This window comes from Choloepus didactylus, chromosome 7 (assembly GCF_015220235.1).
Source record: "Choloepus didactylus isolate mChoDid1 chromosome 7, mChoDid1.pri, whole genome shotgun sequence".
NCBI lineage: Eukaryota > Metazoa > Chordata > Mammalia > Pilosa > Megalonychidae > Choloepus > Choloepus didactylus.
This window is the reverse complement of record NC_051313.1, coordinates 146,742,706-146,814,794: the sequence shown is the minus strand read 5'-3', so window position 1 is coordinate 146,814,794 and position 72,089 is coordinate 146,742,706. Positions and strand designations below refer to the sequence as shown.

At 44.5% G+C, this 72,089-nt stretch overlaps 1 protein-coding gene and 1 long non-coding RNA gene across 2 annotated transcripts; both read right to left on the bottom strand.

Annotated features, from left to right (window-relative positions):
- Positions 1-23,878: 23,878 nt before the first annotated feature.
- On the bottom strand, positions 23,879-24,747 carry LOC119540002 (nucleolar protein 16-like). Its single transcript, XM_037843949.1, has one exon. It carries the CDS (start codon positions 24,709-24,711, stop codon positions 24,178-24,180), a length of 534 nt encoding a protein of 177 aa, XP_037699877.1. The 5' UTR covers positions 24,712-24,747; the 3' UTR covers positions 23,879-24,177.
- A 10,370-nt stretch (positions 24,748-35,117) lies between these two features.
- Positions 35,118-62,360, bottom strand: LOC119539983. The gene is made up of 3 exons (XR_005217987.1): positions 62,192-62,360; positions 46,593-46,764; positions 35,118-37,009 (listed from the first exon to the last, which is right to left on the bottom strand). It is a non-coding gene; the product is annotated as an uncharacterized LOC119539983 (long non-coding RNA).
- Positions 62,361-72,089: the final 9,729 nt, after the last annotated feature.

The window sequence follows — 72,089 nt, the reverse complement described above, 5'->3', positions numbered from 1 at the left end:
TTCCTTGAATGAATAGACATTGTCTCTGATGTCAAGAACACTAGTCTAGTTGGGGTCACAGATAAGCACTGAACTATATTGCCAGGCAAATTATGACAGCTGCTGTAATGGTAAAAATAAAGTGCTACGGAAGCAGAAGGGAGGGAGTATTTGATTCTAACTGGAAAGACAGACGGTTGTAAACTATAAGCGGCATTTGAACCAGTTCTTAAAGGTGATAAAAAATGTTGATAAAGGAATGGGAAAAGGACATCTGTCCTACCTTGGATTCCACCCAAAAGTAGAGCCTGAGATAAGGGTTTGCATGGAGGTAGTTTACGCTGGGAAACGATTCCAGGAAACAAAAATGAAGGGATTAGGAAGAGGGAAAACCACACAAAGGTGTATTATGGAGCTGGCTAGTGCTTTGGGCAAATGGGGCTCAATCCTGCTGGAACCCTCTGAGGAGCTAGTTAAATGCACCTCCACCTCCACCCCAAGTTGAAGATGGAGAGGAGGGAGTTTTTAATCCACTGGTTCCCACCCTCCATTGGTCCAGGGTTGCCTTGAGGCTATTAACTCTTGAGCACGCCCAGGTTTGCACCTGCCCAGCAATGGCTGAGCTGGCCTCCCCGCCCCGCCCCCCATTATCCCACGCTGCCATGGTAGAGAAGCCCAGGGCAGAAAAGAGACAGGGGGTGCAGCTGAGGTGTGGTCAGGCTATACCTGGGCACAGCTGGTTGCCACAGCAACACCTGGAACAAGAAGGCGTGGTGCAAGAGAGGCATCCGTGATTTATTTTCCACACACCATCTAGCCCAGCGCTTCTCGAACTCAAGTGCGTCAGACTCACCTGGAGGGCTTGTTAACACAGGTAGCTGGGCCCCACCCTCAGAGTTTCTGGATCAGTGGGTCTGTGGAAGGGTCTAGGAATTTGCATTTCTAACAAGTTCCCAGATGCTGCTGAGGCTGCATCTTAAGGCAACCCAGGGACCTGCTTTGAGAACCACTCATCTCGACCAAAGAAACCACACGATTCAGGCATGAAGGTTGGAAAAGAAGACATGTTCAGGCAACACCAATTAGTCGCAAAATGCATGGATCATACACACAAAAAGAGAAACTGCTGAGAGAGGTGACAGAAAAGGCAAATCAAAATCCAGGTCAGACTGCAGCCATCCGTGAGTGGTTCTTTGTATGGGCCATCAGGCTTGTAAAGACAGCTGTCACCTGGTAGGGAGACAGGAGGCTGGTCAAGCAGGAGAGAGAGAGGTAAAAAAAAATCCATATCCCCAACAAGAGCATACAAATGACTGAATTATAGCAACAATATAATTGTCAAGCATTCGTGTTTGCCCATCACCACTGATAATCTACTGAGAGCTGCTCATCTATTGATCATCTAATGAGAATTTCAACAGCCCAAAGTGAAGAAGTCAACGTTGGTTATGCTGTTTGCACCTCAGAAGCTTTCTGTGCTTCTTGGTATGCAGAATAACCCTGATAACAATCAAGTTGACATTAAAATTTTTAGACGTAAATTCAGGACAAAATGTAATATAAAGTTAAAAAAAAAAAACAACACAGGTGAGTAAAGTGTAAAAATAAACCAGCGTCTTGAAATGATTGTGGCGATTAAAGATACACCAAAAAATAAAGCAGAGAGGAACTTCAGAGAGACAGATTTTGCTTTCAACCCATAAGGAATTTGCTATCGGCAAGGGAGAGGCTGACAAAGTGCTAACTTGTACTAAAACTTTTCCCCATCTACACACACTCTGGTATAGGGAATACTGGCAGGAGAAGAGAAAGCGTGATTTAGGCTGAGGATACGAAATCCTTCAAAATCATCTTGGGAAAGAGGAGATAAGATCAGATCAGAAGTTAATTAATCAGCAAACCCAGTGATAACGCAACCCTGTTGCAATCAATTTAAAGTTCACTACTTGCTTGATTTATGCATCCATAATAAATCAATAAAACCCTGAAGGCTCTCCAGTTGATTTTAACTCTAGTCCTGGGCACTCTCTGACCCTCCCCCCTCTCCCCCCATCTCTGCCTGGAGGTTTCCATTCAACATTTTGGAGAACACCGAGTTGATTCTGCCTCTGTCTACAGGGCTGAAGCATGGCAAGTTGGAATCCTCATACTGTTAAGCGACGATGACCAGTTGGTGCAGATTTTAAAGGGACTTTCTGAGTGAGGCTCTTCAGTGAGACAGTGGGTTTTTTACAGTGAGGGAGGGTTTTGTTTTAGCTTCACAGCTCTTCTCAAAGGCCCACTGTTCTTTTTATACTCTGTTTACACTGTGCCCTGTTGTTTTCCAGATTTCCAAGGTTAAGCCCTGCACCCCATAAAGGCTGTTTGAGTCGTTCAGAATCTCTAGATTTTCTCTGCTAATCCGATGTGTGTAGCGCTTTTCTTTTAGCTGGGCGTGAACACGGGACGTATCAACACTTTTTTTTTCACTACAGCAGGATTTTTCCTCATGTGAAAATCTAAGATGTGGACTGTGTCTTTAATCTTTTCATTGGAAAGTCCATTCAGTTGATTGGTTATAGTATCTTAGTTCAGGTGAGATGGCACTTTCATCACCAAAATAGGTAAGAAGTATGGAGCATTTACTATATTCTAGGTGATGTGTATTTAAGCATGTAATCCCTTAGTAATCCTGTGAGGTATCCCCATTTTTCCAGATGAAGAAAGTAAGTCCAGGAGAGACTCAGAGACATATCCAAGATCAGAGCTGGTATGGCAGGGCTGGGATGTGAACGCAGCTAGCCTGTTCTTCAGGGTATTCAGTTGTGCTCATTCAGGGGTGATTTCAGCCCCCCACGGGACTTTTAGCCATATCTGGAGACAATTTTGGTTGGGGCAACTGGAAGCCTACTGGCATCTAATGGGAAGAAGCTGGGGATGCTGATGAACATCTTACAATGCTCAAGACAGACCCCATAGCAAAGGATTAACCAGCCCAAAGTATTAATAGTCACAAATTGGAAAACTCTGGTCTAACCACTCAGCTATATTATATTCTAATACATATTATACCTAAATCTCATTGTGTTTGGTAGGACCACTTGGTTGGAACAGGTCTAATATTGTCTCAGATTTACCCTTGATAGAGAAGGTAGGAAAGCCTTGCTCTCCTCCAAATTTCCTTTCTTTCTACTCTTTTTCCTGAGTTGGAATGAAGAGACTGATTAACTTCTTGGCAGAGCATTCATTCCATGAGAACAGTATGTCAAACTTGGATGTTCCGTAAGGAGATATCGGGTCCAGGGGTTGATTGGTTAGATAAACCCAGGTAGCTTTGCAGATAATTTTTTTTTTTTAATTATCGTAGGAAGTTAAAAGATAAAACGAATTCTCTTTGATTCCCCCAGTTTTCCTATACTTTGAAATATCAAACCAATTCTACAGCAGCTTGAAAAAAGTGCAATGCAGGGCTGCAAGCTCCGTTTTCAAATTTCATAAAAAGTGTTTGATGCCTAGAGGCTCCTTTATTTTGGGCAATGCAACGCTTAATCCATATGTGCTTTATCTTTTTCTCCAGATCCACCGTCTTGTTCTCTGAGGTTCATACATCCTGGAGGAGAAAGTCTTCTTTCTCGTGTTGTTTAGTAACAGAAGGGGTGTGGGCAGATTAAATAATTTTTTTTAAATGCCAAGAAAAAAAGGAGCCCCAGAGGCTCCTTTGGAAAATTCTGGAAGGGTAGAATCAAGAAAGGTTTGTAAACTAAAGGTCATAAATGGGTTAATAGGGTAATGCAGGAGAAAGCCTGATGGGACAGACAACTATGGGAACGGGCTTATAACTTCCCATATGGCCTTAGGCTGGACATGAAAATCCGATAATGATGACTTTTAAGCATTTGATGAGCAGAAACATCTTGAAACATGTCTGTGTCCCTACAGGTAAGTACAAATACCCTAAATGAGAGAAGCCAGAGGAGATAAACATGAAAGAGCAGCCACCTGTAACCATGGGGGACAGCAGCTCCCCTCACCCCTAAGGTTCTGCTCCTCTTGCTGGTTGAGCTCAACTTCCTGGCCACAGAATGAAGGAGAGGGCGACATCTGTGAGGAAAACACTCAGGACGTAAATATGCAATGACTCTATTGTGCAGATAACTCACCTGAGGATCTTGTTAAAATGCTGGCACTGACTCAGTGGGTCTGGGTGGGGCCTGAGATTCCGCATTTCCATGAGGCTCCTAGGGGATGCTGATGGTCCCCAGACCTCATTTTGATTACAAGGATCTCATTAGGAAATGAACAAAGCTCTGAGCTTCTTAACTTTTGCCTCACAAGCTCCATTTTCTTCCCCATTCCAAAATATGCTCTGATTGCCATGAAGCCAAAGAAATCATGCAAGTTCAAGACTCTGGGCAGCCCGGCCCCTGCCCACCCATCCAGCCTTCCCTTTCTGCCTCCCTCTTCAGTTACACTGACCTTCCTGTGGAAACTGAGCAGGTGCCCAGCCACACCCCAGGCTTTCTTCAAGCCCTCCACCCACAATGTCCTCCTAACTCTCTACCCATTTGCTTACTTGTTCTGCACCTTTTGAGACTTTCCTCTCCAAGCATGTGGTGGCTTCCCATGACAGTCTTTAAGTACCTCTAATATAGCCCATATGATGTTGCTTTGCGATATTTTACTCATGTTTATAGGTCCCCCACTAAAATGAATTCTCAGGAGTAGAAACTATACCTTAGTTATTTAGGTCACCCTACTTCTTCATGCAATACCTGGCACATGGCATACATGGCAAAAAAAAAATAGGTCATACGTGACTCCCAGGGGTGTAAATCTCCCTGGCAATGCAGGATATGACTCCCGGGGATGAATCTGGACCTGGCATCGTGGGATTGAGAACATCTTCTTAACCAAAAGGGGGATGGGAGATGAAACAAAATAAAGTTTCAGTGGCTGAGAGATTCCACATGGAGTCGAGAGGTCACTTTGGTGGGCATTCTTAGGCACTATATAGATAACACTTTTTAGGTTTTAATGCATTGGAACAGCTAGAAGTAAATACCTGAAACTACCAAACTCCAACCCAGTAGCCTTGACTCTTGAAGATGATTGTGCAACAATGTAGATTACAAGGGGTGATAGTGTGATTGTGAAAACCTTGTTGATCACATTCACTTTATCCAGTGTATGGATGGGTGAGTAGAAAAATGGGGACAAAAACTAAATGAAAAATAGGGTGGGATGGGGGGGGATGATTTGGGTGTTCTTTTTTACTTTTATTTTTTATTCTTGTTCTGATTCTTTCTGATGTAAGGAAAATGTTCAGAGGTGGATTGTGATGATGAATGCATAACTGTATGATGGTACTGTGAACAGTTGATTGTACAACATAGATGATTGTATGGTAGTGAATATATTTCAATAAAACTCAATTTAATTAAAAAATTAGGTCATAAATGAAAGAATGAAACGTCACTTGCATTCCCATCTTTCTCCTCTTATTATATCCTCTTGTCTTCTTCAAAGTCGCTATGGTAGGTAGAATTATGTGTCTAAACAAAAACACTTTCTCAATCTTAATCCACATTCCTGTGGGTGTGAACCCAAGTGTAAGTAGGATCCTTTGAAGATGGATTATTAGTTAAGGTGCAGCCCAACTGAATCAGGATGGGCCTTAATCCACATTACTGTATTCCTTTACAAGCAGAAGAAATTCAGATGCAATGCATCAGAAGAAGCTGGAAGACAGTGGAAACTGGAAGAGCAGATACAAGGAGAGAGAGAGAGATCACCATGTGACAGGAGGCAGAGAGGCAAGCCAAGGAACCCCAAGAATAGCAGCATGTCAGCACCAGAACATGAGACTCTGGAGAGAAAGCATGGCCTTGCTAACCCCTTGACTTTGAACTTCTAGCCTCCCAAACCGTAAGCCAATAAATGCTCATTATTTAGGTCAACCTGTATGTGGTATTTGTCGTAGCAGCATGGCAAACTAAGACAGACTCTAAAGTCTTAAACATCTGAGGTTATAGTTTAAAGTGGTTTCAAAATAATCAAATAAGAGCCAGCTTTTATAGAATGCTCACTATGTGTGAGACATGGTTCTAAGCACTTTATTCTCATTAAGGCATTTTCATCTTCATGGCAATTTCCACAGCCTATGAAGTTACTGTTATTAGTATTGTTCCCATCTTAATTATGAGGAAATGGCAGCCTGGAGAATTTAAGGTGGCCTAAGCCACCCAGCTATTTGTTTCACCAAGATTGGAAATCAGACTGTGATATGTAAAACAAGGATGAGTCCTTGGCAGTATCAATAATAAGACAAATGAATCACAGCTCTATTCTTTCCTCCCTGTCACTCCTCAGGCTTCTCCTACTTACAAAACCAACATCCTTCAGTCAACTTCTTTCTTCATGGTGGCTCACACTGGAGGTGGAACATACCCTAGAGTTTTCTCTATGTGGACTCACAGGCTTCCTTATGGGTCATTGGAAATGTTGAGTTATGACAACCCGCCCAATTGTCCAATAGAGAGTGTATAGGAAGGGAAACAGATTCTAGGACACACTCTCTCCCAAGCGGAGGGGTGTGTGGATGCTGTGATGATCGACTGCGGATTTCCACAACAACGCCCAAAACTGAACTTCCTGCCAATAATTATAGAAACATTTGACCGTCATGAGTTGGCATATGAATTTCACAAGGTGGATCTCTTAACCACAATTGGTCTTTGTCTAAGGGTAGCACCCATGTTCACTATAACTGGGGGGCTAATAAGAGCCAGCTTTTAGATGCCACAACCCCAACAAGGGCCCTCTAAGAACTTTGAGCTGATTAGATGGTAGGAGGGGGCCAACCTCCCACACAAGGGATATCTTGCACCCAAACTCCATCTCAGTGCCTGGAGAACCCAACCTGCAAGAGACTGACATTGGAATAGGATGCAGACTTCCATTTTCTCTTCTGTCCTCTTCCTTCTTGGGGAGCCCTACAATTTACAATTCTTCAATCACACTTAACAGCTGTTTGTGCCTACAAAAGACCAGGCATTTCTAAGTGTCCCTGATTTTGCTTGTCACACTCTTTTCTTTGCATAAAATATTCTTCCCTCTGCTCACCACATCATCCATCTGGTAACCTTCTAACCATCCTTCGTAGCTCAGCCCCAATGGACTGCCTCTCTAGCTTTCCTACACAGCCCCTACCCTGAGAAAGACATGCATTGCTCCCTTATCTTTGATCCCACAGCACTTTATATACACTTCAGTTATGATCCTAATTATACCCTCCTCTCACTGAGCCAGGAGGCACTTGTGAGTTGATTTTCTTGTTCATCTTTCTAGCCCTAGCACTTGGCACACAGTAGGAGCGGAATAAATGTTCGCTTAATTGAATACATTTGAATTCGTGTTGACCATCTGGTGGGATTTATATTCTTATATTAATGACTAATCCAAAAGCTACTGGTTCCTGTCAAGCACTCCCTACTGCTCCCCACCCCTACCTCCCACCACAAGGAGTCCAGAATGGCACAGGAGGGACGGATGCATTGAGAGTAAACTTGTCCTCCAAAGAAATCCCCAGGCTTCATACACACACACACACACACACACACGCACTCACAATCTCGCTCACACACACACATACCCACATAGCCCTGCCCCTTCTCTCCACTGAGTGAGTCCAGATCAGGAGTAAACATCAAAGGCAAAGAAACTAAACTCCCTCCCCTACTGCACCACAAATACAGTCTCCCAAAGTAAAAGAGGGGGTCCCTAAAACCCTACCATGTGCTTGGATCAAATTTCAAGTGGGTGAGTCAGAAGATGAACCTCTCCGGTGTACATGGCGTGGTTTGCTTCTTCCCCCTCCATTTATAAAGGGTGACTGGCACCATCTTGCCCCTCTAGGAGAAAACTTCCCCTTCCACATGATCGCTTGGCCATGGGCAACTACAACACATCTCTGTTTCCCCAGGAATTTTTGGAGGGGAAAACTTGCTGGGCCAAAAGGAATTTATCACTGTCTTAGTCCCTCATCAAATATCATCTTTGAGTCCTCCAACATCATCACCCTGTCAAGGAATGACTTTCCTGGTACCCAGAGAAGTCATTTGAGGAAATGAGGGCAGAAAGCATAAGGACAGGTTTAGGAAGCTCTAAGATTAATGGCTTATACGGGACACTTGGAGATGCTTCTGGAATGTGTATATAGGAATGGGTATAGGGGAATGGAGAGAGAAAGGGCCGAGAAAGGCCAAAAGAGAGTTATAGTAACTGGCTCATTCCTTGAAGAAGTTTACAATTAAATGTATACATTTGGAGACCTATGGCCTTAGGTTCATGAGATATACACCTGGAAAGAAGGACAATAATCTATTCAACAAATGTTTATTAAAGCACATGCAATGCATCAGGCACTGGTCTAGGCACAGGGAATAAAGCCATGAACGGGTCCCCGCTGCGTGGAGCACACAGCAGTGGCCCCGTCTTGCCCCAGTGATGCATTCAATGAAACACCAGGTCAGCACCCAAAACTGTATTTAGTTCTTCACCAAAGAGGCAGTGCATGTTAACTATACACAGCACACTTTTTAGATCCCCTTTCCTCCCTTTCCCAGCTGACATCTTTCTCTCACGCTGTGACCACCCCAAAGTCTCTCTCCTCCCACTGCAAGTTCCCAACTCCTTTGCAGACAGCCTCAGCCCTTCCTTTAACACAAAAGCAAAAAGCTGAGATGACAGAGAAAAAAGTAAATAAATCATTACCTACAGTTTTCTTCCAAATCAGGAAGGGAGTCACTAGAATGCAGGGCTCCCAAAACAGGGAGCCCCACCAGACAACATGCTTAAACGAAAACAAAAAACGAAAAAAGCAAAAATAAATCTTTTGGAGGGCTTGCTGACTTTGTCCTCAATCAAGCCAACGAGCTGCCTCTCAATTGGAGCGAGCTCCAGATGGTGTTTATCAAGGAAGACGGTGAGAAGGAGCAGCAGTGTTTATTGTAAGAACGTAAAAGACCCTTTGTCATGGTTTATTGACCACTCCTGACACATCAAATGGCCAGTGTGCACTTAATCATTTTGTTGGATGGATATTAGTGTAAAAAAATCACTCATCAAACGCCAAAGAACTGGCTTCCGCCTAAGAGCGTTATCCCAAGACCTAAAGTTGATAATAAATTTAGCCAGACGTTTTCATCCCTTACAAACCAGAGAGCTAGACAGCCTGACATTCACGGCGTGAGCCAGGACTTGCAGGAAATGAAAGCCTTGCCCAAATCCCCATCACCATCAAGAAATATTTGTTCTGTTTCTGTTTTTTAGCTATGTTGCCATCCATGAAGACAGGAATAGCTAACATTTCTTAAAATGCTCCTACATGCCAGGCACTGTGGTTAGCTCCTTTCCATGGGTGTCTCATTTCGTATTCAGATTTATGACATAAGTGTTATTAATATCTCCATTTGAGAATGAGGAAGTCGAGGTTCAGAAGGGTTAAGTGGCTTGCCCAAGGTCCCATGGCTAATACCAGAAGGAGCTACGTCACTGTGCCAGTTTGAATGTATTGTGTCCCCCAAATGCCATTATCTTTGTGGTCTTGTGTGGGGCAGACATTTTGGTGCTGGTTGGATTTGCTTGGAATGTGCCCCACCCAGCTGTGGGAGATGATTCTGATGAGATGTTCCCATGGAGGTGTGGCCCCGCCCATTCAGGGTGGGCCCTTATCGGTGGAACTATATAAATGAGCTAACTTGGGAGGAGAAAAGAGAGTGCAGCTGGGAGTGATGTTTTGAAGAGGAGCAAGCTTGCTAGAGAGGAACGTCCTGGGAGAAAGCGTTTTGAGGCCGGAGCTTTGGAGCAGATGCTAGCTGCCTTCCTAGCTAACAGAGGTTTTCCGGAGGCCATTGGCCATCCTCCGGTGAGGGTACCCGATTGCTGATGTGTTACCTTGGATGCTTTGTGGCCTTAAGACTGTAACTATGTAGTGAAATAAGCCCCCGTTTTATAAAAGCCTATACATCTCTGGTGTTTTGCATTCTGCAGCATTAGCAAACTAGGACAGTCACCAACCCAGGAGTCTGGGCACGGAACTCAAACTCTCAGCCTGGGTGTTGTACAGCCTCTTGTGAGCACGCAGTCTGGGGAGACCAGTCGTCCACACCTGGGAAATGAGAGGGCTGCAACCCTGCTGCTTTCTGTGTGGAGAAGCTTGTTCACATCTCACAGTAAGGCTGTGCCTATGTGACAAACTCAGCCAGTTGAACCAAACAGCTAGTTGGGGAAAGAACATCATTTTTACTAGTAATATGCCAAAGAGACAAACAGATTAAATTGATCCTAAAGTTTCCCAGACAGTCACTGTTCGAAAATAAGATCAGAAATTCAAGTTCTGTTATTTCTAGATCATTCTTTGGCAGACTGAACCCTGAACCTCTGATGGAATACTTCAATTCTTCTGTATTTTGTTGAACCTGAAGTTGACTAAATCCCTTTTAAAATGTTCGTCCCTCTGCCCCTAACTTTCTAGAAAGTTAAACTGTAGACAATTTGAATTTTGCTTTTCTTGTTAAACCCCCAAAGGAAGGATGAGTTATCTAATTGATAGCAGGATAGTCTAACATGATTGTAGCAAAACCACAAATCATGGATATTCTAATTTCGCTTAAATTATATTTTGTTACAAACATTTGACTGCATCTTTCATTTGTCTGGGCCATAGGGTTGCTCAAAGACAATTTAGTATAGAATATTGCAACAGCTAGATCTCATCCACTACATTTCACCATTCACTATGGAAATGAGAAAACTTTTTCAAAATGCAAGTATTGAAATCAGGTTTGGGGGTGGTACTTTCCTTCATCACTGTTTTTTTTATTATTATTATTTTAAAACAGAAGTACAATAGTACTTTAAAGAAATGAAGCATTAAAAAAAATCATCTAGTATTACCTTACCCTAGCGAATAAGCTCTTTTTATTTCCCTTCCAGATGCACACATAATTTCACACATCTGCAACCCTATCCTGTACATTTTCAACCCTGATGAATAAAAACATAACTAGTTTTTGTATAAATTATTATTAAGGGTTTATTCCTTCTCCATCCAGCAGCAAGTAGTAGATGGGCATTTATGTGCATGACATCCTTTCTCAATATTAATTGAATCATGAATATTTGTACAGTGCATTTACCTTTCTCAAAACGCTTTTGCATGCATTAGCTCATCTAATCTGTACAGTAATTCAAAGAGGTATAACTGTTTCCCTAAATGCAGGAAATCAGAATATAAGTGTACTACAGTGAACAGGTATCAGCAAACTTTTTCTGTAAAGGCCAGAGAGGAAACATTTTTGGCTCTGCAAGGCTGTACAGTCTCAACTCGGCCTTGGAAGTATGAAAGCAGCCACAGACAAGAAGTCAAGGAATGAGTATGTAGAAGACGTCAATGAATGAGTATGTAGAAAACATCAGTGAATGAGTATTCCCATAAAACTTTATCGACAGGCCCTGAAAATTGATGTTCATGTCATTTTCGGGTATCACGCACCATTACTCTTCTTTTGATTTTTTTCAATGATTAAAAAATGTAAAAACTCTTCTGAGCTCATGGGCCGTACATAAACAGGCGACAGGCTGGATTTGGCCCAGGAGCCACAGTTTCCTGAACCCTGATACAGAACACAGACCATTGGAAGTGAGAAGGACCTGTAGTGAGCTCCGATTTAATTGCTTCTCCTTTCACGGCTGCAAAATCTGACACTTACAGAAGCTATGTTATGGTGACCTGGTAGGACCAGAACCCAGGTGTTCTGACTCCTGGTTGAGGGCTCTTTTCCACCAAAAGGCAATGCTTAAGAGAAAAGCAAGTAAGAGGTCAAATTAAAGAGATAACTGTAAAAACTGCTCGGCATTATGGCATCATACTCAAAGGCTGGAACACTCCGTGCTGGCTGCTTGGCCTGTTGCTACTTATGCAGACAGCTCCTGGCACTCTTTCAGAGGGCTTGAGACACGATAACTGGTTAGACAGAAATAGTTCCAAGAAATAGCACAGTGACTTTTGCTCTGCTACTTCCTTGCACTACTACAATTTAACTCTTCTTCTGCCGTAGTTGGGAAATTCCGTCAAATGAGGAAGTCAGGACTGGCCACGTGAACTTTTGTAAGCGTTTCACTCTTTATGCCAGCTTGACCAGTCCAAAGTTAAGATGCAACTGTGAGGCAGGGCAGATTTGTTTCCCAGGTAAGTGCTCGGTTGCATAGTTACTGTAGCAGCACAGGTCCATTCTCTGTCTCCTTCTGTATGTTTGAACTCCTTGTTTTCTTTGCCTCTTTTTCCTCCGTCTTCTACTGTTTGGATAGGAACAAAGTTTTGCTGGCTGAAGGTAGCAGGGACAGCTGCCCCAAGAAGCAGCAGTGGAGCTGGGAGGGGCAAGCCCTCACTTAGCCTGCACTCACCGTACCTCCCTAAATCAGACATTCTGAAAGTCAGAGCAAGCATGTGTGTATGTATCCTTGTGTCTAAGTGTGCGTAGAGAAAGGAGAGAGAGGGTTAATTAAACTCTTTGTGGGGAAGGGGAGCAGAATGGGGCAGGCAGGGCTGGGCATTATGGGGCAGAAGGCTTCCTGGGCCCTAAGTTTCACATTGCCACGTGGGAAGAGAAAAGGACATTCTGTATACTCTTTCCTCTTCTCTAAACCATTTTCTCCATCGGCCTCCCTCTGGCTTCCTTCTCTCTGGCCATCTTTGTCTCTCTTACCTGGCTGCTGAGTCATCCAATCTGGGGACCGAGTCATAGCTTGAGCCCAGCCCCAGCTCCCTCCTCCATGCTCCAGTGCACCTCCGTCCACTTCCATTCCAGAACCTTCCAGTTTCAATGACTGCTGGGCAGCTGGCATCTAGCAGAGGTCCTGATACAGGGATGAAGCTCTCAGGGAAATGAACTGGGTTCTGAGAAAGAAAAAAATAAAATACAAGTCTGTGCTTTTTAATGAAGATTGCTCATTGGCTGCATAAGTGAGGTCACCCTGATGGGAAGGCTGGCCTGAGCCCAGAGGCCCCTTTTGATCTCCAGTGGAACAGAAATCACTAGAACTGTGGGACGCCTGTAACAAAAGAGCCGCCTGACCTCCTGGGTTGGGGGTGCAGGAGGGGGCAGGTGTTGGGCTCTATTTACCTATTTGTCCACATTCAACAGGAATGGATGTGCCCAGTCGTAAGAACACTTGACTTTACCGAAATCACACTTCTATAAGGTAGGACAGCAGTGATGTCCAGCAAATTCACCAGCCTTCCCTTAGAAGCAAATTTCAGAAGTGTCCAAAGAAGTGAAATAAGGAGCAAACTAGAAATAGCCCTGTGGTCTATTTCAGCCCTCCACGTAGAACTCTCTAGTCTTCAGATTCTTCATCCCTACTTTGGGCAAAGTTAGCATCTTTCTCCCACTTTACTCCCTCATTTGGGGCTGACCCAATTTTGTATTGTTGCTTTTTACAGGCATTTTTTACGGTATCGCTCTTAACAAATATTTTTTTAGCATCTACTCTCTGGAAGGCACTGAGCTAAGATCTGCAGGGGAAACAAAGAGGAAAATTAGACTGCCTGCCCCTAAGAAACTTAGTGTCAGTGGGGGCAGGAAGTTATTCATTTTCAACAAACTTTTAGTAAGCATCTATTAAATGCCAAGCACAACAAGAAAGTAGGTTAAATGAGTTGATTATGTCCATTGGCTAGAGAAAAAGATAAGCAAATAAGAAAGTAACTGTAATGCAAATGTAAGTGTTACAGAGGGATTGGAATAAGTGGCTATTAGGTGCAAAAATGTCCAGTTTTTAGGGACGTTGTCCCAGTAGGACTTTTTAATGAAGAATGAATAGAAGGGTCTGGAACACACTGGGGAGAGGGGAGGGGGGGGGAGAATTTGGAGGGAGGGACTTCAAGGACCAAGTATACAGATGGAGAGAGGACCCAGTCTTAAAATTCTATTATTTAGAGAACAGCAAGTACATATGGAGTTAGGGAGAAGCTGGCAGAAAAGAAAGGGAAGGTGTGCCATGCTAAAATTAAAATTGGCCATATATCCCAAAAGCAATGGAAAAACCAGGGAAGGCTCTTGAGCCAGGGAATGTAACTACCACGTCTGGGTTTAAGAAGGATGATTGGTGATGGGGAAAGAAAAGGAACGAACAGGACTAATGGAAAACTGAGCTTAAATTCCAATGGCCATTCCATGTTTTGATTCCCACTAGAATCTCCTTTCTGGCAGGACAAGGCCCAAGAAGAGGCCACCAAGCTTTGACAATTGAAATGCAGCCAGGACCCTCCAAATGGGCAGTGCTGGGAGGAGACACCAGGTCGCGGTGGGTAAAGGAATAAATGGGGGCAGAGATTGTGAAGGTAGCAAGGAGGAAAGTGACACGCGTTTCCAGCAAGGGCTGTGTCCTACTGATCTGTGTATCATGAGGGTCTTGCAAAGGAGGGAGGCGAGCTCCCTGGAAAGGATCATGCTGGAAGCTTCCAGAAAATGAGCAAACACGGGCCTGGAGAGCAGCATATGCTGTGCCCTTTGCATTCCGCTTTCTGTGGCGTAGACAAGATCCCTCCTCATCACCACCCGCCATCTGTGTAATGCCGCCGCACGATTTTCAAAGCACCGTCCCACATTCTCTCACACACAACTGGCTTTTGGAGCAGATGCTGATGGAAAAGTCCTGCTGAAATGACTAATCGCCAGAGTTCACTGCAAAAACAACCCATGGTAGATGTTAAAATAAGGCACAATGACATCCCAGCAGCTCAAGAAAGAAAGGGCCATTCAGGGCTGACAGGTGTGTGACATTTGCAACTCAGAGTTTTATTAACAATGACTTAGCCCCAAAGCGTTCCTATTTGTCTGTCAAGTGAATATCTGGAAACAAATGAATTCCACAAGTCTGTACACACCCAGACCATGGTTAGTAAGAATCAGGATTTATATTTTACATTTGGTCCTATTTCTTAGTTGAAAAAGGTTTCCACCTCACTGCTACTTGCACTATAGGCTCTCCCGTTTTTTGAAACTGCTATAGAGTAAAACACAGGTTGTAAGTATGCAAATACTAAAATAAAGCAAATACATTGTTACTAGGCATTCATCCCAAATCCAAGAACTATTAAAGTATGTTGGCCAAAAAAAAAAAGATTGCAGTGCACATGAAGCCCCGTAATATGAGAGACATAATTTCATTTAAGTGTTGTCTAAATGCTTACTAGGGGACTTTAATATCTAAAAAATCAAATAGCATCAACTTGAATCTCACAGAAGCAAGTTGATAAAATATTATAAAATATGGTAGGGAGTAATTTAGTCTCAACTCTGTGTGTGGAAGGAAGGAAGGGAAGAAGAAGAAAAGTAGGAGAGAGAAAGAGAAAGAAAGAAGAAGAAAAGAAAAGAAAAGAAAGAAGAAGAACAGAAAGGAAAAAAAGAGGAAAGAAGAAGAAGAGAAGAGAAAGAAAAGAAGAGAAAGAAGGAGAAGAGAAGCACAGAGAAGAGCGAGAAAGAACGAGGGAAGAAAGAAAGAGAGAAAGAAGGAAGGATGAGATACGAGAAGAAGAGAAGAGAGGAGGAGAGAAGAGAGAGGAGGAGGAAAGAGAAGGAGGAAGGAGAGAAGGAAGAGGAAGAAAAGAAAGAGAGAGGAGAGAAAGAAAAAGGGAAGGAAGAGAGGGAAAGAAAAAGAAAGAGAGGGAAGGAGGAAGGAAGGAAGGGAGGGAGGGAGGGAGGGAAGGGGAGAGAGAATAGAAAGAAAGAAAGAGAGAGAGAGAGAGAGAAAGAGAAAGAAAGAAGGAAGGAAGAAAAAAAGAGAGAAAAAGAGAGGGGGAGGGAGGAGGAAGGAAAGAATAAAGGAAGGAGGGAAGAAAGAGAGGGAAAGAAAGAGAAAGTGGGAGGGAAGGATGGAGGGACGGATGAAGGAAGGAAGGAAGGAAGCAGGAGAGAGAGAGGAAGAAAAAGAAGAGAGAGAAAGAAAGAGACAGAAAGAAAGAAAAAAGGAAGGAAGGAAGAAAGAGAGGAAAAGAAAGAGAAAGAGAAGGAGGGAGGGAGGAAGGAAGGGAGGGAGGAAAGTGGGGAGGAGCTGGGGGGGGGGAGAAAAGGAAAGAAAAGCAAAGAGAGGAAGAGAGAGGCAGGGAGAGAGGGAGGAAAGGAGAAAGGAAAGAAGAAACCAAAACATGACTCTTGCTATCTGGCCAGAAATATTTTCTAGATTGCTCATTTCTACTTCTGTCTTAATAACTCACTATTTCTACTACCAATATTCTTTTCCGCCATAAATATGCCGTCACTTCACCGCAAATATCCCACCGTAATGGGAGGACTCAGAATAATGAATTGGACTTGGTTCAAGATTTAGTCATAAAATTCCAATCAGAATCTTCCTGGCTCATCTGATATGAACATTTTTATGATTTTTGATACTCGTTGACAAATGGCTTTTTATAAAAGTTATACCTCTTCACACCCCCGCTGAAGTAGAAGAGGATATCTCACTGTATCCATGCCAGCATTATCATTCATTAGTCTTTGCTAACTCAAAAGAGGATACCTGCTCGTTTTAAAGTGGCATTTCATTATAATGTTAATTTGCATTTCTTTGATTCTGAGTGATGTTGAACATTTTTTGGTCATTTGTTGTTCTTATTCTGTGATTTTTCTGTACATGTACTTTGCTAGGTTTTGACAGGGGTGGGTAGTGTGAAGGGGCAGGCATTGGTAACTTTTCTTAAGAATGTATTTGAACTCCAAGATTTCATTCATTTATTCTGCAAGTATTTACTCAGCGCCAGCGCGTTGGGGACAGTTACGTAGGTGCTGGAAAATGTAGCGGTAATAGCCCTTCCTCTGGAGGAGCTTACATTCTAGTGATATTCGAGACATCTATTTATGTTAAGATATTAAAATGTTCCTATGTATTTTGTAATGACATTACTTGCACTGCGGCCCCATGTGATAAATTCCAAGCATAGGGCCTAGCTGTACTACAGGTCACAGCTCTGCTTTATGCTGGGTACACCTCAAGACATGCACACACACACACACACATACACACAACTCTCTCTCCCCACCCCCTCCTCTCTTCCCCTCCCCTTTTCTCTCCTCTCCTCTCTCTCCCCTCCTGTCCTTTCTTCTCTTTCCAACCAACAGCCAAGGTTGCCCCCCCCAAAACTCTTGCACAAATCAGTTACTGACTTTCCACTATCCCTCAAAGATCTTCTGTAAAGGCCTCATACTCTTTCCCCTGCCGAAGTGGACCAGAGTAAGAAAAGAAATTCTAGGCCCTCCAAAATCTAAGCCTCCAGAATTAGTCAGTGCAGGAGAGAGTATGTGCTTTAATAATCTTCCAGAAACAAGAAAGCACATCAGAAAAAGGTTTCATTCCAAGGCCATACCGGGTCTTAAGGGTCCAGTTCCATCCAAACACCCCAAAGAATTCCACCCAAACCCTCATTCAGGCAGGGCCAGCCGCAAGCACCTTGAGAAGAGCTCACTCAGAGGCAAAAGTTAGGATCCGTCTTGTTCCGGAATCCCTGAGTTCACCTGGGACAAAACAAGGTGTGTGTGTGTGTCTGTCTGTGTGTGTGTGTGCGTGCATGTGTGTTCCTCCTTTAACTCCAGCTGCCTCCATTACAGTATTTTGCCAACCCAGCATTTGCTCCATCCTGCCTCTAGCGTGGATCTGTTCTCCCCGCAGTGCTCCTGTGACACCCGCCATCTACATCCGCTGCATGGAATGGCAGCCCATCTCGTCCCTCTGCTGCCTGTCCCCAGCCCCAGTCATCATCCCCTCCATCTTCACGTCCCCCCACTCTCCTGTCCTCCCCCTCACCTCCTTCCAACTGCCTCCCCTCTCCCCACCTATGCACAGTGGGCTGGCTCTCCTCTCTCACCTCTTTTCTCTGCCTCCTGCCTCCTCCTCTTGCCTGCTCTCACCCCCGTGGTTCAGTGGCCAAGAAAGTGGTTGGCTTTCTCTTGCATCCCAACACTACTTCTAGCTATTAAATGGCCCTCTCTCCATGCCGACCATGTACATCAAAGTGTTTCTACAGCATATGCAGCACGGCCCCAACCCTGACCTCACCCAGGTCTAACCCGGCCACCTCTGGCCTCTCTCCAATAACAACTCTTCAAAGGCCATCTCTCTCCAGAGACCGTCTTTATTCCCAAGAGCCCCTCAACACTCCTGATCTTTGTTCTCACCAAGACCTTCCATTACTCAACCCCTTTATACATTTGTTGTCTAATCTCCTCCTGGCTATTCTGCCTTCCCATCCTCTCTAGTATCCAGAGTCCATCCTACATGCTGCCCTTTCAGAACTGCATTTTCCTTGTGCCAGTAAGGATGGGTCTAGCTAGACATCTCTATGGGCCAGCTTCCACTCTGATCCATTTTGATTTGTCACTGCCCCATGCCAGGCTTCCATTCTGCAGATGTCTATTATTTCCGCCACCTACCACTTCTAACCTCCAACCCCACCTCTTTCTCTGAGAACCTGCCCCCACCCAGCTCAGCCAGAAAGGGGGAGCTCACCCTCTGACCCTGCCCTCTGGCTGCAGGTGACTGGATCAGTGGTGGACCCCTGTCTTAAGCATCCCTAACAGTCAGATTTGTTCTAGCCTTGGGTACCTGAGCTGCAAGATGATGTTGAGTCGGGGTGCTCTGAGAAGCCATGCCCACCCAAATCTGCACACAGACCCAAGCTAAGGAAGAAAGGCCTTGCAAAGGCTCAGTCTGCAAAGAAAGAACAAAGCAGACCTGCAGAAGTTGTCAGAGAGAGCATGAGGAGCTGCCGGACGATTTTCCAGTTCCCATGATGTCACCTCTACTGCCTTTGGTTGGGTTCCCTGAGATTCCCCTGACACCATAGAACAAATCCCCCTTTACTTAGGCTAAGTACGCTTTTGTTTCCTGCCACCAAGCCATCCTTGACTAAGACACCTTTCAACACAGCTGCTGGATTGTCCCCGCCGCCCACTTTTTCATTCTTTTCTTCTACAGGAATGTGTTTGCCCATCCCTGTTGATGCGGTCACATGGCACACACAGAGACTTCTTTTCCCCTTGAACAAATGCTGCCTGGCCTCATCCCAGAGACAACAAGTGGCAACCCCATGACTTAATCACACAACAGGTGAGCCAGGCCGTGCCAGCATTTACACTAATAGGGCTCAGACCTGCCTGAACTATTTTCCTGCTAGGGTTTCCTGACAACAACCCTGACTGCACCGGTTAATTCGTAGAATATCCAAAAGCTCACAGCACCTGTGGTCCAAGAGCTGTGGGAGGCATTCCGGCAGCTAGGGCCAAGCCGTATGTAGAAAGAAGGGTCAGGGGGTAAATGAAATGTGTTCAGATGAACATTCTTCACCTCAAATCACTTAGAACTTCAGCAATGAGATTAATGGTTTCCAAGGCAACCAATAAGCCCAGGAGCTCACAGAAAGCCCAGAGCTTTCTGGAAACTCCTCAGGACACGGGTACCCTCTGAAATCCCAAATCCCACCCCAGGCCAAATCTTCGTCCCTTCAGCTTTGACTGAAAGTTAACTTTGCCTTGCACATTTTATGACTTTGTGTAAAACATTCTCTTCCTGAGGAAAGTCCACTGTTTTTTCTCTCCCAGTGGTTTTCTGATTTCAAAACTACATCATTACTCCCAAAGATAGGAAGTCCCTGCAACTTTTCTCTGGGATTTTGTTGTTGTTGAATGCCATCGTTTTTGGATATAGAAGCTTGGTTCGATCTATTTTATTGAATTTTGCTCATTCTGTCACTCTTCTCCAGCCCTCATTTGGGCTCTTGCTTTCTGATAAAATACTGGCTATCACGCAGTCTGTGGCTTTGAATGGCATCCTCTGAGCAGCCCTTCAAATGAAAGGGACATGTTCTGGCAAGCAAGTGGCAGGTATGTTTCCCCTTTGGACTATACCCGAGAGTTTAAGAGCCCTCTGCACATACTGCCCTGCAGCCTGTTCTCTGAGAGACCATGATGGGATATAAAGACTGGCATGCCACATCAGAATGGGCAAACACATGCTTGGTTGGGGTGTGGTTTTTTTGGGGGGGTTGTTTCACAGAAGTAGTGGAGACTATATGCATAGCTAGAGCTTCTCTGGACATGTGTGTACGGTGAATAAGAAACGAGGAGGTAATGATTGGCAGCACGATTTGCATGGCACCTCTCTTGCTTGGTCTTATCATGACCAGGCTCCAGCATCAAGACAACAGGAAAAGAAAGCAGAGATGATGTCACGGGCCCACATGCAGTCGGTTTAAGTGGCCTGTGCCCCAGACACCATCCCGTTGCTTTACTTACCATTGGAGGTCACAGCTGTGCTACGATCCATCTTCCTGATTGATAAGTACAAAGAGTTTATTTTCAGTCTTCTATGCTGTGCCAGTTTGGACGTATTATATCCCCCAAAACACCATGTTCTTTGATGCAATCTTGTGGGGACATATGTATTAGTGTTGATTAGGTTGGAATCCTTTGATTTAGTGTTTCCATGGAGATGTGATTCAATCAACTGTAGGTGAAATGTTTGATTAAATTATCTCCATGGAGATATGGACAACACCCATTCATGGTGGGTCTTGATTTACTCACTGGAGTCCTATAAAAGAGCTCACAAACAGAAGGACCTCAGAGCAACTCAGAGAGACATTTTGGAGACGGCCTCTGAAAGCAGACTTTTGCTCACACTTTGGAGATTCTAGCCCAGTCTTTGCTCCAGAGAAGCTAAGAGAGGACAAAATGCCCTAAGAGCAACATTTTGAAGAAAGCACAGGAGCTGAGAGAGGAGCTGGAACATAACCCAGGATCAGCAGATGCCAGCCACCTGCCTTCCCAGCTAACAGAGGTTTTCCAGATGTCATTGGCCTTCCTTCGGTGAGGGTATACTTGTTGATGCCTTAATTTGGACATTTTCACAGCCTTCAGACTACAAATTTGTAACCAAATAAACCCCCTTTATAAAAGCCAATCATTTCTGGTATTTTGCATAACAGCAGCATTAGCAAACCAGAACAGATGCCATCAGGCTCTCACTTGTGATTAGGTGGTTTGTTCTTTTCAGTGTTGATAAACCAGTTCATAGTTTTAAGTTTCTAATAACAAAATATGTATGTATGAAATGCCTTTATTGCCGAAATTCCTGCAAGAAAAAATAATTTAATTCTGGGTGAGTGGAAAAGTTTCTAGTCTTCACCTCCTTTTTTTTTTTTTTAAACTACTAAGGTAACTATTTTTTATTTGATTTTTGATAACTCAAGGCTTCTTAGGAACACAACTACAGCCCTGTTACAAAACAGTTACAAAACAGTGAAGGAGAATGGCTTCTTCTGGTTAAGCAAACATTAAATGTACTGTTTGCACAGAGGCCTGAACCAAGAGGAAGGACATCTGACCATCCATAGGGCATCACCATTGATGGACATATTACTTGCAAACTACTTGGTTCCTTTGTTTGATTCTCTGCACATCACATGACCATCTGCCCTACTACTTTTTGGTATCTCTCCCCAGGATCAGCCCCCCCAGGAGGAAGGGGGGACTTGCTTTTCAAGCCACATTCCTTCAGTGAGAAATACCTGATTTCCCTGACATACAGAAAAATGTTCCCAATATATTGTTATTTAGAATAGCATTTTGGGAAACAGGGAAAGCATCCAATCTTGTAATGGGTACGCCCCAGAATTGGATGAGGGAAGGAGGTTGGAGTGGCAAGAAAAAATGCAGAAAAAAAAGGACAAGGCAGCCAATGCAGTCCTCCAGTCATGGCGGTGGCTTGGACAGGAGTCCTGAAGATAAAGATAAGTACACAAATTAGTTGAATTCTGGTTAATCAGAAAACAGAGCATTGAGATTTTGGTGTAGAATTGACTTAAAATCTTTATTTGGGTCCAGACACACCTCTCATTCACATGCTTGGGATAGGAGTTTTAACCATTGCAGCATAAGTGGGAAAGGCTGATTGTATCAGTCAGCATAGGCTAGGTACATAACAAATGACCCCAACGACTCTGCAGATTAACAGCAAGCTTGTTCTGCTCTCACTTTACCACCCAACACAGGCCAGCTCACCAGAGTCACTCAGAAACCCAGGTTGACAAAGGCTCCATCTCAACACACAACTTCCACAATCACTACCACAGAAGGGAAGGAAACTTGGCGAATTGCATTGTTTCCACTTATATTACTTGGCAAAGCAAGGCCTAACTGTTTTATCAGTCAATTTGGTCAGCATGAATCAGTCCCCTAGATAACATTTAACTGATAAAATTCCATTTTCAAAACCTAAGAATTTTCCCTCACCCCATTAAGGAAATAACCACCGCCCCACCACACCCCCAGAGGGCTGTGTCCGCAGTGGACAGCAGACCTATTCTTTTATACTCCCTTCCACATATATAAAAACCACAGAAGATTGAGTTCAAATATTTATGGATACCAGATATGCTCCGTAGGTTGCACCTTGCATTTTTGCACACACGCTTCATAGAGGCAGAGTTGAGTTACAAAACCAAAAGTAATCAGACAGACTGCCCTTTATTAACTTTGTAATTAGCCGAGTTACTCAGCCTCTTGCTTTAGTGTTCTCATGTTCAACGGACGTAACAACTACTATGAGACCACTGTAAAATAAAAGCACCTACAGTCTACCATAGGTTTTACCCTTGGGAAGACTGTTGCTTCAAAGGAGAGGCTAGGCCTCCCTATAATTGTGCCTAAGCACCTCCTCCCAAATGCCTCTTTGTTGCTCAGATGTGGCCCTCTCTCTCTAGCTAAGCCAACTTGAAAGGTGAAATCACTGCCCTCCCCCCTACGTGGGATCTGACACCCAGGGGAGTGAATCTCCCTGGCAACGTGGAATATGACTCCCGGGGAGGAATGTAGACCTGGCATCGTGGGACGGAGAACATCTTCTTGACCAAAAGCGGGATGTGAAAGGAAATGAAATAAGCTTCAGTGGCAGAGAGATTCCAAAAGGAGTGGAGAGGTCACTCTGGTGGGCACTCTTACGCACAATTTAGACAACCCTTTTTATGTTCTAAAGAATTGGGGTAGTTGGTGGTAGATACCTGAAACTATCAAACTACAACCCAGAACCCATGAATCTCAAAGACAATTGTATAAAAATGTAGCTTATGGGGGGTGACAATGGGATTGGGAAAGCCATAAGGACCACACTCCACTTTGTCTAGTTTATGGATGGATGAGTAGAAAAATAGGGGAAGGAAACAAACAAACAAACAGACAAAGGTACCCAGTGTTCTTTTTTACTTCAGTTGCTCTTTTTCACTTTAATTATTATTCTTGTTGTTTTTGGGTGTGTGCTAATGAAGGTGTCAGGGATTGATTTAGGTGATGAATGTACAACTATGTAATGGTACTGTGAACAATCGAATGTACGATTTGTTTTGTATGACTGTGTGGTATGTGAATATATCTCAATAAAATGAAGATTAAAAAAAAAAAGCACCTACAAACATAGTAGGTACTCAACAAATGGTAGTTGCTATTTGTCCTGTATTGTTTGGCAAAAAAAAAAATTGTTCTGCTATTATTTACTTTTCTTCTGAAAAGTACCTTATATAAATGCTCCTACTAATTGACATCTAGATACTGAATTAATTGGACAATGACTAATAAGCATTTTCCTACAGTCTCACTAAAAAATGTGGGTTAGCATTCAGGAAATTCTCTGATTTCCTCATACTGGGACAATTCTGGCTGCGTTGTAACCAAAACAACTGACTCTATTGGGGGTAGCAGTTCTACTCTCATTGCTTCATGAACAAATTTTGACTTAAGGAGCTTTGTACACTACACGAAAACATTTCACTCTGTAAACTGGGTGTTTTGTTTTTTTTTTTTTGGAAGTAAAATAGCCTCGTTTTATGTACAGACAGTATTCATACAAACCAAACACCTTTTCCACACATAGCAGTTTCTGCCTTTTCCCTGAGCCTCCAGAATAATTTAGATGAGAGCCTCTGGGAGACTTCCCTCAGCATTAGCTGCCCCCTCGCCCTGCCTAGAGATGGAGATGTGTGTGTAAACTTTTGATTCCATGGGGTATGGCTAGCCTCATCTGTAGCCACAGACCCCTCCTGGCCTTAAACCGTAGTGCCAGCTCTTCTGGTCCAGGAGGCGGCCTCAGCCTGGGGCAGGTGCAAACCAGTCACTCAACCTCCATCTTATTCTTCTGCAAAGAATCGGTGAAAGCTTGCCATTCTGTTGGGTAAAAACGTTTATAGACGTTGATCTTATTCTGAATCTGTTTTGGGGTATCTTGATAGTAATTCTTCTCATCCCGGGCCATGGCCTTATAGTCTTCCCCGTGGTTCTCCACCATGTAGCGGACGTAGTCAATAAGGTCCCGTGACAAGGTATTTCCTTTCTTTTCTGGAAGGCTAGCTTCTGTCTCCAGATCATTCAGCACATAGGGTTTCCGCACAAGCTCCTTCGGTCTCTCCACATCCATCTCCATGGAATTCGCCTTTCTTTTATGGAGCGGCACAGCCTTGTTGGGGTCCATGGCCAGTCCCATCTCGGCCAAGTTCTGCCACACCGACTTAGAGTGGTCCCAGGCATGTCGGATGTGGGCGCACTTGATCCGTGGCGCTGCCTTCCGTCGAGCATTCCGGTTCAGCCGCTTCCGATTGACGTTGTAACCGAACTTCTGCCTCCGGGTCTTGCCCTTAGCCTTGGGCATCACGGCGAACGAAGACAAGCAACTCCAACTGCGAGCCGCTCAGTCTCAGGACCTCGTGCAGCAGGCTCCTTCCTGTAAACTGGGTGTTGAGTCAGATCTTAAGATCATCCAGCAATGTACTGATTTACCACTCTAAATTGTTGCAAGTGTTAAAAAACAAAACAAAGCAAAATTTCCATCTTGTTATATCAGCAACTAACATTTTCATTTAATTTCAGTTAGCACTTTTTGTTAAGTGTTGACCCCCATTCATTCAATCGTGCAAGGCTTCCCCTCTAGACCCTCTTCATTGCACCCTCAAACCCCCACAGTTTAGTAAGCATGTATTTCAATTGTTTGTTCCAATTTCAATCAGTCCACTTCTTTGTGGATGATAAAGTATATATAAGTCCTTTGTATATGGGTCATCACAGCTTATCATTATGTTGCATCCATAGTAAAACGGATTCCTTGATCACATGATACGAAAGAAGTGAGCCCAAATTAAAATAATACTTTCTGCACTAGGCCTCTAATAGTTTGAGAGGCATTTGTTTCACTTCCCCGATATGCAAATATAAACCTGGAATGAGCATCTTTCCACCCTAGTCAAGCCCCAGGAGCATTCACCCAGGGCCAAGTCAGCTACAGGCCTATTCAGATCTCCTGGTAGCTGATTTTAGCTCCCGATGTTTTTGCTGACAAACAGAACAATTTTTACCCAGGCTTTGAACTTTAGAGTGATAAAGAAAGATAGCAAGAAGCATCTTTTTTCTGCCCTTGAGTAGTCCCTTTCTCTTTATTTCCATCTGAAAATCCGTATTATATAAAATGGGAAATATGCAATTAACGATTCAAACAAAAGTAGACCATGTCAGGGAAATTCGAAATTCATGACATTCGAGCAGGTACAAAAAAATATTGAGTGTGCACCAGCCCCAGCCGCATTCCACCTGATAAATGGCCCAGGAGAGAAAGATAACATAAGATGATGTATTTATCCAAACTGATCTGCTCTTTGATCTCGTTCCCTCATTTTTCCCAATTGGGAAATCAAGCCATTCTTTTTACCCTCACGGCTGCTGTGTAGGCTGCCAGTTGTCAGTAAAGGTTTTTGTGGCTGATCAGAAACTTAGCAGGTGTGATATGGGGTCCTGTTTGCTTCCAGTTCATCTCCTGGGAGGAGCTAAGAAAGATACCACGGATCAAAGATACTGGCTAAGGTAGCTGGGTGGTACTCAGTATCCATGCAGCAGATAGAATCTGTGGGCATGTCAGAGTCAGGAGAAGGGTTCTCGGGTCAGCTCCTCTTTTAAAAGCATGAAAACACTTCCCTGGGCTGGATGCAGTATAGACTAATCCCTCCTAGCTAGGGTGCGGCTCACAACCTCTTCAGTAGGCCTGCAGGGTTTCGTCTCAACTGTTTGGCAGTCCAGTGTCCGTGTACACCTGGGCTTATCTGACTCTGTAAATTAGATGTTGGACTCTCCTCGGGGACATTTACACAGAAAAGTCCCAATCCCCGTTGTCCCCACTATTCGGACTGTCTTCTGTGACAAAAAGAGTGAAACATTTTCCAAACCCAGTATCACCCTGTAGTGTTCTACCATAAAGAAAAACATGCCCGCCTAAGAATTTTTCCTTTGGGTTCTGTCAATAGACACAGGCTGGTTTCATCAAGAGAGCACAGAGTTACTCTCTCACTGGACAGTCTTCTGTAAGTCATTTCACCTCTCAGAGCCTCAAATTAATCACCTCTCAATCAAGGCAAGTCATCCCGACCTGGCCCCCACGTACAGATGTGGTGGGGAGCAAATCAAATGGGAATGGAAAGGAATGGCTTGGTGAGCTGTGAAACCTCACCCAGTGTTAGCCGGCATGACTCAAGCTGGACATATGCCACCAGCTTCAGAGGACTTTTTAGCCAAACTTGCTGCAAACATAGAAAAGAGCTGCTTGGGGGGTTTGATGATTTTTTTCGATGAGGCAAAGACAGAATTGTAGATTCCTTTATTTGAGATCCACCTGTCAGAAACCAGAAAACTGGAACTTTGAAAGTTTACAGTGCCTTCCTGTCATTCAAAATCACCCCACCCTCTTCTTTTCTCCCCACTCCATTCTGTCTTCTCTCCCGGCACACTTGGAGAAAGGACTGAACTCAAGGACTTTTCTTTCTCCTCTCTGTCCCCTCCTCTGCTCAGTCTGTGGGCTCTTTGCACACATCTAGAACTAAATGGTGGATCTGGGTGATTTTCTCCTCACTCAGGCTCCAGCAAACGGTCCGTGATGGAGGGAGACAGCCAGTGGGAGAGAAGACAGCGATTCATCAGTCATAAGTCCCCCAGATTCAATTCCCCATATTCCCTTCCAGCCAAGGTCCCCAGAGGGCCATTTGTGACTTCCCTGTCCTTGAAGGCAGATGAAAGTCTGTCAAGAGGGAATGTAGACCTGAAGGATGAGGCTAAAGCAGAGAGCTCATGGCATAAAAAACCTACGACATTTGACCTCCATTGTAACTTCCGGCCCCCTCGGAGAAGCTAAAGCAATGGCCCCCTGGAGACAACAACGTTTAGTGTTTTTCTGCCCAGCTACTCCTTAGCCAAGAAGAGGACTCAACATAAAGAAATATTGGTGTTTTCACCTCCGTTGTCTTTTTTTTTTTCCTTAATTTTTATTGTGATGACATATACAACGTAACATTTTCCATCTTAACCACTTTCATGTATACAATTTAGTGGTGTTAATTAAATTCACCATGTCATGCCAACATCGCCACCATCCATTACCAAAATTTTTCCATCGTCCCAAACAGAAACTCTGCACCCATTTAAGCATTGGCCTCCATCTTCTTTTGTTTCCTTGGGACATATAAGATTGTCTTCAGACCCTCATGCCCTGTTGTGAAACATAGATTACTCACTGCTGACCAGGAACTGGCATTCGTGCCTAAATAACTGTTGATCCCAGATAAAGCTAGAGACCTAAATTTCTGAAATCTTGGCCCCAAGCAGGACTTGAGCTTTGCACAGAGAACATGACCCATCCAGTGGGTCCCTGCCCAGAAGGGCTTACAGACTAATACGTATATGGGCAGTAGCAAAACATGTTTTTCCAATGCAGCATGTTGTTGAGATCTTGCTCTTAATTGTATAAATCTTTGTAATCCTCCAGATTGAGCTATGAATGGAGGGAAGCTGGTGTGCAGAGCAGGAAGCATTTTGGGCTGCTTGTGGATAATGTGACAAGCCCAGAGAGTCGCAGCCAGTCACTGCTTAGAAGTTCCCTGCCAGAAGGGGCAGGTGCTGCCACTGCTCCTGCTGAAAGCTGTCCCCCCAGATTGTCCTCTCCAGTAGCCACTGGGCCTGGCAGCCCCCAGCCCACCTCCACGCTGCTTCCCCTCCCGAGAACAACCGATACTCTATCAAGATGGGCTTCAGTCATCATTATGGTCCCGGCACCTAACTCCACACACAATCTGTGATCAATAAATGCTTATTACAAGAGCAGATCAATTAATTCAAGCACCTGCAGAAAACAGCCCTCCTAAAAGAAACTTCATTCCAAGATAAACATCAGATGCATGCTTGGTCACCTTTATAGATGAGGGTCTTTATGTCACACCCAAAACATGAGGTCACTGGGTCATAGCTTGTTAGAGCTGGGAGGAATCTTAGCTATTGATGAGGCTGACCATTTCCTTTTACACATGAGAAATCTGATCTATCCATCTATCCAAAATAGGCCCTTAGTAACCTGAAGGCAGATAATTTCCACCAAGCAGCGTAAGGATCACAAAAATCTGGCTAGACCTGTTGAAAGCCTTCATTAGGAGGTCCTTTCAAATCTTTATGTCATAAATCCCCGCTTCCTTGCAAATTCTACAAGGTTGGGGGTATATTTGTGGGTGGGGAGAGATCAGCTTAGATTTGTTTTTAGGCTATAAAGACACACCTAGTAGCAAGCAATTCTCTGAGGCTTAACAGTTGCTAAGTAGCTGTTACGGGTAAGCCCCTGCAGTGGACACTCTAGAGTGATCCAGAAGTGAATTCAACATCCCAGCCCTCAGAGGCTCCCGATTTCCTGAGAAATAAGGACAGATGATCCTTATACAAGTAGACATGACACACGCCATGACAGAGGAGCGGGTTCAGAGGGAAAGCAAACTGGTGAGACATGAACCCTTCTCTCCAGCCCATGGCGAGGAAAGGTTGTCAGCAGGCCTCGGACAGGTAGATGGAAGAAGGAAAGGCATACGGGATGGAGGGATCAGCATCAGCTAAAGCAAGGGAAGGAAGGGATTTTTTTTTTTCACCCTATGTTAGGCACTTCAAAGTTTACAGGTGTAATCTCACCACTCACGACAACCCAATGAATCACTGCTTCCATTTTGCAGAGGCAGAAACTGAGCCTGGGAGAGATTAAATAAGGTGCCCAAGTTCATATAATATCTGTGGAGCAAAGCCAGGATTTAAACCCCTGTGTGGCTGACTCCAGAGCCAGAGCTTTTTCCACTTGACTAGGCTGCCTTCTGGAGAGAAGGGAGACTGCAGGATACAATTCAGGGACATCATTGCCATGTGGCTGGTTCGTGGGGGACAGGGGAGAAAAGTGGGACCCAGGCTGCAAGGGGTTGAGAGAATGAGGAAGTGCATGTCCAAGGAAAGTGATAGATAAAGGAGGGAGGGAGTAGAAATTTGGGGTAAGGGTTTTGTTACTGGTTTTTTGTTTGTTTGTTTGTTTTTAAGATAAAGTAAATTAGAGTAAGTCTCAAGATCCAAGGGTCAAAGATAACGGAGATAGAAGATGGGGAGAGAGGACCACTGGGTGAGATTGCAGAGGAAAAGATGTTAGAATGAGGAGCTCAAACAGAAGGGTAGCCTTGGAAAGAATAAGGAACACTTCTTCTCCCAAAATAGGACGAAAAGAAAAGAGAATGGGAAATAACCCATATTTTTAAAAAAATTCTCAATGGCAAGGAGGGGTGGATTTTTTTTAGCCAATGGAGAGAAGCAGTGAGCAGGGTCAGTTAGGGCTCGAGGAGAGTGGGAAAGATTTGGAGCAGCTGTCGTGGGGAATTTGATAGGGAGCTAAAAATGGAGTTAAATGAAGATTGCTGCAGGGCACTGAGAGAGTCCGATGGCAGGAACAAAGCTCTTCGACAGAATTCCGCAGTTTGGGACCAGAAGTAAGTGATAGATTGTCCATGAAGACACAGAGGAAGGTCAAGAGAGTAAGGGGACGGAGGTGTTGTGAGGACTTTGTTGGAGCAAGCCATGCGGGAGGAGGACAGAGGGGACAGATGTGACTAGGGTGGGTCCAAGATGCCAGAAACACAAGAAGGAATCCCAGGTGTCCCGACGAAGGCAAAGAACAGGTTTAGGAGGCAAATGCGGAAAGGGGAAGGACAGGAGGTTCTGGGTACAGAGGGCCCCTTCAGAGATAGAGATCTTAATGGTGGAGTGTCCTACAAGATCAGGCCCAGGGTGTGGCTCTACAGCAAGGGACAGAGACACAGATGACAACAAGGTCACCAGAACGAGGAAGTCAAGGAAGGGAGGGGAGCAGGACAGAAGGATGACAGCCTGCAAGCAGTGCCAGGGAGGATGGCAAGGATGGACAGACAGACGACCACAGCCACGGCAGAAGCCATCTACCAAAGGCGCAGGGAGGTGACCACGGACGTGCCGCACAAATACGGAAGGGTGGGAGGGAAGTTGCCATGTTAAAAGGGAAGTTCAGCTTTATTTCTAGGGAAGTAGTGTCACAATTAGTGCCATTCCCCACCCTACCCCTATAAAGAGAAGGCATTTAAAACGGAGGCTTTGTAGAGTAAAGAGAAGTGGTGCCATGCATCTCGGGGGCTGCTGGGGACAACTGTTAAGACCAAGATCTTCAGATTTAGAAAGAGAATGAATTGACCCTCTGCCTTAAACAAAGCCAAACCAGCCATCTATCATTGGTCCAGAATGCAACAAAAAGGACTCTCTACTCACAGCACCAGCCATAGACCTCGCCTGTGCCTGGCTTCTTGTTGAATCTCCTACTCTACGCAGCACTGGCCATGCTTCCATTCCTTGGCCCAGTTTGCCCCTTTGGCTTGCAAATGGGTTTGGCCCACCTAGTTTACCTTGGTCCTCTCTTGGATACAGTTTTAGACTCACTTCTGGCCTCTAACACCAACCCCTGCCAGCCCTTGCCCATTTCAAGGAGCATCAAATAAAGGTTAACAGCTAATAGTGCTTAGTATGTGCAACACATGGGCTCGAGAAGGCCTTAGAGGTCATTTAGTTGCACTTTTATTCCTTCTGTAGCATTTCCACCAAGAGCTACCCAAATTCTGCTTGAATGCCTCCATAGCCTGGGAACTCATTCCTCATGACATGGTCCCTCTCATTGCTGAATGACTCTGTTGGAAAAAGCCCAGCCTGAATCCTGGTTCTTTCCGTCATGGTCTTACAAAACAAGCTACATCTGTTTCCCATGTGATAGGAACCTGAAGGCAACCTTCATATCTCAACAAATTCTCCTCCTTTCCAAGAATAATGCCTCCAGTTCTTTACCTCCCTTCTCAGGAGCCACAGGCTCAAGTTCCTTCCCCATCCCATCTCTTCTGCTTTCAATGCCCCTCTTAAATTGTGCCCTGGGACTAGCAAACGGCAAATGCTTTATAGTGCTAAGTGCCAGCCCTTCCCACATGAAAACTCATTTAATCCTCACTCCAATACTATGTGCTATTGCCAGGACTATTATTATTACCACTTAACTGATGAGGAAACTGAGGCAGAGAGTGTGGCGAATACCAACCACAGAGCCAAAAGCAAAGTCCAGGTAATCTGGACAGTGTTCAGAATCCAACTTGGCTGCACATTGGAATTACCCCCAAAGAACTTTAAAAATAGTGATGCATGGACCCCATATCTAGTATTTCAGTTTGCTAAAGCTGCTGGAATGCAACATACCAGAAATGGATTGGCTTTTTCAACAGGGATTTATTAGTTTACAAATTTACAGGTCTAAAGCCTTGAAAATGTTCATATTAAATCATCAACAGATAGACACCTTCTCTGAGGACAGGCTGCTGGCATGCAGGGTTCCTCTGCCACATGGGAAGGCACATGGCGATGTCTGCTGGTCCTTCTCTCCTGGGCCCTGGTTTCAAAATGTCTCTCTCAGTTTCTGTGGGTCCTTCTTGCTTCTCCCAAGGCATTTTCTTTTTAAGCTCTCTCTCTCTGTGAGCTCTCTTAAAGGACTCCAGTAAAGGATTAAGACTCACCTTGAATTGGGTGGGTCACATCTCCATGGAAACAACCTAATCAAAAGGCCCCACCCACCATAGGTCTGCCCCCAACAAGAATGGATTAAAGTACATGGCATTTTGTGGGGTACATAACAGTTTCAAACCAGCACACCTAGAGATTCTGATTTTATTGAGCCTGGTGTCACCTGGGCATCCACACTTTTAAAAGACTCTGGGTGATTCTAGTGAGCAGTCAAGATTGAGAACAATTGCTCTTTGCTGCAAGAATCAACACTCCAAGGGTGCTCTGGCTAGTGGAGCTGGATTGGAGAAAGCCATGGAAATGTCCAAGTTTCTTTGCAGAGGATAAGGCAGGGAAAGGCCCACAAGTGGGAGGCCAGTGCTAGCCCCACAGGAAAGCTACGTAAACAGCCATTAGGCAAGTGTGAGTTTAAAGGCAGTGGAAAGACCCCCATCACTGGACGCTTTGCTCAAGAGCTTTCTCTGAGAGAACTTCCACCTATCACCGAGCCCACCCCAAACCCAGGGCAATCATTAACTCCATGAGTAGCTTCCACCACAGTCACCAACCACACCACCTCCTGACCTCCCTCCAAAAGCTAGAGGTGGATGGAGGGTATCAGACCTTCCCAACCTACATCCTCCTCTTTACCCATTTCTTGAGTTAGAAAAGAAATGTCTTGACAAAAAAAAAAAACTCTCTCCATTCCCAGCATAACCCACTCCTCACTCCCACCCCCAAGGGGCTCATGGAACATGTCCAATCCCTCAGATGTTGTGCTCACCCTCCCCTATTGCACTTCTTTGCTTTGCTGTCCCTCCATGATGTCTTCTGTTAAGCCTCAATTCAAGTCACCACTTTCAAAGCATCAGGGAGTTTCATTAAGAGTGGCCATCAGATGTTTTCTGATTGTTACTGGAAACTTCCAGATTTTTCAGCTCCTCAAACTTGCTCCTAGCCATTTGGGAGGCAGAGTGCCAGGACCCAGGATGAGCATCCAACCCTGAGTTGCTCATGGGTGGTGGTGGGGAAGCGACAGCCATGGTAACAGCTCCCTCACTTGCACCTTCCATCCTCCACCCAGAGCCAACCCTGCAAACCCCAGGCAGCCAAGGACCTGTGTATGAATAAAAGAGAAACTACTCTCGCCCCAGGCCCTATTAATATTTAATGCAAACATCTGAATGCAAATCAACTTCACTTTTGTTTTGTTCCCTTTCCTAGACACTCCTCTCTAATGTAGCGTGCCTTTCTTCCAACCCTGTAAATCTCCTTTTCTGCAAATAAGAAAAAACAAATTATTCAACTGGCAGCTTTGTTCCCACCCATTCTAAATCTAGGAACCTGTCTGTTTGCTGGTCTGTGCTGCAAGTCTGAGGTTTGGAGAGGTAAAGGGGGAACAGGAGGTTAAATTTTAAAAGGAAAGCAAGAAAGGCAAACGATGATGAGAACATACTGAATTGCTTGAGATGGCAAAGGATTAGGTAGGGGCTTGAGGACTAAGAAAATTGAGCAGATCTAGGATGTTTTGTAGCGTGTTACTTAAGTTCCTGACAAGAATTTGTACTTAGAACAGTACAGCAAACAGAGGTACTGGCCAGGGCCTATATTTCTGAGGGAGGAACGTAATGACAAAGAAAAAGTCCCATGCAAATGTCTACTTACTTTGGATGCATTTCATCTTTGTGTTTCTCTGGAAGTGTTTATGCACAGACATATATTAGGAAGCTATGGAAGTCATTCCTCCTCTGTGTGAGAGATGTGTATATGTATAAACAATTTAAGGCACTAGGGCCAGTGAACAAGTCTGTTAATCTAGCACTGACCAAATCCTCACAAAACATCTGCAAGGATGAAGACACCATGGTTCTTGGAGAATTGCTTTCTAGATTTAATGGAGACAAGTATGGTCCAGAGCAAAGAGATTAAAAAAAAAAAAAAAAAAAAAAAACAAAAGACCCAAACACACTAAATGGTCTACCCAAGGTCACACAATGAGTCAGGGATGCTGGGAAGCCCCACCTACATCTCTTGGCTCCTTAGCTGGTCCCCTCGGCTTGTGGATCTGAACATGCTCACCTGTTACAACAGCATGAGTTAGGAGGGATGTGGCAATGATTCACTGACATAATCCTGGACTCACGATGGAGTACTTGACTCTCATACAGTCTATCGCAACAGCTCAACAGCAACATTGGGTTAGGAGAAGGAAAAGGAGTGAAGAGGGAGTAAGATAATGGAAAACCAGGGATGAGTTATATGGGTTATCCTCAGATTGTTGGATTGTTCATTTTAGAAACCCATAATCAGCTACAAAGTCTAGCTAGGCAAGTAGAAATTTACATTCTGGATACTATTTTATGGGAAACAAGGGAAAGAGAATAAAACCCAAAACATTTTGCTCTATGACTATATTAAAAATGCTTTTTTCACTGATGGAGACAAAATAAGGGTGGAAAGGAAAGGATACCTGAAAAAGGAGAATTTATACTGGTATTAAGGAGGATGGAGAGTATTTCCTTGTAAAGAGGCTGTCTGCTGACTCAACGGCAAAACCCAGCTCAAGTGGTACCTGACTCAACTTTTGAGCACCATGGAAACAAAGAGCAAATGTTGACATTTTATAAGGGCCTGTTTTCCTTTATGGTTTTAGTTGATTCACCCTGGGTCACTAGATATTAGGTGGAATTCTACATTATCAAAGCCTTGCTTCTCCTTTCATAGGGTTGTTGTTAGTTAAGAAATTCATGGAGTTGGAAGGAATCATAAAGAATCTTGAGTTTCTCACATGACAGTGGTGTGGGAAATAAAAGAGGATACTCATAAAAAAAATAGCTAGCTTGGAAGAAAAAAAGTGAGACTCATAATGGGGATAGCTAGAGAGAGGTCAAGGGCAGTTTAAAATAACTCCCAGTTGACATTATATAATATTTATGTTAGGAACATTAAAGTTATTGCTTTTGCAATACAAACTCTAGAAAGTAAAATTCAGTCAGACCTTTTTGGCTGATTGAGAGCCCAGAAGACATTGAGATTCTCAACCAGAGGGCAAACCACTCAGAGGCAAGTCAGAATCTGAAAGTAGGTGGGTGTCTTAATCTACCATGGCTGCTATGACAAATAACACACAATGGGTTGGCTTCAACAATGAGAATTTATTGTCTCACTGTTTTGGAGTCCAGAAGTCCAAAATCAAGTTCTCAACAGGCCATGCTTTCTCCCAAAGTCTGTAGTATTGTGGTGCTGGCTGCCAGCAATCCCCGGGGTTCCTTGGCTGGCAACTCTGATCCCACAACATGGCTTCTCCTGTTCCTGCTCATTTGTTTGCATCTCTGTCTAGGTTTCCTGTTTATAAACACTTTGCCATATGGATCAAGGCCCACCCTGATTCACTTTGGCCCCATCTAAACAGGATCTTCCAAGATCCTAGTCACAAATGAGTTCACCCTTTAATTAGGGTGAACTCCTAATAACATCTTTAAAGGTCCTATTTACAGTTGGGCTCACACCCACAGGAATGTGGATTAAGACTTGAACATGTCTTTTGTGGAGAACGTTATTCAATTCCCAAAAGTGGGTGACAAGGAAGTACAAACTGTATATTTATCAACAGCAAGTGTAAGTTTTTAAAGGTAACAACACACACAAAAAAACAAACAAATCCCAGTGATTTAAAGCCTTGCTACTCAGACTGTGGTCAGAAACCGGTAGCATCAGCTTCATCTGGGATCTTGATAGAAATGCAAAATTGCAGGCTCCACTCAGACCTGGAGAGTCAGAACCACATTTTACCAAGATCCCCAGGTGATTCATATACACATTAAAGTTCAAGAAACTTCAAAGACCCTTTGCTGTGTCTGAGCAAACAATTTCACAGGATATCGGAAAAAGTGCTTCATATCTAATGAGAATATTGGAGGGCATGGAGGGGGCTGACAAAAGCAGAGTGGCTTTCCCCAATATAGCCTCCTTAAATAAGCTGTCACACACACACACACACACGCTCCTTTTTTTTTTAATGTTGTGAACAATCCTATTCTCATTACTTTGCATTCATTTTGGTGACAAATTCTATCAGAAGTTTGCTGTTTTCCCTTAAACGGTGGGATTTAACATTTTGTGAGTTTTCTTAATTATTGTGAATATATGTGCCTTTCATCTCTTATCCTTGTCAAGCCACATCTATACATTTTGGCCCATTTATAATCAGTGTGATTTCTTTTCGTCATTTATTATTCTCCACCCCCACTTACAGGAGTTAAAAGAGTCTGTGCGAGAGTCTTTCATGGCTGTATAATGACTCATCCTGGCTGGTTTGCCAAATTCCTTCACACATGGGGGCATTTCTATTCTCCAGTGTTATAGAGGTGTTGTAAATATGAATGTACACATTACTGATTTTCCCCCATCCAGTTATTTCCTGGAGGTATTTCCCCCAAAGAGATAAGGCACAGTTTCCGATTTCAAGGATGTTCTGTGAGCATGTGGGAAACCAAGATGGCAGCAGGCAAGACGACACCGGGGGCGGGTACTGCACAGAGGTAAGCTGGGGTGCTGGTATCTTCAGTCTACCCCTCAGGTGCATTCTTCAGCTTGCTCTAGACCTCCGGATGCTGAGCTTTATGAACAGTACCAAAGGGCAACCTCACCTCCTGGCTTCCCATAGGGTTGACCAGCAGAAGGCTCCAACAGGAGATGAAGAATGGGAGGGGAGTAAGGAGGACTTCCTCTAACAAAGCTTCTGTCAGGAGCCTTCTCTGGGTTCCAGGCACTCCTTCCTCTTCTTGTCCCTTCAGGCCTAGAAATGATCATGGTTTCCGTGATGCCTAGCCAAGGGTGCTCTAGCTTCCCCTGTTGGGTTTCTGTAATCCTGCCCATATCTTTGAAAATAGTCCATCATGAAGTTCTCTCCATGACCCGTTTAGACCAGGTCTTCTGTTTGCTGCCAGGAACGTGAGTGATGTGCCAGCATGCTGTGGGGCCACTCGTGAGGGACTCTAACCAGTAGGGGAGAAGATGGCGTGGAAATCTTGCCAGAAGCAATATCTGTTAAGTTGGAACTTAAAAGGGAAGAAGAACAAGTTAGCCTGGCATATAGGGGACTGGTGGCAGGATATCAAATACAAATGGGGGAAGGGAGGAGAACCGATGAATTCAAGATCCTTCTAGAGATTCAGGGTGGCTGAGGCTTAGGAAGCAGTGGTCTCAAATGTTCATGTAAATCAGGGCAAGTCCTCAAGGGGAATTTTATGTTGCTCATCAAAGTTACGTTCACAAAGACTTTTTAGGGACTAACAAACACTTAACAAACAAGCTTCTCAAATATATAAGTATGACTGACGTGGTCCTAGGCCAGGAGATAGAGCATGAACTCAGGCTCTGATCCCTGGTCATATATCCTAATGACACAAGAAAATGCTTGTAGTATTAATAGTGAAGAAGGAAAAATAATTGCTTATCTATAGAGAATCAAACTCTGTCTGCAAGGCAACCCTAAAGAAGACAAGGGAACAAGTCCTTGGGCCTTTGGCAAGGAGCCCTGAGCTGTGGGATTAAATGGAACCACCCACCTCTGCCCCCCAAGCTGTGTTTCCCTGTTCCTTAACCCATCGTTGCCCGGACTAGTTCCAGTTCACCAGACTCTGTGCCCCACTGGTTTCTGAAGTTTTCTACCCAAGGTGTGGTGAGGGATCTCACTGGGCTTCCACTATCAACCCCACCCTTGCCTCCCTGGCTCACATTGACATTTTGATGGATGATAGCTGGTAATCTTCTCTCCTCACCCTGCTCTGATGCTTCCTGGACTCTTGTTTGAGTTTTCTCTCTACTCTTTCAGGAATGACACACTCCGCCTCCACCCCTTACTGTAAGGCCGAGCCCTGCCCCACTGGATGCAATGGCATCTCCAAACCCACACCTCCAGTGCCTTGATTAGATGCAGCAGTTTCCCTAAATATGGCACCCACTGCTAACTGAGAGACTTTGACCAGCTGATACTAACAATTTCTACAGTGGTTTATTTGGAGAAGAGGGAAATAATAATAATACTCAAGGAAAAGAAGAGCCAATTCTAAGTAGGGAGGAAAGAAAAACTACCTAATTACGATTTTTAAATATTATTTATCAAAAACCAGCAACAACTTCTAGGAGAAGAGACAAGATGGCGGGCGACGCTGGTGCAGCTGGGGGCCCCAGGGAGGCCTGGGCGGCTTCTGCGGAGGCTTCAGAAGCTGAGTTCGGGGCCAGGGAGCTCGTGGATGCAAGGCCAAAGACAAGGAGTACCCCACCCTGCCCCTGTCACCAAGCTGGAGGAGAGCTATCTCCTCTCTCTGCCCATCAAGGGGCCTGAGGTCACTGACTTTTTCCCAGGGACGTCCCTCAAGGATGGTGTTTTGAAATTTATGTCTATGCAAAAGCAAACATGCTTTTGCTCAAGGCCTTTGTCACTATCTGGGTCTACAGTGAGCACATTGGTCTGGCTGTTAAGTGCTCCAAGAAGGGAGTTGCTGCCTTCTGCAGGGTCAGCATCTTGGCCAAGCTCTCCATTGTCCCTGGGTGGCGGGGCATCAGGGGAATGCATGTCCCTGGCAAGGTGACAGGACTCTGCAGCTCTGTGTTGGGGCGCCACTTCCCAGAGCACAAGCACGTCTGGACCCCAGTGCTGGTACTGACAATGGACATACCTCAGCCATGGGCTACACGGCCACCCTGGGCAACTTGGCCAAGGCTGCCTTCCATGCCACCTCCAAAACCTGCAGCAATCTCACCCCTAGTATCTGGAAAGAGACCATGTGCAGCAAGTCTCCCTCTCAAGAATTCATCCATCAACTTGTAAAGCCCCACACCAGAGTCTCGGTGTGGAGGTCCCACCCTGGGCACCACGTAGGGATTTTATACAAGAAAAATAAAGTGAATTAATTAAGCCTGAAAAAAACAACAACAAAAAACCCTTACATGTTAATGAAATACTAAGGCTATTGCCATTCAAATCTGAGCTAAGACACGGATGCCTCCCTCACCAAAATTATTCATTCTACAAGTTCTCACTTATGCAATAAGACAAGAAAATTAAATGAGGAATAGAAATATTTGAAGAAATAAGATTATAATATACATGCATGAAGATGACTTACACCTAGAAAACTGAAAGATTCTACTTTTAAGAAACTATTATAAGTACTAAGAATTTGGTGAGCTAGCCACATACAATACATACAAAAAAATCAAAAGCTCTTATTTATGCTAGCAATAACCAACTAAACAAGGAAATGGAAAAATAATCTTATGCACAGCAGAGAGAGGAAAACACAAAACATCTCTGAAGAAATGTATAGAATTAGACAAAGTAAGCTATAGACTTTTATTCAGAGACATAAAACAAAATGCTCCTGGTGAAGAAGACTTAATGCACTAATATTATCTTTTAAAATGAATGTGATAATTTATTAAGAATTTCATTCAGAACACCAGGAAAATGTTTACATGATAGATGAGATAAATTTAACATTCACATAGAAGAGTAAATGTGTGAAAACTGCCCCCAAAAAAGTTTTAAAAGAAAAATGGTGAGGGAGATTGTCCTTGCCCACATTAAAACTAATGATTAAAGCCATTGTAAATTCTATAGAATTGGCACAGGAACAGACAAACAGATCAATGGAGAAGAATAGAGTCCAGAAACAGATCCAAGGATATATAGGGAACTTAATATATTATAAAGGAAGTACATCAATTCAAAAGCAGGAAAATGGTATAACTGAAAAGCATCTGGAAAAGAAATTAATTAGATGCCCTCTTCCTCATTCTATATTAAAAATAAATCCCAAGAGAGATTAGGAATTCTAATGTCAAAAATAAGCGATAAAATTTTTAGAATATAGGAGAACATGTTTGCTTGAAATAAAGCTCTTAAGCAAAACAAGAATTCCAGAAGCCAGAAAGAAAAGATTGAGAGATTTTGACTACACAAATGTTTTGCCACAGTGTCGTGGTGTCTGTAGGACAAAAGACACCACAAGGTCAAAAGATAAATAACAGATTGGGTGAAAATATTTGTATTAATGTAATAGCCTTAGGGTTATTCTCCCTATTTTTTAATCCTATAAATTAATAATAAAAAGAGAAATAATACAAAAGAATTATGAAGGATAATATATAGACAGGCAGTTTACACGAGAGGAAATGACAATGACCAATAAATTCATGAAATAAAATGCTCAATCTCAATCTTACAAGTGATCCAGGTATTAGAAATTAAAACAATAGTGAGCTATCTTTCACAAAAAGGTAGCAGCCAGTCTTTGTGAGAATGTAGAGAAATGGGTATTGTCATACATTGCTGGTGGCACTGTGAGTTGCTTTTTTTTTCTTTTAATTAAACTGTCAATCTGTTAAAATTAAAATTTGGCATACCTAGGAATCCCAGTTGTCAAGATTTCAATTCTACAGAAAGAAAAGCTTCAGTACTTATATATACATGAGTTCTGCTGCAGTATTTTTATAACAGTAAAAACTGACAAGTTATTATTCTATCAATAAGGTTGAACGAATTTTGATATATATTACAATATATAATATAATATAACTCTAAAAGAGTTAGTTCTTCATGTGTTGATCTCAGAAAATATCCATGTTATTTTTAAGCAAAAAACAGATTGCAAATTGAGATGTCTAAGTGAACCCCATTTCTTTAATATAAAACAGTCCAGCACATGATTTATGTTGATACAAAAGGATTCACAGTCAACTCCTCCATGACGGTGACCTAGAGGGAGGGGGAAAAGCTGGAAGAAAGAAGGAAGAGGCTGAAGTTTCTTCTCTGTGTTGCCCTGTACTGTTTAAATCCTTTCAATGAAATGTAGGACTTTTCTCATCAAAAAACAATCATAATTTCAGAGCGATGGAAAAGCTTTGGTGCTGGATGGATGGAGGTGATGGTAACACAACATTGAGAATATACTCAACACCATTGAATCATATACTTGAATGTCATTAAAATGGGAATGTTATGTCATATATATACATTAGGATGATAAAATAATTTTTTAGAAGTCTTAAAAACCTGAGAAAACTGTGTACCAGGTAGAAAAAAGACTGTGTGTTTTATATCCATGATCCAAAGTGCATTGTACAGCAATGGGTAGGGAGAGGAGAGAGTGGGAGCCTTTGGGGTTGCTGCTGAGCTCCTCCAAGGGGGTGAAAAGCTTGCTGTCCTGCTTGGGGTCATCAGTCAGTGCTGTATGGACATCAGCCAGCTCTAAAGCCCCACCAATGCCTCCCCAGCCTGCAAGGTCAGCTCTTGGCTGCCAAGGTCACACCATTTTCAAGGTCATGCTATAAGCTTCTGCACCTTTCACCTCCAATTTCACCTGTCCCTTTTCTTTCTTCTTTAGAGAAAAATTAATTCTAGGCTCCTGTACACTATACCTGTCAGTTCAAACTCATGGTACGAAACTCTTATTGAGAAATAAGTTATTAAAACGCTAACACTTGGTGACATTTGCTTCCTCAAAGCCATACATCCATGAACAGCCTTCTGTCCATCCTTGATTTTCATTTCCATGGACTCACCCGCTAACCTGTTACAGGCTCAGCCTCGTCAGAAACGAAGGAGGGAAGTTGGAATTCCCAATGGCAGTCACGTTTTAAAAATTATTATTATTATTTTTTTATTTTTATTTTTTTTGTATTACGATTTCCCTCATCTATCTGATTATTCGTTCTTTGGGTTTACACTGAAAGGAAATTTGAGACTCGCACAAAGAGAGGAGCCTTTTATGGAGGCTTCCATCTGGGGAGCAGATTTATGAGGCCTTTTGAGACCTAGAATAAGTTTACAGGGATGAAACACAAAGCACAACCCAGCCCGCCCCCCTCCAGATTGAGTGTGTGTGGAGCCGGGGAAAACTGAAATACAGAAAGATACCCAGATGGGAGGGCTCATTAAGCATTACAGCTGGGACCTGAATAAAGCAAAACTTTTTAAAACGAGTTAGATAGAACTTAGCTACTTTTTTTAAGTGCTGATTTTTTTTTTTTAATATGATTTCTCAAACAGGTGGTAGTTGGAAGCTCAATTTGAGATAAAGGGAAGGATGTGACAGAGTGACGTAATAGGACAGCTGTCAGTCTGGAGTAAGCACGTGCAGATTGCCTCAAGCCCCAGCATCGCACTTGAGCAGGACACCCACCTGCCTCCCCTGCAAAACACATGTTGGCAAGTAAATGTAAAAATCAACTGTTGGATCAACTACATGGAACTTTGAGTAGGAAGTGAGATATGGTAGGTTTGCATAGGTTAGAGTGACATAGCAACACATCCCAAAGTAATTTGGGCAGAGAATAAACATATATATCCCAGGCCCCCCTGAAGAGCTGGGGGAGGAGGCAGAGGTGTTGGACTTCCTCACCTGGATTGTTGCCGATGTTCTCACAAATATTGGACTGCCAGTTTGATGTGCCAAGCCCTCTGTCTTGGGGCTTGCCCCTATGAAGCTTGTTGCTGCAAGGGAGAAGCTAAACCTGCTTATACTGTGCCTAAGAGTCTCCCCCTGAGTGCCTCTTTGTTGCTCAGATGTGACCCTCTCTCTCTCTCTAACTAAGCCACCTTGGCAGGTGAACTTACTGCCCTCCCCTCTATGTGGTACCCAACTCCTAGGGGTGTAAATCTCCCCGGCAATGCGGGATATGACTCCCGGGGATGAATCTGGACCCAGCATTGTGGGACTGAGAACATCTTCTTTACCAAAAGGGTATGTGAAATGAAAATGAAATGAAATAAAGCTTCAGTGGCTGAGAGGCTTCAAATGGAGTCTAGAGGTCACTCTGGTGGACATTCTTATGCACTATATAGATAACCCTTTTTAGGTTTCAATGCAGTGGAATAGCTAGAAGTAAATACTTGAAACAATCAAACTCCAATCCAGTAGCCTTGACTCTTGAACCCGATTGTATAACAATGTAGATTATGAGGGGTGACAGTGTGATTGTGAAATTCTTGTGGATCACGCTCCCTTTATCCAGTGTATGGATGGATAAGTAGAAAAATGGGGACAAAAACTAAATGAAAAATAAGGTGGGATGGGGGGGTGATTTGGGTGTTCTTTTTTACTTTTATTTTTTATTCTTATTCTGATTCTTTCCGGTGTAAGGAAAATGTTCAAAAACAGATTAGGGTGATGAATGCACAACTATATGATGGTATTGTGAACAGATGATTGTACACCATGGATGATTGTATGATATGAGAATATATGTCAATAAAACTGAATTTTAAAAAAAATCACCTGTTGGAGAATTGTATGTTATGTGAATATCTCTCAATAAAATTGCTTTAAAAAAAAAAACCGAACTGTTGACATGCCTGGGAATGGAATTAATAGCAAGATTCCAAGTGATGAAGCAAAGTAGCTTTTCCCACAAGTTCGTCGTCAGAAACACTGTTTTCCCGTAGTGTTGTGTTTTGAGTTAGAATACTTAAAAGTGAACCCCGAAATGCTATTCTGGGGGACTAGAAAGAGTATTAAGTCCCAGTGCTAAAGATGGCACAGGAGATTAGAATAAGCAGGCAAGGCTACATTTTATCATTCATTCAACAAGCACGGCTTGAGCATCTACTCTGCATTAAGCACATGTGCAAGTAAAACCATACATTGAGAAAACGGGATTAACTATTCCGATCCAGCTTTTGTTCACACACTGCCCAACATCTCAAGGAAAACAAATGTAAGTAAATACACTCAATGATTAAAATATTTCTATCCCGAAGTCTGGCATCCTGAAGATGGAATACCTATTCCAAAACTCTGATTTGCTTCTGTTCTAATTTGTCTGACTCTCATTGTTTTTGCCAGTGGCAAAAAAAAAAATTATTTGCAAATAATCAATTCAGCCGTTTTCAGATTAACAAAAGTAGTCTGTATTCAGTATCACCTTGATCCCAAGCACTTTCAGAATTATTGACATTAAGCCCCACTTCAAGCTAAGAGAATGAACCAGATCAACACAGGCTTCCTTCCAGTTACAGACAAAACAGCAGGAGACTGAGAAAATTAGAGTTGTCAAGAGGAAAGTTAAAAATCAATCCAATTCTCCTTAAGTTTCAGTTCATGAAACAATACACAGCAGAGTGTTGTGACAGCAAAAGCTAGACAGAGCCAAGTTTTATTCCTAACTCTGCCTCAGAATTTGTTATATGGTCTTGGACCAGAGCAAGTTTCTGAACCTCAGTTGTTGCAGAGTTAAAATAGAGGAAATGTAATTTCATAGAGCAGAGCTCCAAGGAGGGGAGTGGGGAAGCTGTGCTCTCCCCTCTCCCCCCTTCGCAGAAACCCTCATGGGGGTGGAAGGGTGATGCAGGTTGCCACTGATGTGACCACCATGTATTTCTAATCTCCCTAAGTCACTATAATATACTCTCCATCCAATGGAGACCCACTGCCGTTGCAGCTATGGGAAGATTTAATGAGGTAAGATGTTGAACTCATCTGGCAAGAGATGATCAGCATAAACTACAACGTACTGAACAGACAATATGATTAATATTAGCTTCCTTCGGCACTTTCATCAAAATGCTTTTGAGTGAAATCATATCTGGTCGGGGTCTGCAATTCTTTTTGCCTCCCTCCCTCCCAAACTCCTACACATATAATGCACATAAAACCTAGGGCTTGCCCTCCATCACCCATGTACTCCCTCCCCAATGCTGTTTATTGAGCATCTTCTATGTGCAAGCCCACTGCTGGCTGGTGAAACAATGAACAGGAGACAAGCAGCGGAAGGACCTGCCCTGGGAGGAAGTGGGGGGGAGACACCGTGTGAACCCGCCCAGTCCCCAGCCTGACATTGCCAGGCAGGGTATCCCGGGGCACTGGGACCACCCACACATCTATATCTGGAACATGGATGCCCCTTGTGCTGTTTGGTGGCCAGGAAACAAACCAAATCAAAAGCAATTTGGGCAGAGCCAAGTGGCCATTCTTGCCTCTCTTTGAACCCAGAATTCAGCTGAGGCACCAAGGGGAGTACAGACATGAACGACTTGGGGGGCAGTTTAGCAATAATGGTAACAAGCCCAAGTATCCACGTTAGAAAGATGCGAATTTAAATATCGGCAATGTCATTTAGCAGGGTAAGCTCAGTTAAAGCACTGGAGCTCTCTGAGTCTTGGTTTCCTCATCTGTAAGAAAGAGAAAAATCATAGTGCCAGCCTCGCAGGATTTGGGGAAGATTAACTGGGGGTAAAGTGTGCAGCCCAAGACTTTGCTTATAATTGCTCAATAAATAATAATTAATAACAATCACTCAGGAATAAAACACAGACCTTCTGCTCAAGGTAATGATACCTAGCATTTACTGAGCATTTGCTATGGAACTGGTGCTGAACTAAAGGTCTTATATAAATGTATAATATCTCAAACCTCCGGTAGTCTTATGGGGTATGTGTTATCTTCCCTTAGATGGAAAAAACAGGACTGGACGAGGTCAAATAACCAGCTTTTGCCCCAAAGGGAGTGATAAGCAGAGCCAGGATTTGAAGCCCTCTAAGCCAATAAACCATCTCACCTTGAGCAAATTATGGAACCCTCACCTATGAAATGAATATCACATTCCCTCCCTTAGGAAGTGTGATGATCAAATGGCTTGGTGGGTACAAAAGGTACTGTCCCCGTAAAGAGATGTTCAAATGCACAAGTAAATCATTATGAAGAGACATGGACCCTGCTTAGAGAGCCCACAGCCTAGCAGGGGAAATAAACAATATAAGCCCTTGTAGACAATGGCAGGCACCAATGGCAGTGCCAGTGAAGGACAAAGGGAGTTGAAAAGAATCCATTTGCTTTGACTTGCATTTGGCAAAAGAAACCATATGAGAAACAGCCTCAACATACAGATATAGTATTTCCCGCTGTATTTGCTTTTAATTCTATTTCACTCTGTTGGCAATGCATCCTGAGTGAGAGGAATGGAACTGGACCTAGTTTTCAAGAGCCCTCCTGCTTCTGGCTGGGGAGGATTAGGGTGGACAGCAAAAGCAGAAGGTGGTCCCTACTAAAGCTTAGGAGGGTCCTCAAAGACCCTGGGATCCAGCCCCCACCCCCAACCAATTGTTTGCAGAAGGGCTAGGAAGTGAGCCTTCAGCCTCTGCTGGAAGATTTTCAGTGGACTCACCTCCCATTCCCCACCCCCTCCTTCTATGAAGCTCAAATCCCTGCCCTGTGACTTCTGGCCCTGAAACCTGCTTAAACGCCTCTCACAGAAGCTGCCTTAGGAATGGCTTCAGCAGTAATGTTTCCACAGTTTGGGCACTTTTGCTGGTGGTTAGGAGTATAGAAGTGAGAATGGAATTTTCTTTGTTTCAAAGCAGGTCCCAACAGCATGACTGCATGTGTGAACACACCAGTTCCACATAGACCCCGTGTTCATGCTTTGCTGCACGTGGACCTGTGCGTGCACAAAAGCTCAGCTCATTCCCCTTATCCAGAAATCCTGGAGATTTCTAGAAACCTGCTTTGCATCTCAATCCTTCTGCAGATCCCCCAGGACAGGGGCTCTGTTTTGCTTTTGCAAGGGCATGAAGCCTGTCACTCAAAGGTTCTGCTGTGCCCACAGCCCGTTCCCGACACCTGCATGGCCCCAAATCACCTAGGCCCCAGCATATTGGAGCAGATATCAGGCTTCACCGACCATAGAGGCGGTCTTCATTCTTAGGGACTTTCCATATGATACACACACAGAGAAGGTACAGATCATAGCATGGTCTCAGAAGTAGAGATATACAAGTAATGGTGGTGAGCAGGAGCCATGGGGGCAGCAGCTGCAAGGAAAAGAGAAGGACAAGAGTGAGTCTGAAGTAGCAGGAATGGTAGAAGCAGAGGCAGAGAGAAGCTAAATTTCCATAATGGCAGGAACGTAGCACAGGGAGCCTAACGTACCCCACCCAACCCCAGAAGAGCTGGTAGCCAGAGTAACACTAGACCCTGAGCAACCTCTGTGACCTCCAAAGCTTTCCACCCTGCCTCCCTTCCCTCCACCAAACCCCCGTGGTCTCTGCTCTTTGCCAACTGAAATAGCCTAACCCATCAAGGATCCTTTTCAGGGACCAGGTCCATCCCTGAACCCCGGTCTTTGCAGCCACCCCACCCTGCTGGGTTCACAGAGTCACACCCACGCCTGTCTTGAGAGCACCCTAACCTGTAGCCCTCATCCACTCCCACAAACAGGCCTGGAGTCCGAATCAGAAGGCCTGAGCTCTGCAGCTGTCAGGACTCTATGGGCAAGTTACATAACTGTCGCTGTGATTAATTTCCTCATCCATAAGCTGAAAGTGATGACACCTGCTCTGCATACCCACGGGGATGCTGGGAAGAGCAAACCAGGTCATGGCAGTGCAAGCTGTCTGAAAAGCCAGCAGTTCATGCAAGAGGAAGGTCTTATTACATCTGTGATGAATTACTATCTACCTGTCGGGGCACTTGCCCCACCCTTGCTCCGTCCTGCTTTCCGTGTGTACTTCTCACCCTCATCCTGCTCACCCATTGCTTCCTCCATCCCAGCCTCTCTGGTTCAAGCCCCTCTACCACTGCTTCCTTTGACAGTCACCCCTGCTCCATCAGGGTCAGATTCCCCAAACCTTGTTTCCCACATCATTCTTCTTTGTCTTCACCTTTGCAGAAGCTGAGCTTTCCCTCAGGAGAATCTAGTTTCCTTGGGGTCATCTCTATCACTCAGAGAGCCTGCAACTTCTTCCACTCCCAGTGGGTTCAGTAGATGTACAACAGGACATGCATTAGACTTGGCCAACCTGTACCACCTTCAGTCCACCAGATTGTCACTTTTCCCTTCTTTTAAGCTGGTTGCACCCTGGACTTCGTCACTAAAAGGCACTTGGATAAACCGCCCACTCTAGCTCCAACTAGCCTCATTTTCCTTCAGGGGGTCTACTCCAGTGTTTCTCCAGTGGTTCACAGATGCTCCTGACCCCCTCCTGCATCAGAAAGGCAGGGGGTGGTGCCCAGTATCTGTGCTGAACAATCCCTCCCGGTGGTTCTGATGCCCAGTCTAGGTTGAGAACTGCTGCCCTATATTATAAATTTCCTCATCTCCTTGACACTCCACCAAGTCCACCCGTGTGCCTTCTCAGCTCCTGTCCAGAGTTTCTAGTACAGCCAAATGGAATGGAAGCATCGGATCCACTTCAGACTTATGAAGTCCAACACAAGTTGGCTCAGCCTCCATGGACATCCTTCCCCTGTCCTTTGGCTAACTCCCGGTGATGGCTTCTCGCAACGCCCTTTCTTCCTAAGCTCCCTTTTCTCCTCGCCCCTCTTTTCCATGAATAATGATGATCGCTCATGTGCTCGGGGAGGCTGCTGCGTGCAAAATGGCAGACACTGGGAATAGCACTGGGGACCTGGGCTCTGCTGGTCATGTGATCTTAGGGAAGTCGGTCAAATGAGCAGCAGGTGTAAAGTAGGTGACCCAGGAATCCTCAGTCATCCTTTTCCACAGCCACTCTCTGCTCCTCTTTCTTTCTGTGAGTCTCAGGTTCTTCCATCCATAAAATCAAGATGGTAAGACCTACCTCATAATATCATAAGTCATACAAAATAAGGTGGTAGATATGAAAGTGCTTTGTAAATGGTAAGCTCTAAGCCTTGCTAGTCAAAGTGTGGTCAATGCCCATGCAGCCTTGGCATCACCTGGGAGCTTATTAGAAATGCAGACTCTCAGGTCCCATCCCAGACTTACTGAATCAGTGTATATGTTAATAAGATCCCCGGGCAATACCTATGCACTAAAGTGTCTGATGAAGAAAAGTAGAAATGTAAGATATTATATATGTACTGTCTATCTTCAAATTTCTTCATCATCTCTCTTTTTCTCTCAATGTAAAGCTCCTCCCCACCTCCAGAAGAAATAGTATCCCTTTTTCCTGAGTCCCAAGCAGTCATTCTTAATCCAGCTGGCACACTAAAATCACCAGAACCTATACCTTGGCCAATTAAACTGGAATATCGTGGAAATGGGACCAACATCCTCAGCTTTTTAAGTTCCCCAGGTGATTCTAATGTAGATTCAGGGATAAGAACCTCCTACAAGCCAACCATACTGTGGTTGCACAAACTTGATTTGATCATCTCTCTTGGAATTTTGCTTCCAAACTTTTTGCATCATCTCTGTATCTGCAGAACTGTACTTCTCTGCCTTTCCACTCACTCCCCCACCCCAGCCCAGCTTTACCTGCTGAACTGTCTCTACGTTTATACCCACCCCTCAAGCTTGCTTTTCCCTTCAGCTCCTATCACTCTGCCCTTTGGCTTTCATGTGATCTGGGTGCAATAAAAACTCATGCGTATGCTGATGGCCTTTCTTCAGTGAAGGTATACTCATGTTTATGCCTTGGTTTGGACACTTTTATGGCTGCAGAACTCTGACTTTGTAACCAAATAAACCCCCTTTATAAAAGCCAAAAAAAAAAAACCACTCATGCGTATGAAATTTTGACCCTACAGATGTAACAAGTTCTCCACCTAGACATGAAATCTTTTTTTTTATCTTCATTTTACTGAGATATATTCACATACCACGCAGTCATACAAAACAAATCGTACATTCGATTGTTCACAGTACCATTACATAGTTGTGCATTCATCACCTAAATCAATCCCTGACACCTTCATTACCACACACACAAAAATAACAAGAATAATAATTAAAGTGAAAAAGAGCAATTGAAGTAAAAAAGAACACTGGGTGCCTTTGTCTGTTTGTTTCCTTCTCCTATTTTTCTACTCATCCATCCATAAACTAGACAAAGTGGAGTGTGGTCCTTATGGCTTTCCCAATCCCATTTAGACATGAAATCTTTACTTGGCCTTGTTCTCCTTCCCACTATCACTCTGTCCCCTCTTTATTAGCAAATTCTACAAACAAGTGCTCCACACCTACAGCCTCCATGTCCTCAACAGTGTGACACCTACTCTTTCTGAGTTAAAAAACCTCTCCCATCACCTCTTTGAGGTAGTCAAACCACAGCAATCAGAATATCCACACTCAATTCTGGAGAACTCTGGTAAAAGGTAGTTTATGGTTAAGTGTCTATTGCAATTGTGTAAACAAGGGAAATTCTTCAAGGGACACTCCAGTATCCTTGAAATAGTAGGTCAAAGAGGAACTCAAATATGCTGAGGAAGGCCAAATTAAAGAAAGAAGGAATTAGTTCTACAACCTACCCTAGAACTGGGGATCTAAAGTTATCTTTTTCCTTGAGTGGTCAAATGAGCTAGAAGGGAGTTCAGCTTGTATCCAAAAACAGAAGCCAGACAGAACCAGAAGAATATACATACTTCTTAAGAAAGCACAAAGAAAAGCCCTACAGACTGGACTCTGTAGCCGAACAGCAGACTCCGGAACTCCTTGCTCTAAGAGTCATTGATGAAAATAGATTAAAATCGTATCAACCATCGCTGCCCTATGTTGGTAGCCTTGCACATTCAAACCTGTAGCCCACAGGTTTTGTTGAATTTCAGAATCCAGGCTCGGAAATAAGTTGTTGCCCACTACTAACCCTTCAATCATTCATTCATCAAATATTTTCTCAAGACCTACTCTATGTTAGGCGTCAGAGAAACACCCAGGGTCACCCTGATCGTGAAGATCCCAAAATATGGTGTAGGTAGAGCAGAGTATAAATGGATTACAGTGATGCCTGTGATTCACAAACAAAAAAGCAAGTGGCCAATGTTACGGGAACATATGGGAGAGATCCCCCTGTGGAGACAGGGAAATAAGGGCAAGGTTTATGGTCCCCAAGCCACCAAAAGCTCCAAGCAACAAAAGCAAAAACTCCAGGGATGCCCACCTTAGGAAGTGTGATCCTTTTCAACGCTTTGCCCATTCCTCACATGGTTAACTCGACCAAAATCAGAGAATCAAATAACATCATCTTTTAAACGTATCTGGTCAGAACTTTGAAATCACCTTCTTAAAAGGGTTGTACTGATCCCACAGGACAATGTCCATTTCCCCAAACCTCATTGAAACAATGAGAAGGACATCCTGAGAGGTGAACTGGAATCTTAGGGTTCTGATCATTTACATTTCTTAGATTACTAGTAAAATTAAGCATGTGTTCATGCTTAATGGCATGGAATGCATCTTGTATTCACTCCTGCTACTTTTGTCCCCCACTCAGAGGCGCTGGGGTTTTTGCTCTGATGGTGTCTCTCCACTTCGTCACTGTCTCTCTGTCTTTGATGTCCCCAGATGGTCTGAGCCCACATCACTGGTCCTGAAGCTGGTCTATCTCGCCTGCTGGCCTACAGTCCTCCCCTCCGCCAGCCCACCCCATGTGTTGTGTTTATCTTGCTCAAGCGTCATTCTCATCAAACCATTCTCTCTTTAAGTAGCCCAGAGGCTCCCAGTTGCCCAACAGACCGAGGGCTGTCAGGGCTTTCCATGGAAGTCCCTTCCCTGCCTTCTGAAGTCCTACCACTACTCCTTTCAGCACAGCCCAGTCCTCCTCCCATCCTTTGATCAGTTGCCCTTCCTTCAAGGCATCACACTTCTGAACTCCTTTCTGAACCTTTGTCTAGCTGCTAGACAGGAAACCTACCACTTGTCTTCCCACCATGCCATGAAAATGAGTCATCTGTGACTAAGTACCCAGTTTTCTATAGAAACGTGTTAAATGTTACTAGGCTGTCTCACAAAAACAGATAAAACCCAGAAGAAGGCTGAGCCATAGTGCTGATGAGCCTAGAGAAGGCACATGTTCAAAGAGACCACTCAGTAAGATCTCTGCTCTACCACCTACTAGACTGCCACCTTGGAGAGGCCATTCTAACTGTCTAGATTTGGTCTCGCCAGTTGGGGTGTCCAGGATGGAGATGCTGACATGGAGTTTGACTTGTAGGGTATTTACTAGGGATCAACACCTGTAGAAGGGACAGGGAGGAAGCAGGACTGAGCAGAAAGAAAAGCTGAGCTGCAACGCAGGCCTGACAAAGCCTCAAGCTGCCCCATGGGAAACTCAAGAGCAAATGTGGTCCATCACAGTTGGGCCTCATTGGCTGGATGGCTGGGCCCTCGTCCCCCTGCGTGCATCAGTCATCAGATTCAGACATCCCAGGATGATTGTGACATTGAAGAAGGAGGCGCTCTGCAGCTGGGGCAAACTCCAAGGAGGCTGACTGCTAGAGACCATCTGCTGACCACACTTCCAGCAGCTGAGGCTACAAGCCCTTCCTTGAAGGGGGATGTGGTGATGCATTCCAATGTCCACCACACTCGTTTGTAGAAAGAAGTGATAACAGGACCTACCTCCTGGGCTATTGTGACAATGAAATAAGTCAGCACTGAGCACATAGCATGCCTTGTGCAGAAACGTTATTCCATAAACATTTTCTATTATTATCTTTACAGGAAGAAGAGTTGGAGGAAGAGTTGGATGAATTAACACTTTTATTAAGTCATCCAACACAAACTTACTAACCATGTGCCAGGTGATGTTCTAGGCACTTGAACAAAACAAAGAGCCCTCCCCGGTGGAGCTCACAATCTAGTGGAGTGGAGGAGGATGACTGAAAATAGATAATAAGCATACAAAATAAGTAAAATGATGTAGTGTGCTAGGAGGTGAAGGTGCTATGGGAAAAAAAAAAACACTTAAAGCAGGGTCAGAAGGACTGAGGATAATACACATATCCGATAGGCAGCCAGGGCAGGCCTCAGGAAAATAAAGAAAATTTGAGCAAAGACTTGATGAGAGAGTTGGCCAAGTTGATATCTGCAGGGAGAAGTTTCCAGACAGAGGAGACAGCTGCAAAAAAGACCCTGTGGAGGGAGCGTACCTCGAATGTCCAAGGCCAGGGTGGTGGAGACAGAGGGAAGGGGTGGGGACGAGATCAGAGAGGGGAAAACACCATTTTCCAGGTGTGCTGTGAGCCACAACGAATCACATCGATTCTGATCAAACCGCACTGCCAACTTAACAAATCTAGGTGTTAGAGCAACACGTTAAACAACACTCTGGGGATATCATCAGCAAAATTAAGACTGTGGGAAACTCCACAGGAAAAATGACCTGCTTTCTTCCACAACCACCAAAAATAGAAAAAAATTAAGGAAAAAGAGATGAAGGGGAACCTATAGATTCAAAAAGGCTTGTGACATAATGTACCAATCACACTGCATAGGCCTTATTTGGATCCTGAATCAAACAAACTGTCTTATATTTAATAACAATAATTGTCTTATAGGACAATGGAAGAAATGTAAGCGCTGACTGGATCATTAATCATAATGAGAAATTACAGTGAATATTTTAGGCATCATAATGAAATTGAGATTTTATTTTTTTAGAAGAGCCCTTGATCTTTGAGAGGTAAATACCCAGCTCTTCATGGATGAAATTATATGATATCTGAAATTTGCTTTAGAGATAACTGTGGGGTGGGGGAAAGTAGGTAGGAGTATAGATGAAAGAAGATTGGCCATAAGTTGATAATTGCATTGAGTAATAGGTACATGAAGGTTTTATATGCTCTTCACTCTCCCACTCTACTTTTGTATTTGTTTGCAATTTTCCATAATATAAGGCTGAAAATACACACCCAGATGGTTCTGAAGTGTCACTTCAGATTCTTCCAAGAGCTCCCTCCCCAATTACCAAGTTGACTGGAATCCACCCCACACCTCACCCTTGCCTCGCTGTCATCCTGCACCTCTGATGATCACTGAATGGAATGCTGGTTCTCTCTAGAGTTTAGAGCCAAAAGCATGTTCTCCCAGGCCCACTTGACACCCCAAGATTAAAGGGTTTCAGCCAAAGTGCCTGGCTATGGATGCTAGACAACCAGTTGTGAAACACCTAAGGGGAGTGGACCCAAGAAAAGCTCATGCCTATGTGCACCAAAAGACAGGTACAATAATGTTTAAAGAAGCTTTACTCCCAATAGCGAAATGGTCATCAATAGTAGACGGGTAAATAAACTATGGTATATCCATATAATGGAATACTATACAGCAGTGAAAAAGACCAAACTTGTGATACATGCAATAACATAGACGAATTTCCCAGACATAGCATTGAGTGACAGAAGTCAGACACAAAAGAGTATACATACTGTCTGATTCCATGCATATAAAGCCAAAATTGATGGGGGTTGAGGGGTGAGGGTAGCTTCTCACTGGAAGAGGAGATAAGGGTGTCTTGGGGATGGTGCAAATATTCTATACCTTGTGGCATAAACATATGTTAAAATGGATTAAACTGTACATTTCAGACTTGCACACTTTATTGTAATTTGTACCTCAGTTTTTGTTTAATTACAACAAAAAAGATTTCTAAAAAGGAATCTTATCTCAGATAATCATGTTATTGGAATCTGGAGAGTTTTGAGAGTAAAAGGAAGCGTTACGGAGAAATACATCAGGATGACAGGTGCTATATTGGATATTAATTTCTGTGATCCCTCTAGCTATGAAACAGATATGGATCCCTTTCTTGCCTAGACCAGTGCTTCTCAACCTGTCCACACATTACAATCGCCTCTGGAGTTTTTAACAATTCCCTGCTTGGGAATTTTGATTTTACAGGGCCTGGTTGTCCACCGTGTTTTTTTATAACCCTCCAGATGATTCCAATGGGCAGCCCAGATAAACAGCCCTGCCCCAGTCACTGGACAATTCTTCTCCACCCAAAAGCCTCAGCCCATCCCATGGGCTAGCAGATTTGTTTCTTAAACAAGGCTGTGTGGTGGAGATAAAGAGGTACCGTTTACTTATGTATGAGGCTTTATTTATCTGGGGGAGATGTCTTAGCATGTATATACCTACACCATAATATTTGTCTTTCGTTACAAAGTTGGGTGTTCTGTTAGCTCATTCTTGTCCATAGAGATTTTAGCTCTGACAACTTATGTTTGACGGTGTTGATTTTGGTTGCAGAAATAATCTCTAAAACAAAACCTTGGTACCGCCTGATGGTGACCAGCCATTAGGTTTGTCTGGGGCTTTCCTGGATTCAGCACCGAAAATCCCGTGTCCCAAGAAACCCCTAAGTCCCAGGCCAGCCAGGATGGTTGGTCACTCCCAGTAAAACACATATTACTCTGAAATAGTTGTGGACACAGGATTTAGGGAAGGGAGATGGTGGATCTGGAAACTGCTGAGAATTCAGGGAAACTTCCAGCCACGGAACTGCAGACAAGTATGTAGATAACTTTTGTTTCACGGTTCCAAATTCCTGCCCGATGTGGGCGGGCAGCGCGGCCCTCACCATAGCAGCTCAGTGGGATTCACGGGCCTGGGAGCATTCCTGATCTCGTCCACCCTGCCTCTCTTCTTTGCAGCCTTGCATTGCAAAGGAAAAAATTCACCTCTAATTCCATCTTTGTGCACAGCCAGAAAGGTGACGTTCGTGTCCCCGGGTGCCTCTAATAGGCACATCTTCTTTCCCCAGGGCTGAGGAAAGTCTCCGCAAACCCCCTCGGCACCCCCATCTGGAGTCATCCCCACTAGGGTCTGTAAGCTGACTTGAAGACAGACTTTTCACCAGCCCCTTCCTAATTTTTGTTTTCCTTAAAAGAAAATACATTCAGTCTTTTTTGCACACCAAATACATTGTACATCTGAAAGCAGAGCCCCAAATGATGTGGGAGTTTTCTTTTAAGTCAAATATTGGAGGAAGGAACTTTCTGAATTAGATGTTTTCTACAGAATCTTTACTATAGATTCTGAAAGGACTGGAAAACAGAAAAGAGAAAGAAACCCAGCCACTGTGAGCTTCACGTGTGGGCAGTGGGCCTATTGGCAGCCTTTTATTATTATTACTTTTTTTTAATGAGAATCTCTAACCTTTAAAGTCTGATCCTGAACTACCTATACTTTCCCTTTCCCTCATGAGCCTACCATGCTCCTTCCCCTACAAAATCTGTCTCCCCTGCAGATGGTCACCATCCTGACCCTACTCATTTCCACCCATCCTTAGCTTAGCTTTCTGCCTGGTGTAGAGCTCTTGAGCATCATTCCCATGTGGTTAATAAAGCTTACCAGCTCCCCTTCATAGATAGATTTGCATTGGTTTTTTGTTAAATCAATGACTATTTATTTGGAAGAGACAGTACCCAGAAAAGAATAACCAATGGAATACTTCGTAAACACCCTTTCATGTAAGACAACGATAGGCCGGAAAAAGATTACTCCAAGTAGAATCCAGTTTCAGATCTGCCATCAACCATTTATGAGACCTCTTTTGCCTCTTGAGAGCTTGCTTTGCTCATCCATAAAATAAAGCATGCTCTCCATGACCCTGTTCAGCTCTAAAATTCTGTGATCTTTGTAATTTGCTGCATTATCTCCCACTCCTCTGCCATCATTTATTTCCAATGCATAGTGTGCCAGTTTGAATGTATTATGTCCCCAAACACCATTATCTTTGATGACCTATCAGTGTTAATTAGATTTAATTAGATTGTAATTCTTTGAGTGTTCCATGGAGATGTGCCCCACCCAACTGTGGGTGATGACTCTGATTGGATAATTTCCATGGAGGTGTTGGCCCACCCGTTCAGGGTGGGTATGAATTAAATTACTGGAGCACTGTATAAGATCAGACAGAAGAAACAAGCTTGCTACAGCCAAGAGGGACACTTTGAAGAAAGCCCAGGAGCTGTAGATGAGAGACAGTTTGAAGACAGCCATTGAAAGCAGACTCTTGCTCCGGAGAAGCTGAGAGAGGACAAACACCCCAAGTGCAACTAAGTGTGACATTTTTGAGGAACTGCAGCCTAGAGAGGAACATCCTGGGAGAAAGCCATTTTGAAACCAGAACTTTGGAGCAGACGCCAGCCATGTGCCTTCCCAGCTAACAGAGGTTTTCCGGACACCATTAGCCATCCTCCAGTGAAGGTACCCGATTGTTGATGTGTTACCTTGGACACCTATGGCTTAAGACTGTAACTTTGTAACCAAATAAACCCCCTTTTATAAAAGCCAATCCATTTCTGGTGTTTTGCATTCTGGCAGCATTGGCAAACTAGAACACATAGTTAAAAGGAACTGAGTATATGTTGGAAACAAAATAACGTAATAAATTATTCTGATACAATTCCTAGTATAGATTAAAGTCAATTAAGAAATCTGAGGGATAAACACATGCATTTCATTTGAGGGAAATGACTTGTCTTATTCTGACCACTCTTGGTGACCAACCTTGAAGGTATCTTTTGCTTTATTCCCTGAAAATCCTCTCTGAGAGCTCTGGTGATTAGCGTGATTTTTTCTTTTTTTTTAATTCATGAAAATCAGTTAGTGTCACCTTGAAATTCAGCATATTCTCACAGAAGTCCAAAGTATTCCCACATCTCCAAATACTCATTTTCCTCATGTTTCTAACTCTTTACCATTGCTTTCCCCACCTACTTTCTTCTCTTTGGAGTTCACCTGTCCATTGTCACCCATCTTTGACAGCAAAGCTTTCTTGAAAGAACTTAGGGCCAGGGGAACACTGGACCAGGCATCACCAATCTGAAAAATTATACTTCTTAAAGCATTGTTTTGGCTGTCACGCTATAGGCTCCCCCTTCTATTGAGACACTTTCACATCTATTAAGAACCCCCTGTGCCAGTTTGGATATATTATGTCCCCCAGAAAAAGCCATGATCTTTTAATCCAATCTCATGGGATATTTGGATTAGGTTGCTTCCATGGAGATGTGACCCACCCAACTGTGGGTAAGACCTTTGATTAGATTATTTCCATGGAGGTGTAGCCCTGCCCATTCATCGTGAGTCTTGATTAGTTTACCGGAGTCCTATAAAAACTCAGACAGAAGGAGCTCAGTGCTGCTACAGCTGAAAGACACATTTTGAAGATGGCCGTTGAAAGCTGACACTGACATTCTGGAGAATGCCATTTTGAAACGCAGACGCCAGCCACGTGCCTTTCCAGCTAACAGAGGTTTTCGGACGCCACAGGCCATCCTCCAGTGAAGGTATACTTGTGTTGATGCCTTAATTTGGACATTTTCATGGCCTTCAGTCTGTAAATTTGTAAACAAGTAAACCCCCTTTATAAAAGCCAATCCATTTCTGGCATTTTGCATAATGGGCAGCATTAGCAAACCAGAACACCACCACCACCACCATCCCCCGCCCCATCCCACTCATTGATTCATTGATTCAATGCAAAATTATTGATTACCAGCTCTGAACCAGAACCTAGGCTCTAGGCATTCAGAATCAGACACATCCTTACCATCAATTTTCTCACAGCCTGGTAGGACATACGGAGGTGTAAATCAAGAATTGCAAGCAAAGGAGGTGCCTACTATCCAGCAGCCGGGGGCCCCAGAGGCCCAGAGGAGAGAAGCCCTGGTCCTTTTTGGATGATAGCTAGAGCTCCAGCGAGGAAGGCTCACAGGACAGTGTGCCAAAGATATATGGAAAGACAGGAGAGGGGGTTCTCGGCAGATGTGGTGAAGGTGCTCTTGGCTGGAGCAGACTGACATGCTTAGGAGTCCGGAGTCAATTCAATGGGTGATGGGGAGCCACTGCAGGATATTGAGCAGGAGCAAGTCAGAAGAGGCTCTGTATGTTTTGGAAATACCACCAGGGTAGTGGTTGGGAGAATGACCGAAAGGAAGCAGGACAGAAGTTAAGGAAACCAGTTAGGAGGCTGGTGCTGACATCTGGGCACACACCTTTAAATCCTGCCAGGCTCACCACAGAAACTGATGCCTTCCAAGATGAGCCTGCCTCATAGAGCCCAAAATAAATCACTACACTGAGCTTCTAGTGTCCTTCCATCTGGTGCAATGTTTGGATTTTAAGAAAATACAGAAATTCAAATCTCCGACTCCAATTATACATCCTTAAGACATCGATCAGAAGAACAGGAGTTGGCTTGGATAAGCTTCTCACCCAAAGATTGGTTAGAGGCAGTCTTTAATTGCTTCCCTTTAGGAATCTAGACATTGGAATTTAGGATTAAAAGAAACAAAAAACAAAACTGAGATTAGCTCTTTTCTCAGCCAAGAACTATACTTTGCATTTGGCTTCAGACACTTAGAATTAGTAGCTTCCATTTTTCCTGCTTGGAGCACATTTATGGCATTTTAAGGTGGAATTTCATTTCTCTCCTTCCCATGCCATTCTAGCAAAATGGCAAATTGAAATAGGAAGGAAATTGAGCATACAAAAAGAGAAATCCCACCAAAAAAAAACAAAACACAAAACAAACCAACAAACAAAAAAACACCTGTCTCCATCTCTCATACTTGAGAGTTTCTTTCATGGCTGCCAGGCAAAAGTGAGTTGGCCTGACACATAGCATGTCTGAAACAACTAGAAAATTCCACATCTCCCTTACAGGTAACTTTAGTCTGTCTGATCTTAAGTATTTCTTAGGGTCAAATAAAGCCAAAATGGAAAGGGAGAAAATCCAGGTTGGCTGTAACAGGAAAAAAACTAACAAAAAACAAAAAACAAACAAACAAACAAAAAAAAGGCAAAAAAAAAAAAAAAAAAAAAAGCCCATCAGAGGAAAGTTATTCAATCTTCAAGTTTAAACAAGACCCAAGATCTTCAAAGCAGGCATTGCCTGATGAAGAAAGAAGCAGGGGGAATGTGAAGTGTGCAAAGAAAAAGTATTTTTAAATGGAATATAAGGGATTCAAAGAGTTTCTGAGACTTACATACATTTCTCTCATAAACACAAACTTTTAGTTAAGAAGTTATGGGTTTTCCAAGTATATTAAAATTTATCCTCAAGTTTCTGAGCCTACTATTCTCTGTACAATTGGAAGAGAAGAAAGTCTGTACAAAAACAAGTAGAAAGTATTTTTATGGAAATAAGCTAGATACAGATTTGAGGCTGAAAATTTTCTTAAAATATACACAGTTAGCAGTGGCCATTGTCACGCCAACAACTAAATGCCTTTAACAACCAACATCCTGGATGTTTGAACTTTGCCTGCAGGACTCCAGTGTTTTCAGAAACATCATCTCATTCCTCTACACAAAAATTCCAGAATGTTCCTATAGGCAAACAGATCCTCATTTTGTAGCTACAAAAAGTGAGATGCCCAAAAGCTAAGTGACTGGCCTGAGGTTACAGAGTCATTAGACAGAGTCTTAATACCAGGCCTACAAACAGAGGCCACGGAAAACTCTTTGTGCCTCTCCAAATGCCAAAGTCATCAACACTACAGTACACAAGAACATTTCGACAACCGTTTGGGGCACAAGGTATTTCTCAAACCACGTTGTCATAGACTTGTCACTTTTGTTCCAAGAATGCTCTTTGATAGTGAAGAGTTCAACCAGCCACTTCCTTGATCCAAACAGGTTTGCCCAGATCTCAGAGCTCAACAGGTGGGAGGCAGTGAAGTTCTGGGACCTACAAACAGAACCAACTCAAAACAGAAACCAGTCATCATTGTAGAGAGGTTCCCCACCTTGGGGATTAGATTAATTCCCATAGGTCCCTAAGACATTTTCTTAATGTCCCCTAAAAGTGATGGCTTGTTCACCTAGTCCCCGTTCTACCCCATGCTCATCAGGGCCTGTGTCTACTCCCTCTCACCCCTGGACCTTTGCATATGTTTCTATCTGGAAAGCTCTCTGCTCGGTTCCCTTGTCTGCCCCACTCCTTATCCACACCCCCCAGCTTATACGTCACTTCCTCCAGGAAGCCTTCCTGACTTCTCTAGGTTATGCATTTCTATAGCACCCTGTACTCCCCTATCACAGAACTTAAGACGACAGTGTGCATGGAAATTCCTGTCAACTTGTCTGCATCCCCTTCTAGTCCATAAACTCTAGGAGGCAGGGGCTGGATCTACCTCCCTTGCCATTGTCTCTCCAGCACCTGGTTTAGTGCTTGATTGTGAATGAATGAATGGATGATTGAGTGAATATTTGAACTCAACAAACATTCATGGCTTCCCATCACCTGTCAGGCATGCTGCTAAACATGGAGGGCAGGCAGATGAAGTTATGGTCCCTGCCCTTGGCTAATCTTACAATCTATGAACCCATGATGAGTTTTGATATTTACTTCAGGTGCAGATAGATTTTTACAAAAGCACAACTACTCTGTATGTAACTACTGACATGGGAACCCAGGGAGCTCTGAGCTATTACAACTAGAACAAGAATGTCTATCTGTGTGGTTTCAGGGTGCTTCTGAAACGTTTCGACTCAGATATGACCTTTACACTGCTGCCTCACAAGAACAAGTTGAAAAGAACATTCCAGAGCACAGAGGACTGCGTTGTCTGCTGTCTTAAGATTGCCTCGTTGGCCCCAGTTCCACAGAGCAGTGATGAGATTCCAAAACCTAACCCAAGTAGACTGGGAAGGGAGACAAACTATGATGTCCTTTTCTTTGCAACTATCTTTTCCCACAAGAGAACTGCAAACTAGCCTATACCTTCTGCCCCTTCTGCCTCCAGTCCACTGAAAAAGGAGCTGTTGCAAAAAGTAGCCCCTCACCAACATCCTTCTTGATAGAAGTCAGCAGTTCTCAAAAGTGTGGTCCCTGGACTGGCAGCATCAGCTGGGAACCTCTTAGGAATGCTCATTCTCGGGCCCCAGAGCTGACCTATCGAGTCACAAACTCAAGGAGTGGGCCAGGAACCGGCTCCACCAAGCCCTCCAGGTGAATCGGCTGTCTGCTCGCCCAAGCTTGGAAGCCACTGCCAAGTTGGTGGTGGTTTTTTTTTTAATCTTCACAGTCCTTACTGCTAGCTGAGTTACCTTGTTTATTTATTCAAATACATTATTTATTTCTTGTCCCCCCTCACTGCAATGTTTGATTCATAAAAACACAAATCAAAACGTGTTTTCATGAACAAACCTTCCTCTTTCTGTCATTTTTCTCCAGATGCTTCTTAACTCACAGAAGGAGTTAAAACCACCCTGGTGAGTCATCTGGCAAAGACTCCAGTTATCTGCCAGGGGGATGATAAAGCTCCAAGGACAGGGAGATGCAAAAGATCTGTTTCCATGTCCGTTCGCCCAAGCCCCCGAGGCCCGAGTGCTCACTCACGATCATTTCAAACTCACCTTTCCAAATTTCAGAGGCCTGGTATTCCGTAATCAAGACACACACACACACCCTTGGGCACACAAATGGATTCGGGATCCCTAAGTAAATGGCCTCTCAAGGTAAATCAGGTCTTCTAGCCCCTTCCTCCATCGTTTTCACCCCACTGCCTTGGGGGGCTCTTCCCTACCTCTGTGTGTAAGCTAAGAGAAGCTTGTCACAATGCACCAAATCCCATCTCCAGGTCTCAAGGCAGAATTGTTTGAGAAGTTCTTCCCCTGCTTGGTTGAAGAGGCAGGAAAGCAAAATGTTAGGGACAGGCGAGGGAACTAGCCATTCAGACAGCCAAAGACACTAGCTCCCCTCCAGCTGCATGTGCTTTATCTCATTTAATCCTCACAGCCAGCCTAAAACGAATGGCTGGTTAGGACTGTTTTCCTCAGATGAGGAAAGGAGGGCTCTCAAGGTCATGTGGCCATAAACCCCGAACTTTGATCTCTAGCTCAGCTCTGACTCCAAAGCCCTTCTCGCCCTCTGACCCTTCCCCGCTATAGGCCGAGGCAGCTGCACCGTCCCACCCCCCAATCCCTGTGGGTTGGGAAGGGTAAGCCGGTGACTGGAAGAGTACAGAGTTAGGTTGTCTCTGCTTCTGGGCTTTTCCACCCCCTCCGCCCCGCCTTGAGGACGCCACACCTCTTTAACTGGGTTTGCCCGGGGCCTGTCAGGGAGAGTTAATATTAGCCCAAGGCTGAGGAGCGTCCCTGCCAGTTCCCATGGCCTCTCCGAAAGGGAGGGGGTGCTGACTCACGCTGCCTCAGCGGCACCTCGGGGACCCACAGCGGGCAGCCTTCTGCGCCCTCCTGCACTTGGGGGCGAGCACGGGCAAACCAGGCTGACGCTCAGTCTCCCCAGCAGATGTGCAAGGGAGGAGGACACGCTAGCCAAGCGGGGAGAAGGAAGTTCCCAGCGGCTTAGCAAAAAGCTGCCCCACTCCTTCCTCTCCCGCCTCACTCCCCTGCCTTTTGCATTTCCAAAGGACGTGCATTTTTACCCAATCACACCAATTAACCTCCCTGGGGAGACCGAGGGGCTGTGGGTGAAGATTTATACCAGACTCACTGACATGAGGAAAGGGTTAACATCCCCTGCAGTTGACATCCCCTCCAGGCATTCCGCTCAGTCCCTCCAACCAGCCCCTGCAGGCTGGAGAAGCAAAAACCTAGAACTTCCTGCTTCTCTGACCCGCCCCCCAACCTCCTGTCAAAACCCACCTCTGCCCTAAGGGCAGGCAAGCCTGAGGTTCTCACCCACCCGGAGCATGTCCCGGAGCATGTTAGCATATCTCCCCTAAGTTAGCATAAGGGTGGGTTTAGAGCACTCATCTTCCAGCCCCCTTGGGCTTCCCACCCAAAATAAAATTAAAATGTGATGTGCAATTCGGTTTGTGTTAACTGGCAATTGCAAACTTTATACGCATGTGCGTGGAAATCACAGGAGAGAAAGAGGCAAGTGTGCGCAGATTTTAAAATTATATTTTGCTGAATGAAAGGGCCCAGGCACGGAGGAGGTTGGCCCCACTGCTTCGTCTCTTGAAGTCTTTAAACCTAAAAACGTGACAGAAACGAAGGAGGTTTGGGTACGCTGGCACGGCACCCCCAACCTCTCCACTCTGACACCCCTCAAAGACAGCCCCTCGTCACTCCGAGCTGTGGATCCTGGAGGGAGGCAGAAGCGCAGCCGAGGATAACTGGAGGGAGAGAGGAAGCCAGCAAAGCCACACGTCAGAGGACCAGGCCCTGTACACAGATTGACCAAGCCAGCCCTGGGCCACTGCCCCCAAACTAAAGCCCTAAAGCTCTCTGAGGTCAGAGCTCGGATCTCCTGTTAAGCAGAGACAAGCCTAGATGCCTCCTGCTTGCAGGAGCTGGCTAATTGCTTTGATTTACACCATCATCAACCCAGCAACGTGGGCAAGAAGCAAATTCCTCCAGGACCCAGGAGCCACTGCAAAAGCTAGCTGAAGTGCAAACTCAGGACACACAGGTAGAGGGGGGATGTCAGCCCACTGTCTGCCCCAGGTGACGCCTTAGAGACACCACGCTCTCTCTGGACCACATTTGCTCCTCCAGGGAGTAAGCATTTCCTCTTACCTTCCACACCCAGTTTTGTCTTGTTTTTTTTAAAATGCAATTTCATTGAGAAATATTCACACACCATATAATCCACCCAAAGTATACAATCAGTGATTCACAATATCATCATATAGTTGTGCATTCATTGCCACAATCAATTTTAGTACCTTCTCATTACTCCAAAATAAAGAAAAGAACAAAAATAAAAAGGAATCCCCAAATCATGCCATACCCCTTACCCCCCCCCATTATTTATTCATTTTTTTGTCTTTATTTTCTTACTCCATTGTCCATACACTGGATAAAGGGAGTGTCAGTCACAAGGTTTTCACAATCACATGGTCACACCTTAAGAGCTATATAGTTATACAGTTATCTTCAAGAATCAAGGCTACTGGATTACAGTTCAACAGTTTCAGGTATTTCCTTCTAGCTATTCCAATACACTAAAAACTAAAAAGGGATATCTGTGTAGTGTGTAAGAATAACCTTCAGAATGACCTCTTGACTCTATTCGATATCTCTTAGCCACTGAAACTTTATTTTGTTTCATTTCTCCTCCCCCCACTTTTGGTCCAAGAAGTCTTTCTCAATCCCTTGATGTCGGGTCCAGGCCCATCCCCAGGAGTCATGTCCCACTTTGCCAGGGAGACTTGCACCCCTGAGAGTCACCACACCCAGTTTTAAGGCTCTGGCGCTGCCCCACGGGCCGTGACATCACTCGCCAGCCTGCCCCGGGCTCACAGGTCGGAGCATACCCCTGGCTTCAGGCCGCGGTCCTGGCTGGGTGGTAGGCACCCAGATCATGTCACTCCTGCTAAAGTTCAGAAGCCACCTGCTGAAAGCAGCCACGGTGATAAGCTGCGCCTTTCCTTGGCAGACAACCCCAGCGGGGGAGAAAACATTTTACAATCCCTCTGAGCTGTCCTTCCAGCAGCCTCGCTAATTAGGGCCTCAAACCAGTCTTTCTGGTCCTGCTCACCAATGACAACCGGACTAACGGAATTTTTATATTTTTTCCAAAGTAAACAATGAGCCCGGTGCTGTCTTTTCCAACACGCCGCTTCAACGTCTAGATTATTTTTAGTAAAATAAACCACCTGTCTTCCAGGGGATGCTTTCAGAGGTAAGGCCGAGGAGGTTTTTCTTTTTTCTCTTTGCCTGGCTGCTCATGGAATTGGGTCTTGGGATCCTCCAGAGTAGGTCAAAGGAACGCCGATTTAATGTCGGTGCGGTCAGGAAGGATGCAGGACCTGAACTTTGTCCTCTGGTCCAAATGTTCGCTTGGACCCCAGCATCTTCAACTAACGCTCCCGCAGCATTGGCTCGGAGGGTGGATTTGTTACCAGGTTTAACTAATTTAAAGTACTTGGAGGGGTGAGGGGATGCAAAGATGGAGACCCTAACTCAATGAACTCACAGCAGAGATGGGAAGACAAGACAGAACCCTAGAAAAGGTAACAGAAGTGCAGAGTGGTTGGACTCCAAATGGCCCCAGTATGGTAATAGTTTAGGTGGCAATTGAGTGAGTTCAATTTTAAAAAGAACGGTGGCAATACTTGGAAAACCGAGCAAACACTTGGTAAGTGGGGGTACTTGGAAAGACATCATGGGAGGAAAGTCTTGAGCGGGACGTGAACCAGAGTGGAAAACACCTGCGCCACTCAGTCCGCCATCTTGCTCTTGCTACACACTGCCCCTGGGCCATCTCACCCACAGCTTTAACTCCCACCTCCAAGCTGAGGCCCCACAAAGCTTTCTCTTCAGCCTGGCCCTTTTGTTTCAACTCCAGATTCCAGTGGCCTCTGAAGAAATCTCACTCGATTGTCCAACTACTGGCTGTAATTATCCATCTCTTAGTTCTCCCCTCCCCTTCCCCCACCTCCCACTTTGGCTCTTGTTTTGTTTTGTTTTTTTATCTCCCATCTCTGGGCATCTACCAAAGCAAGATGCCCAAACCAGATGACTTAGACTCACTGCAGACAGCTCCTTCCCCCTCACTGTGCCCCATAGCCAGACAACTACCAAATCCAGCTGGTTTTGCCTTCTGAATGCCCCCAGGAACCAGCCCCTGCTCTCCGCCCCCACCAGTCCACTTTGTCTTAGTTTCAGGTCCTCAAGATTCCTGGCCGAGATAGTTGCCATTGCCTCTACCAAGTCTCCAACTCAGCTCTTGCTGCCCTCTGCTTTCTCATAGTTGGTTAATCTTGCTAAAACAGCCTCCTGCTAAACCCTTCCTCCTTGACCCTTGGTTGAGTACACAGTGACACTGCTCTCCGGCGCTTGGCTGTAAACAGTGACCCAGGCCTTGCCCCGAGACTGGGAACCTTGGCGTGCGCAGCATTTTAAAATAATGGCTTCCAAAGCTCAGCACTTCCTTAGCAAGACTCACTGGTTAAAATAGGATGCTGTCAGATGGTGTATGTTGTTAAAGACCCCCGCCTGTAGGCCGTGCGTTAAGGCCCCTAGCTGCTCTGTTTCTCGTGGCCTGCTCCTGTGCCAAAGTTGTTCTCTTTAGCTCTGCATGTGAGCCTGCCAAGATCAGGCCCATCTACCTTCCAGTTTCCCTGTCTGCTGAGTTCCACCCACCTGAGGGTGTCAGATCAGGCCAGGCTCTCCCCCTCCATGCACGAGCACAGCGTCATCTCCTCGGCATGCAGTGCCTTTTCCACTGATTTCCCTGCCGCTCAGTAATTCTCAACCAGGGGCAGTTTTGTCCTCCCAGGACATTTGGCAGTGTCTGCAGACATTTTTAATTGTCACAGCTAGGGGATGGTACAATCACTGGCATCTGGCGGGTAGAGCCCTGGGGTGCTGCTGAACATCCTACAAAGCATGGGACAGCCCACCCCCAACAACAAAGAATTTTCCAGATCAGACTGTCAATATTGCCAAGATTGATAAGCCCGCATCCATCCGGCTCCCCCAAAGCTCTCCTATCCTCCACTAAAAGAGAGAGAAGCAGTCTCTCCTAAGAGACCCGCATCATCAAGCCCAATCCTCTGCTTTAGCAATTACCACATTGCACATGATTGTCTACGTGCCAGTCTCTTCCCCCAGCTCCTTGAGGGCAAGGAACACGTCCTACTCCTTGTCTTATGCCACTGGTACCTGGCACTTACTAAGATCTCAGCGACTGGCAAAAATGTGACTGACGTGCAAAGCAAAAGTTACCTGAGTCCAATCGAGACAGAAAGATAAAGAACTTGCCCTTGAGAATAATGTCCCCACCCCATTCGGAGAGTCGCATTCTCTCCCATTTCCGCTACCACTGGTGGCATTTTACATATAGAAACCACGATGCACTAATTGTCAAAGAGAACATCGATTTTAGACATGGATTGCTTTTTAGCTTCAGCTTACTCAATAAAATTAGCTGGTGAGCCAGTTGGTCAAGGTCAAAAGTGTATCTTGAATAGCAACAATTGTTCTTCACCAACCACAAAAGATTATGTATGTTCACAGTGGACGTGTCTGCCTTGTGAAAAGTGAGGAAAGAGGGGAAAGAACATCAGTGAGAAGAACAAATTCTTGGGAAGACTGTAAACAAAAAAAAAAAAAAAAAAAAAGGAGACACCCTCAGACCCCCAGGAAGGCACTACCCACCCTTCTGGCCCCAATGCAGTGAGGCAGTGAGGCTGGAGGTAAAAAAAAACTGTGGAAGGAGAAGGTCAAAGCCTTCCAACAGCAAAGCCTGCCCCAGGCAGCTAAGTGGACACCCAATCAGTTAGTCAGCAAACAAATGCATGAAAAAGTGAAAAGTGTGCAAAATGTAAAACAAATCCACTTCGTTCCCGCCCTGCTGAACCAATCATCTTCTTGATGCCAACCAAAAAAGATGCTGGACAGGCCCTGCACCCACCCACCCATGCTCCCCACAGTCCCTGTCAATGTCAGAATGCCCTTGAGTCCAAGAGACGAGACCAAAAATTCAGTCAACCAGAAAAGTGGACCTCAAGATAAGGAAGTGCAGATGTTAAGATGAAAATGTGAAGGAAGAGGGCTACAGAAAAAAGAAAAGCAGACAACATGAAAGAAACGAATTAGAGACAGCAGACCTCCCCTGGGCCTTGTGTGGGTTTTGAGTTCCATTTGCAAAGGGACCACAGGTTAGTTGAGAGACTCGAGGTAATTGCTGACCCCCAGCAGCCCATGTGGAAACCCTCAAACCTTTAGAAGGGCTGTGAGTGAGATCTTGTTCTCTCACCCCAAAGAGGATGCAACCTCGTCTCAGGACCTGGCCCATATGGGCAACTGCTAACTGCCACCATGAGCCCCTTTAGGACGAATGTGTGTGTTAGCAAGAGATTCCTGTTGTGCTCTTATTGTTGTATTTGCTATTGCATTTGTGCTGGTTTGGATGTATTCTGTCCCCCAAAACACCATTATCTTTGATGCTGTCTTGTGTGGGCAGGAAACATATTGATGTTGATTGGGTTGGAGACTTTTGATTGGATGATTCCATGGAGATGTGACCACTCAACTGTGGGCAAGATCTTTCAGTGGTTAATAACCATGGAGGTGTGGCTCCACCCATTCAGGATGGGCCTTGATTAGTTCACTGGAGCGCTATGAAAGCTCAGACAGAAGGAGAGAGCTTGCTACAGCCAAGAGGGACACTTTGAAGAATGCACAGGAGCTGAGAGAGGAACTGCAGTTTACAGAGACATTTTGGAGACAGCCTTTGAAAGCAGACTTTTGCTCCAGAGAAGCTAAGAGAGGACAAATGCCTCAAGAGCAACTGAGAGTGACATTTTTGAGGAGCTGCAGCCTAGGGAGGAACGTCCTGGGAGAAAGCCATTTTGAAACCAGAACTCCAGAGCAGACACCAGCCATGTGCCTTCCCAGATAACAGAGGTTTTCTGGACACCATTGGCCACCCTCCAGTGAAGGTACCCTTTGTTGACGGACACTTTATGGCCTTAAGACTGTAACTGTGTAACCAAACAAACCCCCTTTTATAAAAGCCAATCCGTTTCTGGTGTTTTGCATTCTGGCAGCATTGGCAAACTAGAGCAGCTTTTGATAGGAAAACTCTATCATATGATAATGTCCCCTAAAGATTAAGGTCCTCAATGGGCAGGATGGCACAGGTAAATCAGGGTTGTACAAGGACTCACTGAAGAAATATTCTAACACCCAAAGGTGTGGCTGCAGGTCCTAGGATATAGCAGCAGTTGCTGCTACTACTGAAGAAGGAGGTCCCTGCTTCTTCTCACCAGCAAGCCCAGGATTAGGGCTGGTTCTTCAGAGAACTTCAGTCCCCTACCGTTGGCTTCTAATCTGTCTTATTAGGGTACAGAAGGGTCACTTTTAGGAGCTGGTCCTTCCCATGGCTCACCTTGAAAGGATTGGTCAGCCTCCAACTAACCTTCTCAGCTGCTTCTCCTGGTTTCTCCTCGTCTCCCCCTAAAATGCTGACTGTCCATTGTCTTCAAGTCTTGCTTGGAAACCAGGTAAATGATGAGCAAGTGTGGGGTTTGGTTAGGGTAGGTAGCAAGGTTAGGCCGACATACCCAAGAAGAGAAGATGTGGGCGGCTATCCAGATAATTCTGAGGAAGGTGATTTTAGCCATTATCCTCTGCCCTTGGTTATGGGAATGTATAAGGGGAAAAGAGGTTGGTCTAATTCTGTGGTTCTCAAAGTATGGTCCTGAGGACAGCAGCATCAGCATCTGGGCACATGTTAGAAATGCACACTCCCCAGCCCCACCCAGACAGGCAAGGAAGAGAGGAAAGCAGGTGATGCTGAAAAAGAGAGTCATAGAGAAGGGTAGCAGGGACCCCCAAAACACAGACAGCAGCCAGGCAGGAGGGAGGTGGGTAAGTGCTGGGATCTGCTTTTCAGCCCATTACTCTTGACCAAGCTCCCTCACTCAGCCACTGCTATCTACTTTTTAAAGAAGTCACCTGGGAGGTGATGGGAGCACTTGGGCTGCCAGTCACACCTCCAGACTTTAGGGCTTTCAGCAGCCTACAGACCTGAGCTGGATGGTTCTGCCAGATCATAGGGATACAAGGGAGAGTTTGGGGTGCAGTTACCAAAACATCCCGTGAAACCTGGGCCATGAAATTGGGTAGCTCGGACTTCCAAAAATCCACCAAGCAACCATGCAGTGGCTTGGGTGTTCTCTAAAATCGTCTAATGAACCCTCACCTGATTAGGGGAAAGAATGGCACGTCCTTTATCATCATTATCACTTATGGATAAATTTAATCCGATACAAGTGTAACTTCGATCGGGGATTCCAGAGGAACACCAGAGCCCAGCTCTTGTCCCTGGGGCTGGAAGGCAGCAAAGGGAGGAGTTGTTTGGCTTCCATCAAATCTTTCTATGTATGAAACCTCAAAATGCATGCCAAGCCCAAACTCATACACTTTGAGATTTCTAGGGCTGCCAGCAAAAAGTACCACAAAATGAGTGGCTCAAAATAAAAGAAATGTATTATCTCACCATTCTGGAAGCCAGAAGTCCAAAATCAAGGTGCTTCAGGGCCTGGCTCTCTTTGAGGGCCCCAGGGAAGACTCTGTCTCATTCCTGTCTCCTGGGTTCTAATGGTGGCTTGCTGGCAATCCGGAACCTTCTCTGCCTCAGTCGCCACGTGACCTTCTCCCCTCTGTCTGTGTCCAAATTCCCTCTCCTTATAAGGACACCAGTCTTATTCGATTAGGGTTCACCCTAATTCAGCGTGGCCTCACCTTAACTAATCACATCTTCAACGGTCCTTCGTTGGACCCAATTTCCACCTACGATCACATTCACAGGAGAGAGGTTAACTCCTGAGCATGTCTTTTGGGGGGCATGATTCAACTCACAGCACACGCCTCACCAGGGTGGATGGGAAAGGTGAAGAGTTGGACCTGGGGGCCTGTGCATCCTCTCTCTTGGGAACGTGTGCCCGTTGTTTGTCTGTAACTTTCATTAAAGCCTCTGAAGTTGCCCAGTTAATCACTACAGATGATAAAAAGGTGCGTCCCCTGAGGATAGTCCTTCTATCAAGGCTAGACCCCCAAATCCGAATGTCTATGGCCAACCTGACCCTAATCCATCCTACTCAGATCTTTAAAAGCCACCCTCATACAGTAGGTTTGGCAATGGGAATTTACCCCAGCTGCACAAGACGGACATATTTCATAAAGGAAAGAGAAAGAGCCAGAAGGAGCATCATTAGCTGTCCCTGAGTTAGTAACCCAAACAGCCAACAGAAGCCAGAGGGCTTGAGTATCCAGTGTGTTACTGGGTGGACAAGAGGGGAGCTTTCTTTCTAGCTTTTCGGGGCCCTTCTGGATTATGGTCACACGCAGGGGTCCCTCCTGACTCTGTCTCCGTTCTTACCAAAATAAAAAGGGAGAAGGAGGATGTTAGTTTGGTGGTGGAGGAGGAATGGACAAAGAGGAGGCGGGGAAAGGCAGGGAAACCCATGTCAACCACTGGGAACAACAAACTGGAACCACAGAGATACAATTTTGTCCTTGACTTACTGGTCTGAGAAGTGAGGATGAGGGCAGGAAAGGAGGGAATCTGCATTTCTAAGAGTTCTTCCCACAAATGGTAGCCTTTTATATTGAACCAGCATTTCACCCCATTTGCCGGAGCTGAAAATATACATCTTTTTCATATACATATACATATACATATACATATACATATACATATACATATACATACATATACATATACATATACATATACATATACATATACATACATATACATATACATATACATACACATACACATACACATACACATACATATACATATACATATACATATATATACGTATATACACACACATACATATTATATTGGTCCCAGAAGCACCCACAGCATGACAGGGGAGGGCAGATGGATATCCAGGATAAAAATTGTAAGGGATTTCCTCCAAAGAATACCAATTGTTCTGTGCTTTTAGCTGCCCTACTTGATCGTCAAGCATTTCCACCTGCTTTATA

Excerpts from the sequence above, each read along its gene's own strand:
- LOC119540002 (XM_037843949.1), bottom strand. The coding sequence starts at position 24,711 with ATGCCCAAGGCTAAGGGCAAGACCCGGAGGCAGAAGTTCGGTTACAAC.